The 72,089-nt window shown below is 37.5% G+C and overlaps 3 protein-coding genes across 4 annotated transcripts; 1 reads left to right on the top strand and 2 right to left on the bottom strand.

Moving 5' to 3' along the window:
* Positions 1 to 28,663: 28,663 nt before the first annotated feature.
* Positions 28,664 to 31,282, bottom strand: EXT-LIKE (hydroxyproline-rich glycoprotein family protein). The gene is made up of 6 exons (XM_086556913.1): positions 31,123 to 31,282; positions 30,946 to 31,046; positions 30,761 to 30,870; positions 30,586 to 30,661; positions 30,240 to 30,380; positions 28,664 to 29,518 (listed from the first exon to the last, which is right to left on the bottom strand). Exons 1-6 carry the CDS (start codon positions 31,214 to 31,216, stop codon positions 28,832 to 28,834), a joined length of 1,209 nt encoding a protein of 402 aa, XP_086413039.1. The 5' UTR covers positions 31,217 to 31,282; the 3' UTR covers positions 28,664 to 28,831.
* Positions 31,283 to 31,550: 268 nt separating this feature from the next.
* Positions 31,551 to 38,436, bottom strand: LOC147503663 (65-kDa microtubule-associated protein 1-like). Of its 2 annotated transcripts, none has more exons than XM_086556911.1 (11): positions 38,306 to 38,436; positions 37,224 to 37,279; positions 37,030 to 37,118; positions 36,707 to 36,910; positions 36,256 to 36,513; positions 35,919 to 36,134; positions 35,308 to 35,463; positions 33,859 to 34,170; positions 32,639 to 32,726; positions 32,165 to 32,313; positions 31,551 to 32,097 (listed from the first exon to the last, which is right to left on the bottom strand). In XM_086556911.1, the coding sequence occupies exons 3-11, from the start codon at positions 37,099 to 37,101 to the stop codon at positions 31,786 to 31,788; spliced, it is 1,767 nt and encodes a 588-aa protein (XP_086413037.1). In that variant the 5' UTR covers positions 37,102 to 37,118; positions 37,224 to 37,279; positions 38,306 to 38,436; the 3' UTR covers positions 31,551 to 31,785. The 2 variants fall into 2 exon arrangements, with proteins under 2 accessions (XP_086413037.1, XP_086413038.1); XM_086556912.1 differs by having other exon boundaries at positions 38,285 to 38,372.
* A 2,649-nt stretch (positions 38,437 to 41,085) lies between these two features.
* LOC147503662 (uncharacterized) lies at positions 41,086 to 43,468 on the top strand. The gene is made up of 5 exons (XM_086604924.1): positions 41,086 to 41,266; positions 41,641 to 42,218; positions 42,322 to 42,402; positions 42,667 to 42,720; positions 42,773 to 43,468. Exons 1-5 carry the CDS (start codon positions 41,086 to 41,088, stop codon positions 43,466 to 43,468), a joined length of 1,590 nt encoding a protein of 529 aa, XP_086461050.1.
* Positions 43,469 to 72,089: the final 28,621 nt, after the last annotated feature.

Below are 72,089 nucleotides of genomic sequence, written 5' to 3'. Positions count from 1 at the left end.
TACGCAGGCACTTCTTAAGCCTTTAGGCCCACAGAGTTCTTTCTCAAGGGATACTACTTTGTTCTTGGTGTTGAGGAGTCCGCGAACCATATAAGAAATGTCCAAGCTTACCTAGAATCATAAGGCGCGAGATATTATAAAAAAAAAACCGTACCCTTTCCCAATTGGTATACAATGACGTGCGATTCAGAGTACATGATGTCTTTCAGAAGATGAGCATTGTAAAAAAGAGAGGAGGCGACGGCCGTATTATCCAGGGCAGAGTCGGTGGTGGTTAGCCTGCGGTCGTGTACCTTGAACATGAGACGGAATTCTTCCACAGGGGACAAATTTGAAGCAGGAGCCTCGGGTGGACAAGGTTCTTTGCCAGGACGGCGAGTGTGCGAGGAAAGGACTGCGGATTGGAGGGGTTGGGAAGGAATGGGCTCAAGATCTTCAGAGACAGAGTTCTGCTGGGTAACTTGGTCGGATTTGGCAGAGGTAGAAGTCCGCGGTCTCTTGGTGGGCGGAGCTTGGTATACCCCGTCTCCGAGGGGACAGGGATCTCCATGACATCGTCATCTCCGTCGGAGTCGCTGTTAAATAACTTCTGTTTGCGGATATCCATATCTTCAGTGGGGGAAAGGGGAGAGGTGTATTGATCGTCCCAAGTGGATATGGAGCAGAAGGAGGGAATGTCTTCGGGAGCAGAGTAAGGGCGGGGTTCACAAGATTTGCGTGACCGTGAGGAAGGTCGGGAGTGATGATGGTGTGGGCCTGGGTTTTGAGATCTTTTTCTGGGAGGGGATGAGGCTCGCGGTTTCCTTTCTTTGGGAGGAGGGGGACGATAAAATGGAGCAGAGAAGTCGTGGGAAGTTTGTAGAGCAAGAACTTGCAATAGTGGAGTAGCAGTGGTAGGATTGATACCTAAGAGTTCGGCTTGACCAGCACCAAGATCGCAAAGCTTCTAGAAGATAGGATAGGAGATGGCTGAGTAAATTTGAGATTTGGAATCCTGTCGCCAACCTACAAAATGGGGAAATGCGGTGGTTAGTGGATAACGATATGGATGGACGAAGAGATAAGAATAGTAAAGATACTCACAACGGGCTATGAAGCGAGATGGTTAAGTGTCGGGTTCGAGGCATGTCCATGACAAAAAACTACCCCGATACGTATAAGGGGTAGTGGTGCCACACCTTATCGGAGGTTGTGACGCGGAGCAGGAGGGGGGACTTCTGAGGGCGCACACAGAAGGACTAGTACCCCACACCGATGTCCTCGGTGCTCTTCTTGAGGAAATAATGGGAAATGATATCGCGACTGGTGATCTGAGGTTCACCAGCTTTGTTGTACGAGTTCGCGACAAACATTGTCCCCTAATGCCTTGGCATGGGGGGATATTAAAGTGATTACATACTTCAACGTCCAGGCGGGTGAGGGGAAGCCGTAGACCGGCAACTATTTGATCCACAGTGATCACGAGACACCTTGGTCTGCGGGGAACCAGGTGGGGGTAATGGGTGGTGGATGGCACATGCTCTAGACCAATACCGGTAGGGATGCCATAAGCAACCCTAATTGAGTCCAAATCAGGGCGGCGGCATCGGGACGGTGGAGGTAATGGGGGACCTTGACGTCCCGAAGTGGATGGGACCGCCGCAGACGATGTAGGGGGTGGAGACGATGCCCCAAGGGACGGAGATGAGCCCGATTCATCGGATTCACTGGCCGACATCGGAAAGGTAGAGGAATAGACGCAAGATATGAACCAACCCAAACAACCGGTTCAAACAAAAAAGAAGAAGGCCAGAAAAATGTACGGTGGGAACAAAGACGAGATGTTAGGCACGGAAGAGGATGCGAAAGTGGGGTGGAATCGCGGAAGAACAAATTGGAATTCGTGGCGGCGAGTTTGATCGGGGAAAAAAAAAGAATAATGGCAGAGCAAGAGAGGTAGAAGAAAGAAATGAGAAAGAGGGAGAAGGGAAAGAGTTTAAAAAGGGTGAGGGGTAAAGAGGTAAATATGGAAAGTTAGTGAATTCGAGGAGTCGGGGTGACAATCCAGTCAGGATAAGACACGTGGGGGCGCGAGACACGAGGGCAGCTGGAACATGCGTGATGATGATAGTTCACCTCACACACAAATCGATGAAAAAGAGGTAAGGGCGAGGAACAGAAAGGACAAACGGTGAAGGTTCTCGACCCCGGCTCCTTTAACAGGACTGCGGAGTCGAGAAGGGGCATTTGTAGTAGCATAATGTGGAAAAGATGACTGGGTTAGCGGTGCAGGGGATAAGGTGCAGAATCTGAAGAAAAAAGGAGAGCCGCGGGATCGTGAATCGCGGGAACCCTTAGACCGCAGTGTCCCCGGTACGAGGGAGTCGGACCGCAAAGATACAAGGACAGATAGACAACCCACAAAAGGAGGAGGCGATATAAAAAGGAACAGTGGGAGGAGAGAAGAAGAAGAAGAAAGGAAAAAAAGAAAAAGAGTGGAAGGAGAGAAAAGAGAGAAAAAGAAAGAGGAGTTGTATCGTGCTCATACATATTTGTAATGGCTTCTTGTGTTTATCCTATGAGTTTGAACTTAAGTGCTTTAATTTGATCTTTACGTATGGAACCTACTCACCAAAGAACACATTACCATCCCATGTCCACCACCTATTCCATCTCACTTTCACAGTCGTGATACATTTGAGACCTTTGCGTTTGGTTTCCATCATGGCAGTAATGAGTATATATAAGGTGTTGAGGATTGTTTCTTCTTTTACTACTAATGATAGTTTAGGTTTCCAAACACATGTCAGTGTGTACACTCTTGGCGGCACTGGCTTGTACTGTGGAAAGTTCTAGATGAGGTCTCCCACTTTGGAACACGTATTGCACTTGTTAATGGATCTTTTCATTGCTTTGCAAGACGACCTTTTCCCAACTTTTCGAAATTAATTGTTTCTTTTGATACCAAGGAGGTTTTCCAAGAGATACCACTGCCCAAAGGTGTCACCAATGATTTTAACATACAAGTTGGCGAGTTGGATGGATTGCTTTGTATATAATTTACATAACGGAAGTTGAACCATGAAAGAATATGGTGTACGTTGTAGAGTCTTGAACAAAACTGTTTAAAGTTCAAACACCCAAGATACATGGGGGGTTTTATTTCCTGAAAGTCCTGGAACCACTAGGTGTTGAAAACGGTGGAGAAATCATAATAAGGAAAAATGAATGGGCAGTGGTGCTGTATAACCAAAGAACGAACTCAATCACGACACTTGAGAAGTTTGGATTTCAGATTGTTAATGCATACACTTATATTGGAAGCCTTTTTTTTAACAAAGTTTAGGGTTAGGCAGACCCTTACCTGCATTAAACTCTCAAAAATATATTGGAAGCCTTGTCTCACCAAAAGTCATCAATGGAAGCAACCAATCAGGCACATAGACATAAAAGAATTAATGCAGAAGAGAAGAAAGGTAATTTCAACCTACAAAATTTACAAGTTTCATTATTTGGAAGTCTTGGAGCTAATTTTGATCGTCTTTTACATCATTTATATGTACTAGCAAGATGCACGTGCTATGCACGCGATGTTAAACAAAACTTGCCGAAAAGTGTAAACATGATGTTGTTCCAAAACCAAAATGATTATTGTAAACAAACACTCTAACTCTATTGTACATCTCTAGCTTATATAATAGAAAAACATAATAAAGGAATGTAGAGTTCCAATTTCTAGCAATAAAATCCACCATTTTCTAAGAGAAATTAAGAACAATCTACAAATCAATAATAAAAACTAATTGATGAAGAAGATAGATGATACCTATTGCTAAATGCCGATTCATGCATTTTACTACAAACGAAAAACCCTATGAATTTGGAAAGTGTTCTCAAAACTTTTCGGTGGTGTTACGATCATATCATATCACATGATAACTTCGAAGCCTATGAATATGATGAGTGAGTAGACCACATGCCAACATGGAGGAGACCTCCATAGACTCATCCTTATAACATTAAAGCCCTAAAAGAAAAATGATATAGCATATTATTGAATAAAAAATAGTAACCATGTAACGAAGATAGAATGTGAATGATGCTAGCTTCCGTGATCAACTAAAAATCAAAATAGGGAGTATAAAATTGTATACAAATTAATTTTAACCACATGACTCAATAAAAATAGGCTGCTTGGCACTTGCTTGAACTATAAGATTGAAAAGAGATAATAAAAAGGTGTTTGCCAATTTCTCTTGCATTCATAGTGTTGTTGGATTAGGCACCGTAAGGATGTTCTTAACAAATGAGGAAATTGGCAAGTACATATGAATAGACATATTATTTGCACAAAATCTCATCCCACACGACCATCTCTAACATGCTAATATTCTTTTTTAGATGTTAAATGAAGATCAATGCCGATCATTCATATAAAAAATTCTAATGTGAGTAAAGTTTGATTGTTTTTATTTGGACGCTTTAGATGGTTTCTTTTCCCAATTTCACAAATAATAGAGGTTGTAACTTCTCCGACTATTATTAAGATGATATTCTTGATGAGAGTACATCATCACAACTAAGAGCTTTGAAATCAATATTGTGTAGTCAATGATCAAGTTAAGACCACTTGTGGTAGGCAAACAAATAACTTTAAAATCATTGTTGAGAATAGTATGTATTATAATCATATTATGCAGCCTCGGGTCATACCTGGAAATTAGGTTTTCAAACTTTATATAAATAGATAAGTCTCACATCGAGAGTATTGTACTTTTCACAACGATACTTTTTTCACTACCAAAGCAACCAAGACCTACATGTAAAAACCACCATCATCATTGAAACCACACAAAGACAATCGCTTACACCCTCTAAAACCACAAATCAATTCACCAACAGCCTTAAAACAAAAGCCATAACGACACCACAGATTTTTTGGAAGAAAATAACGGAGTCGAGAGAAATACATTATTCTTCAGAACGTACAAAAAGGCAGATGATAAAGAGACCTAATTTATGTTAGCTTTTTCATAAAGTACATCTAGACTTTCTGAAAGTAAGCTATGAATGGCATAGCCAAACAAAGTTTCTCTATGTATATACATTGGAAGTCTACAAAGGTAAATTTTCGAGTCCATATAAACAGGCATCACAGACTTAATGAAATATTTCATATTCTTACCGACATGTGAAAGTATAAGATAATATCATATCAGCACTAAAGTACCAAAAGACTAAAAGAAAAGACTTTAAAAACAAACATCGCCACCTTTGAACAAAACCTATAATATAATATGTGAAACTAAGAAAAATCAGCCAAGAACTCACAAGATTCTATCAGAATAGATTGGCAATATTTTCATTCAGTAGTATTAAGAATATGATTTCTCAAGTGCCGAATCAAAACAATTCCACAAACCAATCCTTAACCAGATGCACACTCATCGCTATGGGTGATGACGTTCACACGTTGTGACCACATTTTCACGTAATTTGATTTTTGAGTAAAGTCTAACCTAAAACACAAGTACATACCTTGTTTTTTAGAGGAGAAGTGGGTATTTCAATACTTATCGAGCAACTTTTGGGGAAAACTCCCTTCTCTATATCTCCTATAGTTGCTTGTATCAATGGTAAGCAGACATCAACTGCATCCATAAAATCACTTTCATGGCTTTCATTCTTCTTCCTACATAGAATTGAAATGCCATAACAAAAATAAAAATATATATATAAGAAGAGAACCAAACCATGTGAATACGATGAGGGTCTGAGAAGACCACATGCTAGATGGATGAAACTATATTTAAGTATTTTTTTCATATCACTACCATGGATTTGTGGCCTACTTAATTAGTACCCGTAGTGTTATGCGAAACAACTGAAGAAATTGACGATTCAGTATAGCTATACTAATGAATTTGGTTATCTACCTTAAAAGTTTTTAACCTTTGAAACAATCTTCACTGCAAATACGACAACTTACTTCTTGTTGCTAGAGTAATCGTGATAACTCCATTTCTAAGCTTATTGCAGGAAATCCATTCTGTTCAGAACAGCAAACAAAGTAGACTCCCCACAAGCGTTCAACTGATATATGCCATCAAGAAAACACAAGACATTAATATTAGACCGGATTAATTTAAAATTTTGAAAACTTGATAAAGGAACTAAAATCTTTTGGATTCAATTAAAGAATTCGTTTTATTCAAAACTTGAAATTAAAAAATGGAAATCTAACCTTTCTTTTTGATAATCAAAACTCATACAGCAAAGCCAATTAAAGGCTGGTTTGACAGTAGAGAAACCAAGAATAACACAACTAACCTGAATCTGCGGCTCCAAGAGCAACAACTTCATCGATTGACAAGTAACATTGGGTTCTTTTCCAGTTATTTTCTTGACAAGTTCCCGCGACTCACCGAATTCGAATTGATCCACCAACAAGGATAACCTCATCTATGTCCTCAAAAGAGAGCTTTTGTCTTTTCAAGGCATTATCAATGGTGTTTTCAACTGGTTTTAAATACAAATCTACATCAGCTTCAAGTAAAGTAGACGACTTATAAGTATTACAAATACCGTACATAAAATCCGATACACCCGAGTAACCAATGAATAACTATAAGCAAGACGGACATTCTAATTATGCATATGGGTGAAGTTATTCACTGGAAAAAATCACATACCTATCATGGAGGTCAGAACACAACTCCTCAAACTTTGCTCTTATAAGACTGTATCAATGTGCTTGGGACCATCTCCGTTCGCAGTTGATGAAAGGTAAACTGGGAAATTTAAAGAAATCCTCAATCGAAAACAATGGTTTATAGATACAAAAGGGAGGCAAAGACAAATATGAATTACATACCTTATATTTGTTTGTGTCAAGGACGACAGTTCCATCTTGGCTTTTTTAGCAGCTTCGGCGAGGCGCTGAAGGGCTTGTTTGCCCTTCAAAATATCAATACCTTCATCTCTTTGGAAGTTCAAAGCAAGCCAATCAACAATTCTCTGTTAGAATACATATTCTTTATTCAGTGAGTAGTTGCTTGCTACAACATGTAATATTTTTAAAAGAAAAATGTGTGTGTGCGGAGAGAGAGAGAGAGAGAGAGAGTCAATACCTTCATCTCTTTTGAAGTTCAAAGCAAGCCAATCAACAATTCTCTGTTAGAATACAGATTCTTTATTCAGTGAGTAGTTGCTTGCTACAACATGTAACATTTTTAAAAGAAAAAATGTGTGTGTGTGTGAGAGAGAGAGAGAGAGAGAGAGTAAAAACCTTGTCAAAATCATCACCACCCAAATGTGTATCCCCAGATGTAGACAACACCTCGAATACCCCATCACCAACCTTTAGAACTGTTACATAAACAGACAAGTACTAACCAAAAAAGTAAATAAAGTAAGCATTGCACCGCATGTAAGCCAACCCAAGATATCACCTCATAAAATTAAGCACCATAGAAAAACAACACAACATAGTCACAGGAACACATGCGAACTGTTTGCCCACATTCAAAGATGTATATTCATATTCCAAATGGGAAAACAATGTACAATATGATCCTCAACATCTTTAAGGATGAGCTATAACAAAAAAGGCTTGTGTACCACACATACCAAATAGAAACTACAGTGGCACTACATTGTTGAGATGATAACAGTAGCGGTTTCTTTCAAACCATGTAATAGAATAAAGAAAAATAGATAATCCACATAGGTTACATATACAAACTACCTGCGTTCAACTAATGGAAGATTAACACTAAAGATGGAGGAAAACGTGAAGTTAGACACTGTTAAAATACCTGAAACATCGAAAGTACCACCTCCAAGGTCAAATACTAATATGGTTTCGTTGTTTTCTTTTTCAAACCCATATGCCAAAGATGCAGCAGTTGGTTCATTGATAATACGAAGGACTTCTAATCCCACAATATGATCAGCATCCTTTGTTGTAGTCCTTTGGGAGTCATTGAAGTACGCAGAACCGTGGACTACAAAACCTTGTTGACTTTATCAGTTGATACGGCAGCTTACTTCTTGTTACGGAGGAATCGGGATAACTCCATTTCTAAGCTTATTGCAGGAAATCCATTCTGTTCAGAACATCAAACAAAGTAGACCCCACAAGTGTTCAACTAATATATGCCATTAAGAAAACACAAGACAATAATATTAGACTGGCTTAATTTAAAATTTTGAAAACTTGATAAAGGAACTAAAATATGTTAGATTCAATTAAAGAATTCATTTTCTTCAAAACCTGAAATGAAAAAAAATGGAAATCTAACTTTTCTTTTTGATAATCAAAACTCATACAACAAAGCCAATTAAAGGCCATTGGTTTTTACAATCAATCTGCTTGCTAGAGACATCGATTCCATAATTAATGTCATTGGTTTTTACAACCAATTGTAAGCATGCAGAGAGAGATGAACACAAAATAATAGGATAAGAAACTTACTTTTGATAAGATCAAAAGGAAGATAGGAGATAAAGACAGTGGTCTTCCTCCATGACACTTTCTTCTCCGAACTCTTCTTTAATGGTTTTACACTCAACTTTTAAGTTACTTTTTTTTTTTTCCTTTGGTCTTACGGGGAGAAACCCAAAATTAAAAGAATGAGAGTATTAGTTGTATCAATGAATTAATTTCTTTAATGAGAAAAAAAAATGAGAAGTAGAAGAGATGGGAGACGAAGGGATTAGACTTTTCATTTTCTTAACATATAAATTACCCAATTATTGCTAAATAAATTGCGTTTGCGTGGAATTGGTTTTTTAATATACCGCCACATGAAAAGATTGATTGCTCCTATTCAAAGGTGTTAACCAACATTTTAATTTAAGGACCATATCGGTACTGAGAATTTACAAAGGCATAAAAAGACCAAATAGTCCTCATTAATAAATATCTAGGCATTTGATTTAATTATTCATCTAGGGATATTATACCTAAGAAAAACACCGAGATGAATTTAAGAGGCCAGGATCATTATAGAGATATGCTACTAGTAGAGATATAGTCTATATGAATTCTGTGTTATGAATGTCAAAATCTACCTACTTGTGTTGTATTATGTGTTTTCTTGTTGACTAAAAGAGTAAGAGTACATTAAGGTGTTGCTATATATCACTTAGTTTGTAATATACCATTAATTGGAGACCACGCTATGTGTAAAATACATTTTGCAAGACAGACTAAGCTTCGTTATAAGTGGGAATTTCCGCAACTTTATGCACTATGGATCACCTCAGTTTGATATGCATGTTACCATCATTTATAGATTGCTAAGTAGGCATTCCATTTCAAAGCTAATCAAGCTTCATTAAGTTTTCAGAATTTCATAACTGTCTTAATATTGATCCCTATTTGTATAAATTCTAACCTGGACTTTTAATATTGACTTGCTACTCTGTCTTAATATATTGATCCCTATTTGTATATATTCTAACCTAGACTTTTAATATTGACTTGCTACTGTAAACACATTTAAGGTTGTCTTTGGCTTAGAATACTTGGAGAAGTTCTGTCTGTGGCATATGGTTTTGACAGGAAGGAATCTGTCTGTGGCATATGGTTTTGACAGGAAGGAAACAAGCATAGTAGTTAGGGGTGCAAGTGGATATCCAAATATTCGAATTCGATTCGAATTCGTATTCGAAAAATCAGATATTATCTGAAAATTTCGGATATTGGATTCGGATTCCGATAATTTTTATGTCCGAACTAGTTTAGGATCACGGTTCGGATATCGCCATATCCGCATCCGAAAATATCCGATCCGATTTAAAAAATTAATAGTTATTATATATAATTAATTAATTAGAATTAATTAATTATTGTATAAAATATTATATAAAATCATAAACTATAATAATAATAAATGACAAATATATATATATATATATATATATATATATATATATATATATATATATATATATTATAATAGTTTTTATAGTGGTAAAATGAATTATTCAATCAAATAAAATTTTAATAATATTAATTTTCGATTGGATATTATCCAAATCGATTCGGATAATTTTTTTAATATCCGTCGGATTCGGATATCGGTATAAATTTTTGAATTTTGATTCGGATACAGACATATCTGAATCTGAACCTATCCGTGGCACCCCTAATAGTAGTGCAATATAATGGATTAGTTACTTGTAATAGGTTCATTCTCAGATCAACTAAAAGCACAAAATTTGAACCGATGCACTTTATTCTAAAAGAAATGATAAGTTAAATAACAAACAAGTAACAACAACAAAAAACAACAAATAATATACACCTTAGAGATTCCGCCTCCTTTAATTATTACCTGATTTACTCTTTAAATTCATAGACCATACCATGAATATCTTCGTACTTAATTCAGGCACGTAATTATCTAAGAAAAATGAGAATTAGAGTTCTTCTAATAACTTCCTAGAAGTCTCTTTGTTCACTCTCTGTTTAGAAGGGGAATTGTAGGGGTAATATTTAAAATTAGTGTCCTAAAGACACATGGTAGAGTGAGATTACACCAAAGGATCGTTATTAGAAAAGGGAACTAGTTTTGAACTGTCCCTACTGAACGGGTGCCGTTATATTAAATTATTCTAAAAAATATTAACAATTATACATAGCTATGAGATATATATTATAATTATATTAATCACTCATTCAAATTTCTTGCACTACTCTCAATAAAAAGAAAACACCAAACCTTGATAAAACCTATTGACTTCTTTTAGCTGTTAGGTTTAACAATTGAAGTTTGATTGAAGTTTTATGAGAATGCTCAATATGGCGAAGATGATATTGAAACTACTTGAATAGTAAGACACTCTCAATCATAATAAAAGAATTATGATAAACACTATTTAAAATGCAAAATTATACTTGTTGAGACATTATATTCCCCCTACAAATAATACAATTATGTTTCGAGATTAGTTCAATGCATTTGCATCAAGTTTTTGATTTTATGTTAATTATTCATTGAGGTTAGTTCAATGTAGTTATTGCATCTAGTTTCTGATTTTCCATAAATTATTCTTTGAGGTTAGTTCAATGAAGTTGCATCAAATTTTCGATTTCCCGTTAATTATTCTTTGAGGTTAATTCAGTGCAGTTGCATTAAGTTTATGATTTTTCATTAGTTATTCATTAAGGTTAATTTAGTGCAGTTGCATCCAGTTTTCGATGTTTCTTTAATTAGTTTTTGAGATTACTTCATTGCATTTCCATCCAGGTTCCAATTTCTCATTAATTACTCTTTCAGATTAGTTCAATGCATCTGCATCCAGTTTATGATTTCCAGTTAATTATTTTTAGAGGTTAGTTCGATGTTCAATGCATATGCATCTAGTTTCAAATTTTTGGTTATTTATGCTTTGAAGTTAGTTTGACTAGTTACATCCGATTTATGATTTCTAGTTAACTATTCTTTGAGATTATTTCAATGCATTTGTATCAAGTTTCTGATTTTTCGTTAAATATTCCTCAATATATTGCATCCAATTTCTGATTTACCATTAGTTAATCTCGATTTTAGTTTTATGCAATTGCATCCAGGTTTCCGATTTTCTCATTAATTATTCTTTGAGGTTAGCTCAATGTAGTTGCATCCAATTTTCAATTTCTAGTTAATTGTTCTTTGAGGTTAGTTCAATATCAAGTTTCCGATTTCCCGTTAATTATTTTTTGAGGTTAGTTCAATGTAGTTGCATCAAATTTATGCTTTCTTGTTAATTATTCATTGAGATTAGTTCAGTGCAGTTGCATCTATTTTTCGATGTTTCGTTAATTAGTCTTTGAGATTAGTTCATTGCATTTGTATACAGTTTCTGACTTCCCGTTAATAACTCTTTGAGGTTAGTTCAATATATATGCATCAACCATAAATATATATAAATAATCAAAAACTAGATGCATATATATATATATATATATATATATATATATATATATATATATATATATATATATATATATATGCATCTAGTTTTTATTATTTATTCTTTGAGGTTAGTTCGATGCAATTACATTCGGTTTCTGATTTTTTGTTAACTATTCTTTGAGGTTATTTCAATGCACTTGCATCTAGTTTCTGATTTCCGCCAATTATTCTATGAGGTTAGTTCAACGCAGCTTTTATTCGGTTTTGATTTTCTATTAATTATTTTTTAGATTAGTTCAATGCATTTACATCCAGTTTTTGATTTCCGTTAATTATTATTTGAAGTTTGTTTGATGTATTTGCATACCGTTTCCAATTTCGATTAAATATTTTTCAAGGATTTGCATCCAATTTCTAATTTATCGTTAGTTATTTTATGACGTTAGTTTAATGCGCTTACATCCAGTTTCTGATTTTTAGTTAATTACTTTTTAGTATGGTTTATTGTATTTACATAAAGTTTTCGATTTCCTTTTAATTACTCTTTGAGCTCAGTTCAATATATTTGAATCCAGTTTCTGATTTCATTTTAATTATCCAATGTAGTATGTAATATCAACTTCAAACAGACACATAAAAATAAATTATGTTTGATTTACTATGTGGGATCATCAAAAATTATCTAGTTCCCGATTTCCAGTTAATTATTCTTTAAATTATACATGACTCACTATGTGGGATCTTCAAAGATTATCTACGAACGTGTGATGTTATATTAATTATTCTGAAAAATATTTGCAACTATATATGCAGAACTATTATATATGAATATTATATTTATCACTCATCCAAATTTCTTATAACGTGAAAACCCCACTATCCATTAAAAAAAAGAACTCACCCTTGATAAAACCTTTCAACTTCATTTTGTTGTTTAATAATAGAAGTTTGATTAAAGTTTTGTGAGATTGCCTAATAAGGCGAAATTCATATTGAAGCTACTTGAATAGCAAGGCGTTCCCAATAATTCGAAAAAAGATAAGATAAACACTATTTTAAATGCAAAACTATACTTATCGAGACATTCCTACAATATATAACACAACTATGTTTTGAGGTTAGTTTAATGCTTCCTCCAATTGGTGATCAAATTAAGGTCAACATAGATGGGGCTTCTAGAGGGAACCTAGATCCAGCTAGGTTGGGTGGATCCTTTAGAATTGTTTATGGTGATTTTGTCTTACTCTTGAGGAAGGGTATTGGAATTGCAGACAACTATACAGCCGAGTGCATGGTTATATTGGAGAGTGTGGAGCTTGCCCTTCCAAAAGGATGAAGCAATCTCTGGGTGGAATCATATTTGGCAACAGCTGTCACAGCTTTTAACTCATGGGGCATCCCTTGGCAACTCCTATATAGATGGAAAATTTGCACGACGAAGGTGCAAAGCTTGAAAGTGTAGCACAACTGGAGATAGGCTAACCTAGTCGCAGACCAGGCGGCAAAATTTGGATCTTTCTTAGCTGAGAATGAAGCTTTTGTATCAAATAGCAGACCCCCATGGTTATATGAATGGGAGGTTCCATATGGTTGCTATTTTAGAATATCTTGAACCTACATCATATAACATGTAGGTTCTACCACTCCTGTATAATTCTTTTATTTTGTTTCTTTCCTTAATTCAATTTACACTTTCCGAGCAAAAAAAAAGGTTAGTTTAATGCATTTGTATCCAGTTTCTGATTTTCAATTCCATTATTTATTTTTTGATGATAGTTCAATGCAGTTGCATTTAGTTTTCGATTTTCCGTTATTTATTTTTTGAGGTTAGTTCAATGCAGTTAGTTCAATGCATTTGCATCAAATTTCCTATTAATTGTTCTTTGAGGTCAGTTCAATGCATTTGCATCCAATTTCCGATTTCCCGTTAATTATTCTTTGAGATTATTTTAATACATTTGCATCCAATTTTTAATTTCTCGTTTATTATTCGATAAGGTTGCATTTGCATTTAGTTTCTGATTTTCCGTTAATTATTGTTTGAGGTTAGTTCAATGAATTTGCATCCAGTTTTTGATTTTTCGTTAATAATTTCTTGAGGTTAGTTCAATGCATTTGCATCCAGTTTATTTTTTGAGATTAGTTCAATGCAGTTGCATCCGGTTTTCGATTTCCCATTAATTATTATTTAAAATTAGTTCTACGCATTTGCATTTTGTTCCCAATTTATAGTTATTTTTTCTTTGATGTTAGTTCAATGCAGTTACATCAAGTTTCTGATTTCCCATTAATTTAATCATAAAGGGTTAGTTCAATGCATTTCCAACTAGTTTTCGATTTCCCGACTATTATTTTTTTTTATGTTAATTCGATATATTTGCATCAAAGTTTTGATTTTTCGTTAATTATTCTTTGAGGTTAGTTTAATGCAGTTGTATCCATAGTCCAATTTCCCATTAATTACTTTTTAAGATTAGTTTAATGTTTGCATTTGCATCAAGTTTTCGATTTTCCGTTAAATATTATTTGAGGCTAGTTCGATGTATTTGCATCCAGTTTTTAGTTTCCCATTAATTGTTCTTTGAGCTTAGTTTCATGTAGTATTATATATATTTTAAAATATTTGTCATTATTGGTTTGCCGTTATTTTTATATATATATTTTTTTTATACATGTGAGCTTGCATTAGAATGAATGCAAAATTTTCTATTATATGTTTTGTGATGTTATTTTTTATATAATTTAATTTTCCACTGTAATTTGTTTTGGTTTGGTATATATATATATATATATATATATATTATAAAATTAGAAATTACATTATAGTGTTGAAAAAAAATTAATAAATTCAGAAATTTAATTTGAATATGTCATAATTACTGTGGTTTTTGAAATCCTTAACGATAACTAAATGTCTAAATCCCAAAGCGGATGATGCATTAAATCTATCCAACTTTATTTGTTTAGGCCCATATAGACATATAGTGCAAACAATACAATTTTATTTGTTGTCTACTTAGTTTTGAGTGTACACTGTTACTTATTTTATGATTAGTTGACTTTTATTTTTCCTTTTTGTCCCAGTCACATGTGTGGTTAACAAATGTAGAAACTAAATGTTCAGGCAACTCAATTTATTTTTTCCTTCGTGATTTCATTGTCTTTTTCTAAAAAAAAACTTTGTTATGCTAAACTTCACCTAAGATTAGTGTGGAAACTATTCTTCGTAGCGTAAGGGTTTTAGGAAAATCGTTTTCGGTGGAAATTATTGTTTTTAGCAATTTAGTTTTTTGTCTCATATTTTTTCATAATTAGCTATAGTGTTTAGGAAAAGTTGGAGAATCTATGAAAATCTAGATGGGATTGTTTACTTCTTTATATCATATTTTTTTACTAATTAGTAATAGAGTTTAGAAAAAACTGTTTCATATTAGTCTCTTACTTTTTAGTAATTAGTCAAAGAGTTTTACAAATATTGGAGACTCTGTGAATGCTCAAAAAATAGAGCCAAGAGGGTACAACTATAATATATATCTAAAGATATAACATAAAATAATGGCTCTAGAACTGATTTGGTCAGTTCTTGTCAATTCCTACAAGTTCAGGACAGTTCCTTTATTTTGACTAGTCAGTTCCACGGCGTAGTTCGAATCTGGGCGGCGATTCCGAATTGGTCCAACTGGATGACTAACTTGTGCAATTTGTATTTCAAAGATTAGAAGGACTCTTGGACGTGTTTAGAATATGTGTTCCATTTAGAGCAGATTTCTAGGTCTAAAGGCTTATTATGGAAACCTAGTCCAACTATGTCTCCTTCTATGTGATAACTTCTATTCTGATGTTGATCCTATCTTGACAAGAAAAGAGGAAACCCTAGCGAGAGGATGGTTTCTTGGTAGCCAAGGAAACTTTATTAAGGGACTTCCATAAGTCACTATATATAGGAAGCAGCCTCATGGGAATAGAGGAGGGATCTCTAATGGCCAAGATATAGAAGCGCCTCTCTAGAGGTTAATTTCTGGTCATCTCTTCTTCCCCACTCAGTATGCTATTCAACCCCATAAAGAACTACGACAAACTTGATTCCTAAAAGAGGATACGTAGGCAGCCACTTCGTGGTTCAGTCCATATTATCAAACACTAGCCTCCTATTGGTTTCGGTAGATACGCTTTGAACTAGAACACAGTGTGAAGACATCAGCAAAGGATTGTGGGATACTCAGAAAATCCCCTAAAGGAATGATCAAAGGGTGTCAGTTACAAATATGAAATATATAAGGAAAAGCAAGTTAACGATTTCAGCAATGGAAAATGGATCCAAAAAAATGGAAAAATCAGCCTTGTTTCAGTTTTAATTCTATCAAGGAACATGGAACATAAGTAGCATATAATTATAGAACAGCTATATGTCTGAGGATGTAATAGTGTGGACTCCTTCAAAGTCTGGTGGCTTTACTACAAGGTCTGCATATGAAGCCATGAGGTTAAAGAGGAGAAGTGTTAAATGGGCTGGATTGGTTTGGAGGAAGCATGTTGTTCCCAAATATGGATTTAATGCATGGCAGTTATTCTCTGGGGCATTACCAACACAAGATAGGTTGAAATAGAGGAAGGTACTGACGGAATCAAGGTGTAGCTTCTGTAATGAAAGAGAAAATTCGAAACATCTATATTTTGAGTGTGAGTATAGTAAGAGAATATGGAGGGCAGTCAAAGCATTTCTGGGATTAGATATGGGAACACATGGTAGTAACGCAGAGTGGTAGAGAATCTTCAAACTATGTCGATCAAAGTCACCAGAGATTGAGATTATCAGAATCTATCTATGCGCTACAATAAGCTACATCTGGACAGAGAGGAACAATCGAATTTTCTGTAACAAGCAGCAGAGATGGGAGACGGTGAGGAGTAAACTTATAAATGAGACAAAAGACTATATACAAACAAGGTTAACCACTCTCAAGCAATCAATCAGAGCAAGCATTTTACTGGACAGAATTGGTATAGAGATTGAGCTGACACATAAACCTCCAATTGAATGCACATGGATACCACCACTGAATGGAAATGTGAAGGTAAATGGTGATGGGTCATTATAATTGGGGAAAGGAAGCTATGGAGGAGTGATAAGGGACTCGAATGGAGACGTAAAGATGGCCTATATGGGGTAGAAGCAGGGCTACAAGGATGCTTGCTTGTGCAAGCGACTCGAGTGGAAGTTGAATCTGATTCTATGAGAGCTATTATGGCTATCAATGATATAGAGAAACCGCCATGGTATTGTGTTAACTTAGTAACAGGCATTAGGCAAATGGCTTCTAGAATTTGCTTCAATCATGTGTATAGAGAAGCTAATAGGTGTGCTGATTATTTAGCATCTTTATCCTCTTGTAATGAGCCTTGCCAGTTCTTTATACCTCCTCTAGGCAGTAGATTGGATAATTTTGTGGAGGAGGATAAACAGGACATATTGTATTAAGGTTCTAATATAGGTAGGTTAGGGTCTGCCCAACCCATCAACTTGTTATGCATGATGAATTGATCACGGTTACTTTGTTAGTGCTAAACTCACTTTCATGATTATCGTAGTCGCACATATTATTTTTTATTTTAATAACCTACTAATTGCTTGTTTGTCATTGATATATCAGAGCTGGGGATGAGGAGCTTGGGGAAGTTCTGTAGCCAGCTTATTATTGTTCGTGTTGCCTTTGCTAGATATTTACATGGGGAATATATGGCCTTTTGATCATGTAGGATGTTTATCCTTTTAAACTAGTACTTTCATCTTCTTTTTTGCTTAAATGCTTATAAAGTAGTTGCACTTTTTTTTCAACAGGTGTTGTATTTCTTGAAACATCCCTATAAGAGAGCTTGAAAGTTGGATGAGGATGCTTAATAGCTCTTCTGTTTTATGTTTCTCTGTATTTTCTGAGGGTTTGTCATGCTAATCTGCTAGGTAAATTCTAAGTGCTAACAATGTTAGAAGGGATTCTTTAGTGGGATTTTGTAGCAACATGATCGGCGTGCACAAGCATCACAATCCTATGTCCATTCTTGTTAATACCTTTGCCAGCAGTACTGAATCGATTTCCTGAAGGAAAAATGTTGAGGAAGCAGGAAAAGAGGGAAGGATGCTTACTTTAATTTAGAATGTGGATGCAGCCCAAGGGTGACTAGTCTGTGTTTGTAATGTGGTACGTGATTATGCTGGTTCCATGGAGTTGTTTCCACTATAAGTATTACATTTTGGCTTGTGTGTATCGTAAAAGAATGTGTGCCAAACAATCAGATTGGGCGAATTTTTTCACTTACATGTAACATCATTATCTAGCAAACACACTGGTATTGCTAAGGAGTTGTTTCCATTGTTCCATAGAGTTGTCTCCTCTTGCTTTTCTGTATTTTTTTTGGATGAATTAACTTAATCCAGCTTAAAGAGTCAAACAACATAGTACTAGTTACTTGTTACACTAACATATTGTAAACACCAGGTCTTCTACCAAAATCATTTTTCCATAGGAGATGACCCATTTGAGCATTCAGGAAGCTAAAATACTGACGAAACCCAAAAAAAGTATCTGCTACTTTCAGATTTGGCCCACCAGATGTTGGGGAAAACGATACCAATCGATCCTTATTAAGATAGTTTGTACTTGGACAATCTTCTACTCCAATAAAAAAACTAAATTTTAACTACAACCAACAATCTAAACTATAGATATAACTATCACAAACAGACAATAGAAATATAGAGAAAGTAAAACATACAACAACACAAACTAATCCTTTTATAAGTATGGGAATAAAAATTACAATCACTCCTCTCAAGTCTCTCCACCTTACTAGATCTCTCTTCTCTTCTTACAAGTTTTTCTCTTTGCAAGGGGTTTCTCTCAATTTTGATTGCTCTCAAAATTAGGTTTCTGTTCAAGACTTGGTTTTCCAAAACCTAACTTTTGTTTTTATAGTAATATGAAATTTCGGTACGTCGGTGAAATTTCGTGTTACTGTAGAAAAATCAGAACCCGGCATCTTCAGGCATGAGCACAGGCGCGCTCTTGGCAAGGCCAATCTGAGCACGCATGCGCCCTCTTATTTTTCCATCCCAAACTCCAGTAGACATGTTTCGTGAGAGGCTGAAGAAAAACTATCTTCTTTTTCACGACAAGGGTGTGGGTGGGCATGACCAATCTAAGCACGTATGCGCTCTGACTTCTTCACACGAACAGTACATGTTTTTCTCCTTCTTCCTCATCCTTATATGAGGGATAACACCAACAATCTCCCCCTCCCAAACAGTGAGGGTGGATACCTCTATGCATTCCCAAATCAACAGGAGGAGTGTGATACCATTTCGACGGTAACACAACAAACATCAAACTTACCTTTCGATAAAACTTTGGTCATTATATCTGACCCGTTCTTGTCGGAATGGATCTTCTCAATACACAATTGCTTGTTTTCGAGAACTTCTCTTATCTAATAATAACGCACATGTATGTGCTTGGATCTAGAATGAAAACTCGGATTCTTGCTCAAATAGATGGCACTCTAACTGTCACATAGAACTACAAATTGTTTCTGCTTTAGCCCTAGTTCATCGAAGAACCTCTTCATCCATAGCATCTCTTTGCAACACTCAGTGGTTGCAATATACTCGGCTTCTGTAGTGGAGAGGGCAACTCATTTTTGCAACTTAGATTGCCAAGAAACTACTCCCCCTACAAAAATAAACAGATAATCGGAAGTGGACTTCATCGAGTCAACAACACCTGCCATGTCTACATCTGTGTAGCCTTCAAGTAAGGTCTTACTTCCACCAAAACACAAACACGCCTTAGACGTGCCCTTGAGATATCTCAATATCTACTTAACACCTTCCCAATGCTTCTTACCCAAATTTGACAGAAAACGACTTACAACACCAACGGCGAAAGCAATATCTGGTCTTGTACACACCATTGCATACATCAAGCTACCCACTGCGGATGCATAAGGAATCTTTTCCATTTTATTCTGCTCATGCTCACCCTTTGGACACATATCTTTGGTCATGCAGAATTGGCCACCAAACGGACAATTGACTTGCTTCGCTTGATCCATGTTGAATCTCTTCAACACCTTCTTAATGTAGCTTTCTTGAGAAATCCACAACTTCCCACTCTTTCTATCACAAGTGATCCGCATACCAAGTATATGTTTTGCTTGACCCAAATTCTTCATCTCAAAGGACCTACTCAAGTCTTTCTTCAGCTTGGATATTTTGTTGATGTTTTGGCCAACTATCAGCATATCATCCACATACAACAAGAGTACTATGAAATCCCCATCTAGAAATTTTTTGAACAAACACACAATGATCGGAAGCAAACTTCTTGTATCCATGCTTCACCATAAAGGACTCAAATTTTATGTACCACTGTCATGGTGCTTGCTTCAACTCATACAAACTCGTTCTTAGTTTGCATACCAAGTGTTCCTTGCCTTTGACCTCAAACCCCTCTGGCTAGTCCATGTAGACATCTTCTTCAAGGTCTCCATGAAGAAAAGTTGTCTTGACATCTAGTTGCTCAACCTCTAGGTTCATACTTGTAGTTAGACCCAATACCATCCTGATAGAAGTCATCTTAACTACAGGAGAGAAAATTTTATCAAAGTCAATACCTTTCCTTTGACCGAATCCCTTCACAACAAGGCGAGCTTTGTGCCTTAGACACTACCTCAAAACTGTAAATTTAGGACATGAGCTACACTTAGAATAGGACGGCTACTAACCGTAGTATAGTAGTCGACGGTCCAAAAACCATTTTTGATGGTTCAAAGCAGTTTCAATCCTTTTGGATGGCTCAAAGCAGTCGATCCTTTTTTGACTAAAACTTTCTCTCGAATCCCTTTTTCCCTCTCTCCCCAGTCCCACCGCCTTCTTCTACTACTTTAGAGGGAAACGAAAATTTTGATGAAATTGAAATGTTTGCGCTGCTCTCTCCCATTCTTCAGTAAAATGTTTTAGTCTCTCTTTTACAAATTATCTTCGAAGCCTCCTTTCTCTCTTCTCTTTTTTAGTTTCATGCAAAGATCAAGCTTAAACCTTGACTCTTCGATCTTGTTCCTTGTTTCAATCTCTCTCTCTCTCCCTTTGGGTTGGTAAACCTTGATTTTCTTGTGCTCGGTAATGTTTCAAGCTTAAATCTTTGTGTTTTTTTATTTGATTTTGCGTTGATTTGCAGCAATCAATATAGAATTTGGGGTTCTATCTATTCTTAAAAATGGAGATGATCTGGTAAGAACAGATCCACTTTTCTAGCTATTTATGGGGATCTTTTTTACATTTTATTTGTTACATGGGATTCTTATCCATGTGTGATACCCTTGAGGTGAATTGGTTTGAGGTATAGTATCTGAAATATATGTAAATATATATATTTTTGACCGATAGTCATGCCTGAATATTTGTTGGGATTTCTCTTCCAATTAATATTCAAATAATCTACTACATTTTCTTTTTGCACTTAAATTGTTTGATGAAATTCTTCCATGACCATATGAACCGCAATTAGATTAAATGATCTTAGTACGCACACTGGATTCATGTGCCCAAGAATCATAGCTAGGCAATGTTTAGATGTATGTTACCAAAGATTGGGATTGTAGAGAAGCATTATATAGACTGATTTTGAATAGTTTCTCTACTATAAAGTTAGAAAAAATCTAATATCATGTAGTTCTAAGACACCATTTGCAATTTGGTTTGAAAGTTTGAAATTTCGTTGAGAGTCTAAGGTTAGAAACTTAGGTATATGGTTAAATCTGAGTTTTAAGAATGATTGCTATAACTTTTAAGGTGATATAAATGGTTGGTTTTAAAGGGTGTCGCATACTGAGCATATGATACAAACTAGAATGAGAAATATAGTCTAATACTATACATGCAAAATAGTAGCAATAGGATCTTAGAATGTTGGATCTGCATAATGCCATATGTGGTGCTCTCATCGTCAGTAGGTAGAGGCTAGTCAAAATATTACGGGCGCTATGTATCATGGGATACCAAACGGGTCTCGTGCAAGTAGAAAGGTTAACATGCAGGTTAGCAACACATTTCCTTACTAAATGGGATTTTCTTTACCGTTGAATTTGTTTAAATATTAAGCATGTATGAAAGGGACAAAGTAGGGGATGTTCTTGGTACAGGTAATGGACTGCATTCTCATTCATCTTGGGGGCTTGAATATAGTCCTTTAGTAGACTTAGATTTAGTCATCTTTCCGACTGAAATTAAGTTGTCTAGTGGACTGCTTTCTGTGCAGTTTTCTTGCTGCATTTCAGGCTGTCCATTAGCTGCATCGACACCATCTATTTGACTGAATTGTATTGGTTTAATTTGGTCATATGGTGTGCTATTTTATTTTTTAGAAAGTAGATCAGAACGACATTTTTCTTTGACATTCTTATCCTTTATTTTTGTTCTTAGAACTTTTTGATTGGACTCTTACACTTTGGAGATTACTCAATGCTACATAAAATGGTAATCTTGTTGGTAATTTTGGAAATATAGATTTTGAGAATTAATGCAGAAACAAGTATTTTATGGTCTTTTGTTCTTCCTTTAAGTCCCCTTTTTTTTTTTCTGCGTTGGTAAAGGCTTTACACTCATTATAGCAGTAGTAATATTCACACCAAGAGAACATCGATCTATTTAATTGAATGAGGCACGCCATTGGTTTTTAGAGTTTCCTCGAGCAAGGGGTGTCTTGTTGGATGCCGATGATAAATTATTGTAAGATGTTGTGTAGTATGATGTTCATTTTCATTGGTCTTTTGGAACTTGTTGAATATTGACATTCTAAATTACAGTAGTGGGTACTGTGTTGCACTCTTTTGCAACTTGTTGAAATCTGTTTGTTGCATGTCTTGTTGTTTCAAACCCTGTCTTTTTTTTTTCCTACTCATATGGTAGATAGAAACACATACTAGGTTATTTTTCTTCTCCTGTGTCTAATATAACACTTGGTTCCTCATCTTAGGTGAAGCACTTCTTGTTATTGCTAGTATTATTCTCTATCTAGGTGACATGCTATCTTATAAACTTGTTAAGGTCAGTGGTTGCCTTTAAGTGATCTGCTTTGTATTCTTTGTTTAGTTATACATTTGCTCATTTTATGTACTGCATTTGTTTTCCTTTTGATTTATTTTTGCCATGTTTAGGTAGCCTATTAGTTTCATTCACACCTGTGACATCTTTAAACTTTTCAGGGGGATGACTTGGACTTTTGCTTATGATAGCATTTCAATCTTTTCAAGTAGGAAAGACAACCAGGATGCAGTTTTTGGGGCTGGGGAAGGATTGAAAGATATTAATTAGGTGCCCCCTTCCATCTGTTTTTTTAACTCCTGTTCTATGCTTTATTCTTTCACATTGATAAAATTTCTTATTAGATTCGGTTTCTTTTGATAAGCCACTGCATATATATATGGTTTATGACATCAAACTTTATTTGGTTTCTTAGTATCTTTTATTACACTCAATGTGGCACACATTTCAAGAGTCTTATGTGCCATAAAATTAGATTATATTTTCTTGCTATCCGGACTCTTGATTGGTAAATCTGGTGATATCAGTAACTGAGTTTCAACAAAATAAGGAATCCATACGCCTCTTCACCACAAGTTTTTAAATGCTTAATTAAGTCAGGGTGCTTAGGTTCTGTAAGATTTCCAGATGTTGTTATGTTTTCCCTTTTACTTGTATATATCCTTGTAGGTCTTTTTGACCAACTTTTCTTTGATTTAATGAATGTAAAATCTCAACAATGAAATGTTCATTTCACCGAAAAAATAGGGTTTTTTGCTTGTAGTATGCCTGTTGGCTTTTTAGTTTAGCAGATTTTTGCTTGACATATTTTCCTCCTTGTCTATATTTTGTTATTCTCGTATCCCTAGTGGCCGATTCTTTCTAATCTTCAGGGACGTGACTCTTCAATACAAAGTCTTCTAGTATGGGCAGTACATCTCAGGTAATATTTTTGAGATCTATACTACTTAGCTTTCGTCATGCTTGGCTTAATATAACATAGGTTCTGCACTTTTAACATTGCATTAGGATCCTTTTGACACAAGCTTCTTCAATACCCTGAGTTCATTTTAGGACACTGATATGAGGGTTAGGAGGCATAGGTATACCGTTCCTTATGGGGTTTAGTCTGATTGGAATGTGTTTTCATCAAGTGCAACAATGCATTCTGTTCATACCGGTACTAATCCCTATTTCTTACTTTTGGTTACTGCTTTGTGTATGGATTTTAGCATCCTCATATCAATACATCATTCATTTGTAGAATTTGCTGCAAGCTAGAGCATATGCTATTGTATTTGTTTCTCTACAAACATGTGATAGATAAAAATTGTCAAGTATAGCCTTCATTTCCCACATCCTTCTGATCAAGTGCTTGACCTGTCATGGGTACTTCTTTCTTTTCATAAATGCCGCTATATTTAATGAATATGTTTTGCACTATATCTACATGTTTGTTCCAAATTTGCATGAATTTTACCACAATCGGTTTTCACATCCTTTGTTATTTGGTCAATTTGTTTTATGTTTTTCATTGTTTTCCATTTTCTTGGTATATGTTGGTTTATTTTTCATTGTGTTTTTCTTAATGTAGCAAATGTGACCCTACCAGTTCATGAAGAGTCATGTATGGGCCTTCCTCCATCTGCAAGTTGCCTAGTGAAAGAAAAGTTTGTAATGAAAAAGGTGATTGCACCGGACAAGTCCATACTTATATGGCTCCACCTACTTACATATGCCTATAACGGCCGCGATTGATGAGATACTTGATTACGATAAACAACTTTAGGATGGAGATGGAACGATAGGAGATCTTGAGCTTGGTAAAGTCATCCCTTGGTCAAAGAGTTATGTACTTTTTCCTTGATGAAGGCCCTTGAATTGACTCTCCTGCCTTTAAAATGAAAGATTGTGCATTTATTTTCTTATGAGTTTTGAGACATCAAATATAGTCTTGTGTAAACAAGTTTAGATGTAGTATTTTGTCTAAGCATTTAGATGTTTTGTGAGCATCAGAGAGTAACATTTAAAGCTGCATTTATCTTGACTTTTGGATGTCAAGCTTTTGTAAACGTCAAATTATCTTTATATTTTGGTATTTTAATGGAAGTTTGGTGCAAAATGAAAATTAAGTTGTAAATGTGTGTTTTGTGTGCTTCTTACAATAGGTCTTATATCTATGTGATTTGTGTGTTGGAAATTATTGTAGGTGAAAAAAAAATGGCTTGAAGGACGGCCATGGGATGTAGTTTCATAAATTTTGAAGAAAGCGGAATAAAATAAAATGAATAAATAAACCATTTTAAACTAAACTACAGCCATAAGCTGTCGAATTATTTAAACCAAAACAACTATTAGGAGCTGTAAACCGTTAATGAAAAACAAAACATTTTTTAAGGATTTTGCCAGCAAATCTATAGCTGTCGTTTTGGACCATTTACAATAGACATTGGCCGTTGCAAATAGAGAATTCTGACATAGTGAGATGTGGATTATTCTCCTCATGCTTGACTTTGAAGATCCACTTATTCTTAAGAACTTTTCTTCCTTTCGGTTTCTCAACTAAGTCATATGTGTGATTCTTATGCAAAGAATATGTCTCATCTTACATGACCTTCAACCACTTCTCCTTGTATATACCTTCAAGAGCCTCTTGATAGTACATAGGTTCTCCACCATCAGATAGTAAAACATATGTATGTGGTGGATACCTGGTTGAAGTTTGTCTCTCTCTGTTGAACCTCCTTACTCTATCTTCTTGAGGTTCAGGAGGATGCACTTCTGCTTGCTCAGGTGGTGGTTCATGCACTTCATCTGCATCTTTTATATCAATAGGTTCTATCCCATCATGAGCAATAAGATCACCATCATGAGCTTCAAACCCATGGTTCTCTACATTCTCAATGCCTTCTGCACGTTCCACAGTAGGAACTTCTTATTCTAAATCAACAAGATCATCAATGAAAGCTTCTAGCTTCTCACCATTCTCAAAGTCTGCTATTGTTTGGTCTTCCAAGACCACAACATCTTGACTTCGGATTACCTTCTTGTTGATCGGATTATAAAGTTTGTAGCCAAACTTTTCATCCCCATAACCCAGAAAAATGCATTGCTTAGCTTTGTCATCAAGCTTGGTTCTCTCATCCTTGGGAATATGAACAAATGTTTTGCACCCAAATACCCTCAACTATCCATAATCAACATCTCTGCCTGACCATTCTCTCTCTAGATAATCACTATTCAGAGGTTTCGAAGGCGATAGGTTGATCACATGTACGGCTGTGTGCATTGCTTCTACCCAGTAACTTCTTGATAACTTTGAGTTAGACAACATGCATCTCATCCTCTCTATAATGGTATTGTTCATCCTCTCGGCTATACCATTATGTTGCGGTGTCTTGGGAACGGTCTGCTCATGACGAATCCCATGACTCTTGCAATACTCCCCAAACGACCAAATGTACTCTTCCCCATTGTCGGAACGAATATACTTCAAAGGCTTCCCTGTCTCTCTTTCCACCATGCTATGGAAAGTCTTGAACACGCCAAGTACTTCATCCTTAGTCTTCAGACTATATGCCCATATCTTTCTTGTTCATAGGTGTTGTCTAGCAAATTTGTGGATTTGTCTAGCAGCGGCTAAAAATAAGTTTCATAAGACGGATGGCAGAGCGTTAAATTGCAACGGACGACAGAGTTTATGTTGTCTGTACTGTTCACTTTTTAGTGTTCATTGTTGTTGTTTAACCTTCTGTCATTATTCACTTAAAATAAACATTAAATGTGAACAGTGACCGTGAATAGTGACAAATGGCAAAAAGTTTTTCATCCGTCCACAAATTCCACAAAATGCTAAAAAAAACCCCATTGGATCGGTTTTGGCATGTCAAATTTGGGGTTGACAAGCTAAAAAATCTAAAATCCCTATGTGGCACCCTTTTAGTAGCACTCCATTGGACTTGCTCTAAGGATAGCAATTCATTTTTTGTGGTGCAGAGAGTAACTCTCCAGGTCATATCAAGGGAAAAAGTAACGCTCTAAACCAACTTTTTTTTTAATCACTCATAAGGACTGGTCAGATGAAAGGTCAAGTATACTCTTAACGCGAAATTAAAAATGGCTCGGGTAGATGAAAAGTCAAGCATGCCCCTGACGTGAAATAATAAACGGCCCGAAACGACCCAGTGTATATAGTATGAATAATGATTGTTCATACTTATTTGGAGTATGAACAATCAATGTTCATACATCAACATAAGCTATGAACAATCACTGTTCATACCTTAACATAATGTATGATCAGTAAAAACACCTATTGGAGTATGAACAATGATTGTTCATACATATTTTGGGTATGAACAATCAATGTTCATACCTCAACATGAGCTATGAACAATAATCATTGTTCATACCTATTTGGAGTATGAACTATCAATGTTCATATTTCAACATAATGTATGATCAGTAAGAACACCTATTCGAGTATGAACAATCATTGTTTATAACTCAACATGAGCTATGAACAATCATTGTTCATACATTAATATATTGTATGAGGTATGTTCACCTATTTGAGTTGGACAATCATTGTTCATGCCTATTTGGGTTGTTCATACCTTAACATGAGCTATGAACATTCATTGTTCATACCTATTTAGGGTATGAACAATCACTGTTCATACCTCAATATGAGATATGAACAATCATTGTTCATACATTTTTGGGGTATGATGAACAATTAATGTTCATACCTTAACATAATATATGATAAGTAAGAATACCTATTGAAGTATGAACAATCATTGTTTATACCTCAACATGAGTTCTGAACAATCATTGTTCATACATTAATATATTGTATGAGGTACGTTCACCTATTTGGTTATGAACAATCATTATTCATACATCAACATAAGGTATGAACACTCATTGTTTATAACCAAACGACATAAATGGTAAAATCGGAAAATATTTATTTCAAATCCAAGCTATTTGTCCTTACAGGTTATTTTCACTCGAAAAGTGGTTTTCAGGATTATTTTCACCCGAAAATTGTCCTTGAGAGTTATTAAAAATAAAAGCTCCAACAGTGATTTTCACTATAAAATGGGCCTTGGACCAATTTGTTATTGGTGGTGTGTACAGGGTTGTCCACGTTTTATTTTTGAAAGAAAATCTTTTTACAGCAGCGAAGTTAAAAATGGTAACCTTGTTCAGCAACGACTCTAAAATTACCAACAACTCTGAAATTGTCTTGATTGGCTACGCTTTTGTATACGTCCGTTGGTGTTCTTCAAGGCATCTATCATGTACACTAACCATTAGCCTGGAAAGTTTCCTAGAACACAAAATAAGCTAGTAATGGTTGCTCATCTACAGAGTTTCACTTTTAAACAAATTGCATGGAGCCAGAACGTGTTAGGCACTTAGACCACTGTATTAGGTATACAAGTTAAGTCGATTTCACTTGTAGTAGACATGTAGCTAGTGACGAAATGGTAAATAATGCAGAAACAGACCAACGGATTAAGAATCAGAGCATGGATCAAGATCAAGAATCAAAGTTGTTGTATGGCACCGAATCTCCTTCAAGCCCTTGGTACATGGTATAATTTGGAGCGAAACATGGTACAGCTGAAAATTCTATTGCATTTTGAGATATCACCGAAATTCTGATTATAGTCATCCTGATGGCAAGCAGATCTTTGGAGCGCTACGCAGTTTCTAACAATTTAATTAATCTAGGCCAAATTTAAAAGGAAACAACACACATAATGTGGGGAAATTAAGTAGCGAAATTTCCAGTGACCTGTACAAGAAATCAAAAGATGCCCAGAACTCCTAAACTGGAAACAATCAGACAACATAGTATTTAATGATTCGCTGATGGATTTGTTAACAATTCAAGTGACTTGCTTAGGAAGTCCACTGCAACAGCGACATCATCAAACGCCAATGCCCCAACAGCAAACCTTGCCGCCTTATGCGCTTCTACAATCTTCTCTGGAGGTGGCTGGTAATTACTGTCGTATTGAAATGTTTTGGCAGAAGGTGATGCAGTTTCTACATGCGCCCCGTTGCTACCAGTAGAACTGTATTGAGCAGTTGATTGGTAGTTCGTTGCAGGATGAGGTGACTGCTGAGGATAGGATACATCAGAGCCTTGGAAGTAAGGACTGTGTGTAGGAGCTGCTGGGAGGCTGTGGTCGTTAAAGCCAGGGTAAGACTGGAAATTAGGGTAAGAGAAGGAAGAGGATGGGAATTCTTGTGAAGGGTAATTTTGTGGTGGAAGGTGTGGGGATTCAGGCTGGTATGGTTGAGGGTGGTATGGCTGCGAATAAGAATTTTCTTGTCTGTTGGTTGCTGAAGGAAGTGAATGGAAATCATCACGAGGGTAATTAGAAGTTGGATAGGAAGGAGATGATGGAGGTATGCTTGATGGGTATGATGGAGGTGAAGTAGGCGTGTTTTGGTAGTTACCTTTTTCATGTGTCTGAGGTGGCACCTCGGCTCCTGTTTCTGGATGACTGGCAAACTCGTTTTCACTTGGGTTCAGATCCTGCAAGGTGGAAGAATGTTAGAACTTTCAGAAATATCTTTGCTCAAAGAATGAACAACAACTTAAAGATTTGATATGCATTGTTGCTTCCTCTCGAAAGGCAAGTTATAACCAGCCCAACCCAGGATAATATGGAATCACTAGAAACTGGGTAAAAATTATGCTACTTTCAAGTCCAAACAAGAAAAGCTTAATTACCATATATCAGGAAGAAAAACTTCTCCATTAAACAAAAATAAAAATACACTTCAAACACCACTTCCACATAGTGAGCTCAATCTCTACTGAATGGACTAGCTAAACAATGCTTACTCCCTATTTTTTTCTTCAACTTTTCCTCATATGCTACTCTTATTATTACAGTCGTTTAAAGGCTCCCATAGAATTAAGGGCTGGACAAATTGTACAACCGCCTCTTTGTACTCACAGCTCTGTAGGTACCCTTACAGAAAAGCTGCCCCATTCTCATACACTGAACTTGGTGTAATATTTTTTTAGGAATTAAAACACCCAACCTTCAAGTTATACTGTTGCTTAAAACTTATTATGATAATTTGTTTTGCTTTTTAGTAAAAAAAAATAACTGCAATCCATTGCCAAGTTGATTATTTTTAAGCGACAAACATCTAATTTTCTTGGCTTTTTTAGATTTTAGTAAATTTGAATTAATCATTTTATTCAACTAAATGGAGATAAGTCTGTAACTTAATTTGAACCATACATATGCAGTGCTTGGTGAACTCGAGGATGCTGACAGATCTATATCACCACCAGGGGGGCCAGGCACAGGTTTCCGCCCTTCTTTCAAAGCTTTTCTTATTTCTGCTGCTTTCCAAACAGCATACTTCTGCTTCTGCTCTAGCTGTCAAAGAAGAGGGTACCATTAATGTGAAACACTCTATACATCAATGTCATCAAATGCAAATCCCAAAACACTTCAAGAAATCAGTAGACAAACATCAGTGCCATACTTCATTCTTGTATAAAATCGAAGTGTCTATAAACTTAAAAAGGAGAACAAGTGAATGTGAGCATAAATTTAGAAAGAATTATAACTTGGAACTCACATCAGGCTGGAGTTCACCAAACTGGTTAAGTATCTCAAAGAAAATGCTTGCAGCGTAAAAAGCTTTCGCGGTATTTCTGCAACAAGTCCAGAAAGTTATTATAACAATGGCATATCAATGTGTAGTGTTCTGCCAATAAGATAATTTGATATAGAAAGTGAAGGATTTGACATACAGATCTGCACGCCCAGCCCGGTCTTGCTTATCGGCCTTTGCAAAGACATTTGAAGCAAAACCCTCCACATACAAGTTATCTTCAGGCCCCAACTTCAAAGACTTCTTATCCTGTAAAAATTGATGAAAATATTTATAGCAATGATGAGATGTATCTATAAACAATACATGTTCTAAAATGAGTACCTTTTCAAGCTGATTCATGAGGGAAACGAGGATAGAACTAGTAGTCTTGGTCCGGTCTTTTTGAGGAATACGAAGCCCTCTTTCCATCGCATATAATCGGCCTAAATAATTCAGCAATTAAATTTTTTTTTTTGTAAAAAAACAAAAGAAAAGTAAATAAGAGAAATTGATACGTACAGTAATAAGCGACGAGGAGTTCGTGTTTCTGCAACTCATCGGCTCTTTGTAGGTATGGCAATAGTTGCTTCGCTGGCTCGTTCTCGCTTCCCATGGAGATTTTTTTTTTTTTTTTTATTCAAGAAACGAGGAATAGTTGAAGAAGAAGTGGGACATCTTTATATTCTTGTCACGGCACCAAAATACGTTTTCGCCCCTTGATTTTTCATAAACCGTTAACTGTAGGGCGAAAATTTCCTATAAGGGGTAGAAGATGTGGCACGGTCCTATTGGTCTTCATCATTACTTTTTCCGGTTTTTAAGCCAACACGACGCAAAATCTTTCTGTTTCATCGTAATGAATTTCTTTCCTTCCGTCCTTGTTTTGTTTATACCCTACCATTTTTACTAAAATAAACGAAAATGAAGTTACAAGATAGGAGAAGAAATTGAAAAATGAAAACCAATTCTGTTATAATTCGTCAGATCCTGCATGACAACAGCCGCCTTATGAGTTATGATAAGGTTACCTAGAAGGCTACAACAGGAGAACATTGAAATCCTACTCTAACTATACTTCTTAATATGCCTTATGTAAACATAAAATATGCAGCCCCCCACCCCTAATCCTGTAATTAGACTACTAACAGTATAATGCAATGGTCGCTCCTCATTCACGTAGAATCATGGTGAAGCTGGAAAGGATTCGGTGTTGGACACATGGGAGGCAGCATCCTCTTTTTGTATGGCAACATAGTTCACAGGAGCTACTGGGCGAGTATTATCCCTCTTCCATTCTTTTGCTGTCGATCTTCCACCATTAGTGCTGCTCTGATGAGTGTTCATAGACAACCGTCTAGGAGTACCATTTGGCGTGCCTCCATTGGCTCGTGAGCCAGCCACCTTTTTCGGACCAATTGATTTGCTGGGAGTTGGCCTTGAGCCAAATAAAGCTTCTTGTTCCGTTGTCAATTGCTCATTAAACCGCTTCTGGTCCTGCACAAACATGACAATCAGAAAAATAACATATACATGAAAATACCAGCAGGTAGATCGCAATTACCCTCATTCTTTTCTTTTCTTCTTCTCTGTCGTGCCTGAGTAAGGCATACTCATCTAGCATGGCAAGCAGTGGAACACCATCATACGTAAATGCCGTGTCACGACCCTGCTCCCATGCCCGTGTCTTGGCAACCAAAGTGTCAACCAGAGCTACATGGCAGTAAAAACAGTAAACAACTTGATTAGGTAAGTTCCAAAAGCATGTCAGGCACTTAAGGAGAGGGTGGGGAATGGGAGGCGATACATAATAAGGACACTCCATTTTTCAGAAATACTCTCAGGCCAAGTCACACCAAGCCTTTTTGCCTAATCTTAGACACATGAGGACACATAATACGGACACAGTATGATTTGTCTTCTATCAGACACCACCTACACTGGTTGGACAATGGACACAAACACATGTCCGTCTGATTGTCACAGAGGGACGTGAAGACAATGATAAGCGAGCTTTAGTGTATTAGTGCTAAAATACCAGGAATTTTGTTCACCAGAATGCGAGCTTTCTCTGCACGCTTGAGATTTATGTGGGCACCTCTGCTGGCACTATACCTGTTATCATCCTGTGTCAGAAGTTCGTATCAGAAAGATTAGCTTACTTAAGACGAGCAAGTCGTCGTGGAAGTACTAACGTAAGAGGTCTTTAACATAATAACAAGATACACATATTTCAATTTACAAGCAGAAGATATGAAAAAATTCATCCATTTGGAGGCAGAAAATTGCAGGTTCTGGCAACATTAGTAACAATATATGACCATACTTAAATCTGGTGGATAAGGGAGTACTTTGTTAGGTATGATCTCCAGTTATACTAATCCACTACATGTGCCACAAATCTATGTGCAATGAATATAAGGGTATGTGAACCTTCAAAAGGACAAGACGGAGAGAAGAGACAGTAAATCTCATCGTCTAATGCATCCCATTACATTTGTTTGTCAAATCGTCAATAAGAACCGTATGAATAGTTTAAATGGTTAGATAAAGATACAAAAGATGATTGTCCTGAAAGGTCGCCATGGTGTATCTAATCAGTCGAGTAGCAACTTATGTAAGGATCAATGAATGTGAAGTTATATCCCTCTATGACTGGGGGGCTGGCACCATTCAACTAGAATTAGACTTTCAAAGCTGTGAACCTCAATGCTTCATTTGAATTTTAAATCTTGCTTTGGATTCCTCTAAACAGGGACCAACTCATGTCAGACCACAGTCCACACCAAAGACTCAGGAAACCTCTTATTTTATGTACTAATTGCAAAATAAGAGATAGCAATAGTGCATTACATGATTTCATCCCTATATTATACATGACCCTCTTAATGATAAATATTTGATACATATTTAGAAAGTTCCATGACCACTGTCATATTGATTTTACTAATAGATAAGTGCATTTGCATTAATGTATACTTACCAACATTATGGGGAGTCCACACATTGAATTTTTTTGGTTTTTTGCATTTAATTACATGTGTCAGTAAGTTCCCAATCATATTTGTTTTGCCTAATCCAATCCAACGTGACATACCCAACCAACACCTGTAGCACCATTCATAAAATTCAACAGTCTCCCTAAAATTCTGTTTCTCATGCAGGCCTGTTGACCAAGGTATTCCTCATTCTTATTTATATGGCATACACTAAATTAATGAAACATCAGATGAGAAACAGAAAGAGAGAACAAATTACCCGGTTGTAGTCTTCAAGCCAACTTTCTTCTTCACAAGCTGAAATCCACTTCTCAACCTTATCTAATATATCTTTTCTGCTGAGGGCCTCCTCTTTTGCTTTTACTATTCGATCATCCATGTCAGCCAATAAATCAGACGGGTCAACAGTACCAGAATCAATCAAAGCCATAATTTTTTCACGAGCAGCTTCTGCATCTATTTCTATGTGAGCATGTTCATATATCTTCTCAAGCTCAACTTGCCTCTTAAATGCGATCTCCTTCATTCTACTTGCTTTTAGTTTGTCAAGCCTTTGGACTTCCACTTCAGCCTACACGACATGAAATAGTGATAATGAGGGTCCAGAAAACTAAATCCACAAGAGTTCCCATATGGTAGTAATCCCGGAAACATGTAAAAGTTTGACCCAAATCAGGAAAAACTGAAAAACAAACTCTGGACAAAAAAAAAGGAAGAACAATATAACAAGTTAACAACCTTTGCACAGTAATACACTCTAAACAAAAGTTTACCCCATACCTCAGATGTATGTCATCAAGTATCTTTAAAGGCAAAAATACAAAAAAGTAACTGCCTAATTACTCATGGCCTAAAAATTCAAAAACCTATTATACCCCAATTAACAAAGGTGTAATACCCATAGTCCATCGCCACCAAAATCTTAACACTTAACTTAAGTGCATTGACATGCCCAACTAATATACACTTATTTCAATTCAAAATTCTCTATGATTTTTCTTTTTGTTCAGCAAGACTCATATCAATTGCACATGTGCACTCCAATAAAACTTTTAAAATCTTCATAATATATTTAAATTGTTCTTCTTAGTTTTTTTCCACAACTTCGTGAGATGGTATGGAGGTATTTATTTCATGCCGTTTCGAATGCTTTAGTGGGTTATATTCATCGATCATTTTTGAGTCTGGGATTTTTAATTTTCAAATTACAGCGATGTGAATTGGGAATCAATTAAATGAAGTTCCCATTAACTTTTTGATCTTGTGCTCTTCCAATATGACCTCTTGCTAGCTAATTGACAGTGATTTGACTGAATGTTCTCTCTACATTTTGTTTTTTTCATTGTCACTCCTATTTTAAGTGTCTCGTATGGGTGCTACAACCCAACATGGCAACATCCATTATCTGATATGTACGGCAGTCCGAGAACAGAAAGTGGGAGGGAGGAGGAGAAGGTGTAACTTGTAATGTATAGGGGTAGATTAGGTAATATACAATTTTTGGCGGTGAATTTATATATGTCAGCAGTGAATATATTAGCACCCTTACTCATGATAAAGAAAATTCACTTTATTAAGAGGAAATTTAAATTTATTAACAGGAGATTAACTAAAAACTCATGAAAAGAAAGGCTAAGTTTGTGACTATCACTGAATCCACTCAGATTGTAGTAGTCTGAAAATAAGCAGACTAGTATACGACACTAACCTGTTCGATCAAATCGAGAGCCAGAGCACCAGAGACAGTGACCTTGTCAACTGAAGCCGAGATGTTACAAGTAACATGATCAAACAAGTTTCGCTCCTCCATAGGGGTATCCATCAGGTTCCAAAGATCAGATAACTGAGCTGCTAGCTCTTGAAGCTGGAGAGAAATCTATCAGTATAGTTGTAAATAAACGCATGCATCAAACATCCAAATTAAGTCTGTCTGAATTTCTAAATTATCAAATGTCCATAATCTTTGCAGATCTCAGAGCATGGGACCTCAGAGCAACAGAAGTTATATATATAGATATGCTGAAGTAATTACCTTTTTATATCTCATCAAAGGTAAGTCAAGAAATAAAAACCGTAAGGGGTAAGGATTAAATTCTTTTAAGATCGATATCCAGTATTTGCTCAATGTTGATACTGTCAAAATCAATTATCCACACAAGAAGCTACACTAACAATTGTAATGTAAAAAAAATGTTCAAGCTGATAGCCCAAGTTTCCGTGAGCAGTAAGCAGCAGATCTTACGTTTGCAAGAGTTGGACAGATCAGGTCTGAAAGGCAAATTCAAGCAAAAGATACATCTAAGTTAACAAGATGATTACCTTTTGTAGCCGCTGCTTCTTGACATCTTTTAGCAGCGATACAGCTTTCGCTAGCTTTGAAAGAGTATCATCGCTAATGCTCTTGGATTGCACACCATTTGAGTCGTTTAAACTTGGGTGAATTTCAGAAATGTTACTGAAAAAATCCATCCCTAATACAGCACAAAGATCATGCACCGCGCTAACCAAGTTAAGGACCTTCTGCAATCTTTCACTCTGCCAGGTTAAAACGTGACGGGTTACACTTAGAGGTTGTTGAAAATATAAAAAACTTTCATTTCAAAGAACATAGAAGCCAGTTTAGAACTAAGGGATCAATCAACACAAATAATACTACCTTTTCTTTCTGAAGTTCTTGGAGCTGAGAATGAAATCCCTCCAACCTCTTTAGGGACAGGTCAGACTCATCAACCACAGGTTTCCCTGTATCTTCGGTACGCTTTAAGTTCCCAGCAATTTCTGCACATATTTTATAAATCTGTAATTGCACATCAGCGAACTCCATTGTTCTCTCCTCCTTCAGTTTCATTAATTTTTCCAACATTGGTGCTATAGCAGCAAGTTGCTCCTTGATTGTTCCTGTTGACCTGTCAGGCTGTATAAGCAAAAAAAAAAAAATTGTGAATGATGCTGTGACTACAATCTATGAAATTAAAGTATGTACCTACATATATATACATTACAAACACCACGACATGTTAGCACAGAATAAAGAAAGCATATACTGTGGTATGCTTCAGCTTGCATCTAAGAAGAAGGCATCATCGTACAGAGAAGTGTTTACTTACCAATCCAACAAGATTGTTCTCTCCAAGAGCTATAACCATATTAGAGAGTTCAGATCTGCCATCAGCCAAGGCCTGAAGAAGGCGTGCTCTTGACTTCGCAGCGTGGTCCACACTCCTCCTATAAACATCCAAGCAATCTTGCTCCAACTGAAGTAGCATTTTATCCCTTTCCTCATCACACTCACCAACTTCATCCCATATTTTCTGCAATTAGAACTCGTTGTTTTTATTTGTGTTGACCTTTGTCCCCAAACAACAAATAAGAAAGATATATGTATCATGAACACCAATTATGTCAGTTATGAAAGCCTAAAATGAACTACCTGCAATTGCTGCAACAATGATCCACATGTATTTCCTGCAACATGTGGATTCTGAACGTCCGCAATAGCCATCACAATCTCCCTTCAAACTACAATCTCATATGCAGTAGTGATCGAGGATTAAAAAGATAATTGCAGTGTACATAACAGGAAACATGAAACGGTCATAAACTGGAAAGGGCAAATGTACTCACCTTATAGATCAAGAGAATGTAGCACTTCACCATACAAGAGTACATACACCTATGAGCTTCACACCACAAGAAAAATCATAATTGAGTTGGTCACAAATAGAAACTAATAACTAAACCGTAAAAGACAATCTTAATAAGGCAATTCATTTTCTATTTTTACTTTCACAGCATTCCAAAAAAACCTCAACCCAAAAAAAATTTGTAACATTATACGGACTGAGGTATAATAATAAGTATGATATCAGTGACAAGTATAATTCTGGTACTGTCAGTACAATACAGAATATATGTCTCAATTTGTTGGCCAAAATCATATGCTAATTAGTTGAATACTTCATTACACATTCAAATTGATAAATGACTCTAACAAATTAATTGATTCTAACATAAGAAGAAAATTGTGGGACCAAAATGAGCTTTAAAGAGGATAACTCTTGAAAAATAAAATGTTAACTACGAAACAAACAAACATGTAATTAAATTATAAAATCAAATCAAATTCATTAAAAAATGACAAAACAATGATACTTCTAGACATACAACTCAAGCAGAATAACATTATTCCTCTTACAAACAGATTCATCCATGAGTTTCTTAATGCAATAGAGTATATTATATTATTACTGCCAGAGTACTTACAGATATTAAAACAGTTTAGACACATTAAATTCTCATTCACTTGACCAAAAAAATCAAAATTTTGAAACAATTTGCATGCAACAACAACATCAAAAATGGTAAACATCCACTATAAATAAGAACTGTTTTTTTTTTTGCTTGGTAAACATCCAATATAAATAAGAACTAGCAACACCATTAGCCATTATTATTAGATCACAACCAAGAGCAAAATTACTAAATAAGCCCACTCAAGTATATAGAAACATAAAAACACAACATTTATTATATTAAATAAAAATAACAAACAACAACTGATTCTAAACTACTATAACTGCTACTGATACTAGTACTAGTGGTAATGATTATTGATTCTTGAAAAAAGATATTATTAGTTAGTACATGGATTAGAAACAAGATAATGTGGATTAAAAAAAAGTTACTTTGATTAAAAGACTTATTACTTCGCTTTGACGAGAGTGAGTGAGAAAAAAGAATCGCTTCCTCGGACTGAAAAAGAAACAATGAGAATGAGATTGACCCCACCTATTATCTCATCGATCTGGTACTCCTGAGTTGAGACTTTCTTTACTTTGAGACGGACACGTGGTGAGAGAACTTTGTCTCATTTGCTGCTGGGCTATATCAGCACAGTACGGGCCCAATTCAGTTGGGCCACTGGTGAAAGAGAAGAAAATAAAATGGACTTCCCTCCAGATGTGCTTTGAGATTTGAGAACGACCAAATAAGACCTTGCATGAAACAAAAAGCGTTCGATCATTGTCACTGCTCTAATTAGTTCATCACTTTTCAACTTCACATTTTAAACTCCTCTCCCTCGTAAGATAGATTTGGATCTTCATCAACAGGGGTTACCCAATGTGAATCTTGGAAGCATGAACTCGTTGAACAAGAGGAATACCACATCCCTCAGTTTGGTAACAGCTCAGTTTCCTTCAGTTAGATATCGATAATCCCTAATTCTCTGTAAATCCCTAATTCTCAATCCCTAATTTCTAGTTTCTACAACTTCAATCAAATCAAATCCCTAATTATCAATCAAATCCCTAATTCTCTATTTCTCAAATCAAACTTATCAATCAAATCCCTAATTCTCAATCAGTGACACCAATTTATCAATAAAATCCCTAATTCTCAATCCCAAATTCTCAATCAAAACAATACATCTCAATCTCTTTGCTCAAAGCAATATATCAGTCCCACTGCTGGTTGAGGCGATATTCCATTTCTCAAACCACCGCCACTTTAACTTTAACTTTAAGCCTACTTTATTTAATTCTTAACAAGCCCATGATCAATAATAGCCCACCTTTCTATATGTCCATATATTCCTGGTAAAATCCTGCAATGCAAACATTGTCAGTTCAGGAATGACGCACCTCATTGGCTGTTATATCATCTTATTTTGATTGGCTGCTCGTGCTCTATATAAAACACACCAGATTCTGCATGTTGCCTAGCTGTGGCTATGGTTTCACGCTCGTGCTCTCTATCTCCAATATCTAAGTTTTTGTATCACTTTCATTGGGGGTTTACTTCTTTTGAATACGATGATTATGTTCTCTCTCAGAATGATTTTAACTTATAATGCACGACTTCTCCGTGGAGTTTTCCCTGCAGTTTGGGTTTCAAATCCTTTTGTGATTTGCCCGAGTTTACTTGTAATGATGTCCGCCTTAATCTAGACTCTTCTCCTCGGCTTAGTACGGGTTATGAGCTCAATGGGCAATGATGGTCTAAGGATAGAGGTTGCCATTTGGCGCTTTAGTTTCATAAAATGGAGATTATGGCTAGATTTTGGGGGTTTTATGCATCTGAGATGGACTTGTATGTATGGGTAAGTGATGAGGTGGTGTTGATACCTCTTGACCGTGAAGGATTGTGTTTGAATTTGGGTGATATAAGGTTATCGCCGAACTACGGGTTCTTCACACTTCTTCAAACAGAGATTCTTCACTTCCTTAGTTACATGAGCCCTACCACAACCAAGGTTACATCTTTTACCAACCACCCAAATTGTTGAACTTCTATCTATGGAATTTGTTTGCCAAGATGAGGATGCCTTATCTTGAACCACCAATGATAACCAGTTCGACAAAATGAAGAGTCTTTATGTAGGCCATAATAAGTCCACTCTCTTTGGTCGTGTTCTAGATGGCGAGAATGAATATGACAACTATAAAATCAGCTCGGAAAAAGCATGGTCTCCTTTCAAGATTGAAGACATGTAATCCGCGTACAAAGGGAAATATATCAAATTCGGATGGAGTCTCTGGTTTCCTTTGGATTGTTGCATTGTTGATATTTTATTTTTCAGATTATCTCATGGATGGATTTCTATGAAACCAATGACTTAAATTTCTCTAAGTTTTATGTGTGGATGCAGTTGCATAACTATCCTGATGTTTTTCTCGACAAGGAGATTATTGAGGGGAATTTGGTCGAAACTGGTTATTTTGATATGTCTGATCTTAAATTCCTAGAGTTGTATCCTAAGACGGAAACACAGCCTAATTGTGTCCGAGTTAAAGTGGTGCTGGATGTTCATGCACCAATTCCCCCTGGGTTTCTCATACCAGTATCCATAGATGGTGTTGACTGGATATCGTTTCTTTTTGAGTATCTCCCAGTTTTTTGTTTTAAGTGTGGCTTCATTGGACATAATTTTGCAACTTGTAAGGTAACTGAAGATACCCATGGTACTGATGTTCGAGTTTCTCCAGGTGGACAAAGGCTTCAATTTTACTCTTCCAAAACTCGCATGGTTCCAAAGCCATTTGGAGAGAGAAGTGTCTCTGGATTCTCATTGATGTTTAACCCTGATCTAAACAAACCTTTTCTTCCGATGATCAAAAATGTTGCTGACTCATCGGTTAATTCAAAGCGCACACCTGCTGAAAAGTTAAAAGCTCCTATGATCATTGATATATCGTCACCTCAACTGCCTGTGCATGAGGGTCCTCGCAATGAACCTGGATGTCATATTCTACATGATCACCTACCTATTGCAGTGGAAGCGCATAACCCCTGGACAAATGGGTTTTCAACTCAAATGGATTTCAATAATTTTCATACTGCATGAACTGGAATACCGCTGTTTTGCTTTCATATTGCAACCGACACTAAGAAGCTTCATTTCATTGATTTGGGTCGGTTACATAATCGAGATGATTACTCTTATAAAAGACAAGAGATATCACAAGGGGTTGCAGCCAAGGATAAGATGATACATGATCGGGAGAATGTCAATGAACTAGTTGATAGTTTCTTTGAGGCAGATCGCGAATCAAGAAGAAAAACTCCTATTCATGATGAAGGTGAGGTCGTGGTTGAACGCCCAAACACACAGCACAAGAGTTCTGCTGGGAAAGGCAAAAAGCTTCAGTCGGTTAAGGGTCCTGGCCGTAAGCAGGCCCCAAGGTTTCCATGAGTCTACTTGCTTGGAACAGTCGAGGGAGTGGCCGGCCTTCGATGATGGAAGAGCTGAAAAAAAAAATCAGAGTTGTCAGGCCTTTCTTTATGTTTGTTATGGAAACTAAGTGTTCTGTAAATAAAGGTGTCAGACTTATTAAAAGGTTAGGAGATTTCGAGTCTTTTGTAGTTCCAAGTCTGCGGTTTGTCCGGTGGGTTGTGGATCTTTTGGGAAAAATCGTGGTTGTAGATGTGTTGATGTATGATTCTGGTTCATTCATCGTAAAATAGCAAAGATAACCGAATGGGGTAAAGGAATGTTTCTTTTTGTCTCTTGTGTCTATGGTAATTCTAAATCTTGTGTTAGGAGATTACAAATGGCCTGTTCTTGCTATGTTTAAGCCTAACAATAATGAATCATGGTTGCTCATGGGAGATTTTAATGAAATAACTTGTCCAGAGGAAAAATGTGGGGGAAAACCTTTTAATTATCCTAAAGTGAGGTTTTTCTTGGATATGATTGATGAGTGTGAGCTGTTTGATTTAGGTTTTGTTGGTAGTATTTACACTTGGACAAATAAACGTAATGGGAGCCCGCGAATATGGGAACGAATTGATCGCATGATGGCAAATGAAGGTTGGCGTTCAACTTTCTCTGGCTGTAGAGTTCATCATGAGTTGGCCACCACTTCTGATCATAAGTTTCTGATTTTAAAATTGCTACAAGACCGGGTTATGATTAGAAGGCCGTTCAGGTTTGAAATAATGTGGGCGCAACATGATGGGTGTCAGGAACAGATAAGAGATGCCTTTCACAAGCAGTTGCAAGGTTCTCCTTCTTTTGTACTATGTAAGAAGCTGCAAAATTGTAAAGAGAATTTAAGATGGTGGAATAAACATGTTTTTGGAGATGTCGAACATAAGTTGGACCGGTTCTTCTCTGAGGTCGAGTGAGATTCAACGTTTGATAGAGAATCACAACGACACAGATGATTTATTCAGGGTGGAGAATGAATTGATGATGGAACATAATGATATTCTGGTACAGAAAGCAAATCATTGGGGGCAGAAAGCTTGTCTGGATTGGTTCCAATTTGGAGAACAGAACACAAGGTTCTACCATAATATGGTAAGTTGTCGTAGACAAACAAATTACATACACTCAATCAAAGATACTAATGGGGCCATTTTAACTGAACGGCGACAGATAGGGGATAGGCTCTGTGCTTTTTTTGAAGACACAATGACTACTTCGGACCCTGTTCTTACGTCTCCAGTTTTCAATGTTCCACCCGTCACTTGATTTAATCGAAAAAAGCAAATCTGTTAAAAGGAGTTGATACTGATGAAATTGTCAATGCTCTGAAGCATATGAAGCCTTTTAAATCTCCAGGACCGGATGGATATCGCATTCTTTTTCAGCATTTTGGAATTTGGTGGGGATCAAGTAAGTGCAACAAGAAAAAGTCTTTTTTCCTTTCGGGCTCTTTCTCCTGCAGCTAAATCATTCCTTCATTGCTTTAATTCCAAAAATCATGAATCCTTCTCTACCGGAACATTTTCGGCCAATCAGTTTGACAAATGTGGTTTATAAAATTATCTCTAAGATTATTGTCAATCGATTGAGACCTATCCTCCAAAGAATCATTGGTCCATTTCAGACTGCCTTCTTACCCAAGCGTAGTATTCATGACAATGTTTTGCTTGCAAATGAATTTTATCATAAGATAAGAGGCCATGGGAACAGAAAAGCGAAATATTTTGCTCTGAAGATTGATATGCAGAAAGCGTATGATAAAATTGAATGGAGTTTTCTGCGGGTGATGCTAGCTAAGTTCGACTTTCCGGTGGATTGGATTAACAAGATACTATTTTGTGTTCAGAATGTTTCTTATTCGGTGTTACTCAATGGTGCTGCACATGGTTTTTTTAAGCCATCTAGAGGACTAAGACAGGGTGATCCCCTGTCGCCCTATCTTTTTATTTTATGTTCAGAGCTACTATCTTTGAATTTCTTGAAACTGAACAGAGAAGGGCTTATACATGGTTGTAAATTGGGCAGATTCTGTCAACCGGTTTCTCACTTAATGTATGCGGATGATCCGTTAGTATTGGGTAAGTGTGGTTTTGAGGAGCAAAGATCATTTGAACAATCTGCTCAAGGAGATCTTGTAAAGTTTCAGTCGGACTATTAATAGAGCCAAGTCGCAAATAATTCATCACCCCAAATTGCATCGAAGGTTTGTTTACTTCTTGAGAAAAAGTTTCATGATGCCATCGACTTCGGTCATGCCACTGTACTTGGGAGTACCACATTTAACAGGCAAGGGTAGAGTTCAAAGGTTTTCTCCTCTTTTGGAAAGATTTCAAAGGAAACCCGCGTTTGGAAAGCGAGTTGTTTATCTAAGGCTGGCCGACTTACTCTAGTAAATTCAGTTTTATCTTCACTGCCTACTCATATGATGTCCTGTACAATTTTACCTGCACGGATCCTGGATCGAATGGAGATTATCCGAAGATCTTTCTTATGGGGTCATACACCAGAGACAAGGAAACTGCATTTTTTTCCATGGAGGGTAGCATGTATGTCAAAGAATAATGGTGGACTGGGCATCAAGGAACTACAGTTACAAAATTATGTTTTACTGGCAAAGAAAGGATGGGATCTTCTGAATCCCACATCTTTATGGGCACTGCAAATGAAACAGAGGTACTTTCACAACTCCAGTTTTTGATGGCAGAAGTCAAATCTAATTCATCTGTTATGTGGAAAAACATTTGTGCAACACGAAACATTCTCAATGCTGGATCGGTTTGGAAACTGGGTAATGGTACTTCTATTAACGCATGGGAGGAAAAATGGATTCCACATACTGAGGATTTCCCTGAAATTACTGGGAAACCACTTGACTGTCCTTTTCGTTTCGTTTCTGACTTCATTAACATGGACACTAATACTTGGGACTGGGAGAGGTTAAATGAATTTTGGCCTGTAGAATATGTTGAAAGAATTGTTTCGATAATTTTAACGCCAAATGAGAAGGATACTTTGATCTGGAAATGGGAGGACCATGGAGAATACTCGGTGAAGTCCGCGATATAATGGTTGCATCCAAATTGATTACACCAAATGCACACTTGGTCGGGATAATAATTTTTTAGACGGGTTTGGAAGATGAAAGTTTCGTTCAAACAAAGATTTTTCATATGGCAATGCTTGCAAGGTGTCGTCCCCAACAGGGATTTTTGGCATCTCATCATTTTCAAGTTTATCCCGATTGCACTTTGTGTGAGTGCTTTTCCTCAAACTCAAAATCATGTTTTCTTTGAGTGTTCTTTTGCTCGAGCTATTTGGTGTGGCACAAATTTTAGTGGCCCGGTTGATCGAGAAGTATGAATGTTGGTAGTTTTAAGGACCGGTTATTATGTTTATTGAAATATATAAGGACAGGGGGCAAAATGGGGAGGTTCAAGCTACTTTGTGGGGTTTTGTGGTTTATTTGGATCGCGAAATGAAACAAGGTTTCAAGGTAAAACCGTCATCCGGCGTCTCGATACATCCACAGAGCGTTGAAACACATACACCGGGTTATGGAAGTCATGTTCGGCAAAAGCATAAAGAACAAATGCTTGTATATATTAAATGGTTTCCACCAAATGCAGACATGGTTAAACCCGAATACGACGGGGCTTCTATTGGGAATCCGGGATCTGCAGGTGGAGGATGTATTCTCGTGGATGCCTTTGGGTCGTTTCATTATGGGAGCTTCGATTCCAATTTTCTTCGCGAACCCGGTAATGAAGCGGAATTTGTCGCTCTCTTTATATGGACTCCAAATTGTGTTAGAAGCGGGATATCGGAAGTTGGAGGTTGAAACAGATTCTCAATTGCTTTATAAAGTTTTAAAGGATGAAATCATTGATTGTCACCGGTCACTAGCTTTCGAATTACTATTCAGATTAAGTTAGTGCTCGCAAATTCCATGAAGTGCACTTCAGTTGGGTTTATCGGGGAAGCAAATGGTGTCTGCAGATGCACCGGCTTCGCAATCGGCTCATCAAGTAAACAACTTTCGTCCTGGGCGGTCGGACGATGTACATTTTTCATCCGGACCTGCTCGAGATCTTTCTTTCCTTCCGCCCGTTCGCCGGTGGGTGGCATGATCCCCCAATGGTTGTAAATATGCAAGTCCTTTATGATGTATTAGGGTTATGTAAATTACGTTTGGTATAATAAAGGTTTATTCTTAACAAAAAAAAAAAATAATAAGACCTTGCATTTATGAATGATTACTACATTGATTCTTGTTTTAATGTCCGTTTGGGAAATGCCCAGTCCAAAAAGTAAGACAAATCGGTATAGATATGTGGTCACCTGCTATGGTAATCGTAATTGATCGTGGGCAAATATCGTCAACCCGATATTCCAGCCCGAATATCATAAATAACTCAAGATATCAACATGATTGTCGATATTTTGCGTATAAGTTCATGTGTTATAGGAACAAGCGGGAAGAAGTAAGGAGAAGAATGGGAATGGAAACGTGTCAGGATAGGATTGGACTTCACTATAGCTGAAGGACTATATAAAGTGATGATCAGGAAAAAGAAGATTCATTCGATTCATTCCAGAAAAACTTATAAAACCAGAGCAATATAGAGAGAGTTTGAGCGACTTTGTAACCGCCATTACTGATGAATACAAAAGCTTAAGTTTTGTTTCTTTTTTATTCTCAATTCAATCCAAACCATTTCAATCCATAACTAATCTTAGAAGAATAACTTGATCACTACATTAGCGCCGTCCGTGATTCAAAGACAAGAAAAGTTGTTTCTTTTCTTTTTCTTTGAAGATCGAATCCAATGGTAGACGTTTGAGAATAAGAAGAATTGGTTATGTTCAAGGAAATTCTATAAGATCAATGAAGTGTTCAGTGAAATGTTCATTTTCTTGTCAAGATGCTTCCAAAGCGTGCTACAGCGTGCAAGTAAAACGATGATGATTAATGAAGGAAGTACTTCTCAATAAGCATCCAAGAATGAAGAATGCAGAACAGAGCGATCGGTAAGTAAATTGGTGGAAGAAGTAGAAAAGATACATGAAGAAGAGGTATCTTTAAAAGTCCTTGTTGAGAAAATTTGAAGAATTGGAAAAGCAAAACAAAGTTTTAATGGCTGAAAACAAAGTTGTGAGATAAGATAATAAGAAGCGTGCAATAAAAGCTATGTACGAAAAATATAAAGATGGCGAGGAGTCGAGTTCAGGCACTCCAGTAGTGAGAAAGAGCCATATCGAGGAAGGGAGAAAAAGCCACCTCGAAGAGGTGCAATCAGTAGCGAAATCAACACCAAAGGTGGTGCAAGAGGAAGAGGTAAAAGCACCAATCACGAAGGAAATGGTGCAGGAGATGATGCAGAGGCAATTTGGGGACCAACTACTGGAAAATGTATCAACTTCGATTCATAAATTGGCAAACGATGTAAGTAGAAACCCGTTGAAAAAAGAAGTAGAGAGGGTGTCATTACCTCCAAAATTCAAGAAACCAAAGTTCACTCAGTCACTGACCCCACCATCTCTTTAGCTATCGACACCAGTTCTCGATATATCACGGGACGGAGTATTGGGATTCCGTACTATGTCGGTCATTTTCTTCGAGCCTTAAAGGCAAAGGGCTGAAGTGGCTCTGTACAATACCGGAGGGGACCATTTCATGTTTTCGTGAAATTGAAGAAAGATTCCTCACCAACTATAGTCATCAGAGGGTGAAGCCGAAACAGGTGTCAATCCTATTCCAATTGAAACAAGGGAAGAAGGAGTCGTTGAAGGATTTCTTAGCAAGATTCAAGGCCAAAACTCAATCGGTCGAAAGGCTTGACGAGGCTGAAATGACAGCTGTCATGGCTTTCCAAACAGGTGTGATACCTGGATCATATATGCACAAATATCTCTTACGAAAAGAAGTTAAAAGTCTACAAGAGTTTATATGACAAAGCTAACAGAGATATTAGAGTGGAAGAAGGAATATATGCAGTCACTATGCAAACTGTACGTATTGCAAGTGTCAGAGACAGGAAAGAGAGACAAAGATAATGGAGATCGACATGAGAGTCGAGACCCCTCGAGGTCAGATAACAAAAGACCTCAGGAGCATATACAAATCGAGAAAATCAACCACAACAAAGAAGGAAATATGAGAGGACACTAAAAGAAGAGCTAGATAATAGTAATTTTATCGCCATCAATACTGTAAGGGAGATTTCCCGTCATTGATTAGATGACACATGTATGGGAAATGACCCAGGACTATAGATGTCCATAATGAAACGAGAACCATCGGATCAGTTCTGTAAGTAAGTGATCTCATGTTTATCACGAGTGTTTAGTAAGCACATGCTAGACACGTGACTGACCGCCTCTAGGCATAATAGTTCTCCAAGTCGTTAGGAACTGATATGGACAGTTTCTGAACAGAAGGAAACTGAATAGGGCAATCTTTGATGATAAGGAAGGAATCGTAATGACATATCTTAAGAGTTACTTTTTAGATATAATCTTCCCATATACAATGGGATATTATGATCAACAAAGAAACCTATCTCTAATAAGATATGGTCTAGATTCAGACTTCCATAAGGAGAGGATTCCTAATAGAAATGCAGAGTCCAAAGATGGAAGGGAGCTCACAAGCGGTGAGGTTAACCTTAACCCTAGGACTCTCAAAGCTCTTCCTATATAAATCATAAGAATTCACTCTTAGGAACTACGCAAAATAGGGTTTGATTCTCCTAAATAAATAAGGAGATACGTAGGCAGCCGCCAGGTGGTTCACCCCTGAACTCTAAATCATCTCATCCCTTCTCTATCAAGAAAAAAGCTCCTGAATCACAAGGCATAGAGGAGGATCAGGGGATACTCAGAAAATCCCCTACATCTTGTGGAGATGAAAGTAGGTAAACATTCGTTTCGAATGAATGATTTAGTTTAAAAACTCATACCGTTATGATGGCAGGAGCAAAGAAAACAAAGGGTGGCGCTATCACGCGTAGCGTCGTTGTTAGAGAAGAAGAGCATGAGATGCCTGAAGGGGGGAATGTCAGTCACCATGATGTGAATAATACCCTCCAAGGACCTGTGACCAGCACCGACAGACTAGTTGCTCCAGGTGCAAACCCTAGGAACAACACTCAAGAGGAACGTCAAAATGGTGAGAATGTAGTTCTCACCAACCCTAAGTCTGTTTAGGCGAGCCAGGCGGTACAGGCTCTAGAATAACAAAGAAGCAACCTTGAGCGAGAGTTATAGTTGCTGAGGCATTTGTATCCATCTGACATGAGGAAGGAGCCACTCATCGATCTCGATGATGACCGTTTTCCAGAAGGTGGTCGTGCTAGGAACCCAAGGCATGGGGATCCAATTCGACGCGAACCATCAGAGTGAGAATATAGTAACTCGAATGAGGACTCTGATACAGCATCAGAGCCAGAATCAACTGACCAGGATCGTGATGTCGACCGCCGACACCAAAAAAAGACCCAAAACAAGAAACTTTCTACCAAAGAAAGTGCATATATGGGAAACTGAGAAAAACGACCTGATCCTTCAGATGCATCGGATGACAGGCAAGGGGAGAAAAATGCAAGAATCCCTTGTTCAATCCAACATAATGGGGGCAGGCATATCTCTTTTCGCATCACGAGTAATAAGGAATCCCTATCCTCGCGGTTACAGACAACCGAAGTTCATTATCTTCAGTGGCAAGTCAAATCCGGTGGATCACGTATTCAGATATCATGCCACCATGGGACAATATGAAAGGTATAACCACGTCATGTGTCAAGAGTTCAAAGCTTCCTTATCTGGATCTACCCTCCAGTGGTACCACAAGTTACCTGAGCAGCAAATCAGGTCCTCAGAAAAGTTATTCAGGACTTTCATAGACAGGTACTCGTGCAACACGCACCAACCAAAACGGATCGATGCACTGTTCAACATCAAGAAAAAGGACGGAGAGGCTTTGAGGTCCTACATGCAATGACTCATGGAAATTTCAATCCAGATATAATCTTATGATGAACAAACTACTATAATAGCTTTCAAACAAGGGTTAGACGAAAACAACGCCTTATTCGGGTCCCTCTCCAAGAAACCACCCCGTGATTTAGAGGATCTCTTAGACATGGTTGAAACACATGCATGATGGGAGGAGGATGTCCTAAACAGACGTCAGGAAGCAAAAAAGACTAATCGGACAACCACTGTGGTCCCACGCGAGGGGAACGACAACTCTTCACCTCAAAAGCCAAAGAGAGACCGTCATCGTGGTCACCAAAGGGCTGAATCCCCATCCAAGGGATGAATGCTCAATGGGCAGTACCAAAATATGGCCAGTAATGCAGATGGAAAACCACAAAAGAAATTGCGGATGGAAGGAGCTGATGAAGCTCTTCCCTCGATGGACAGAAACTTTGCCCCTTTGAACAAAATGTGAGACCAGATTCTGGACTCAATCAAGAACCAGAGTTACCTCAAGTGGCCAACTCAACTCAAGCCAGGCTCCCTGGGTACCAGAGACCAGAGGACCTAATCCAAGTTCCATAAGAGTAAGGGTCACAGTACCAGAGCCTGCAGGACCCTGAAAAATGAACTACAGGATCTGATTGAAATGAGGTATTTGAAACAGTTCGTAGCACACGAGCAGATGAATGCAGTATAGCCCGAGGAGATCAGCACGTCAGTTCAGGATCCCCCAGGTACTGGACCACTCAATGGCTGGCTCCAGATAAATACGATTTCAGGAAAAGTAATCAAACGAAGTGGGTAGGTCACTGAAAAGGGTGCCCGATACCAAATGCGTGTCGCCAAGCAAATGAGGATCATGAACATCGAATTGACTATGGGTTCTCAAGTCAACGCATTACCCCACAAAGATCCACTCATATTTTTCATTGAGGCCGACTATCTCAGCATCCAGAGCCCACAAGAGGATGCATTGGTTCTCACACTTTCTTTTGGAGATTACGATTTGCACCGCATACTGGTTGATCCGGGAAGCTCAGCATATATGTTATACTATGACGCATTCAAAAAACTGTAGATTCCTGACTCTAAGATGGTCGCCACCAACTCCAACCTGTTTGGATTCAATGGAGACAAAGCTCTAACAGTTGGGGAGATCCAGCTACCCGTAGCTACTGGTTCGGTAACCCTCGTCATAAATTTTGTTGTGGTAAAAGCTAACACACCCTATCATATGATCTTGGGTAGGACCTGGCTGCACAGACTTCGCACTGTTCCCAGCACCTATCACCAGTGTCTAAAATTCCCGCATAATGGGAAAATTGAGACAATCAGAAGAAATCAGGTGGCTGCCAAAATATGCTACGCTCTGGCGACAAAGCAGTCCCCACTCCCTTTTGAAACTAATAGAGGCGGAGCAACCTGCCAAATAGCAATTACAGTTGGATCCCCCTCTCCCGGACCTAGTCCCAAGAGAGAGGGAGGATCCCCCCTCACTGGAGCCGTTAGAGGAAGTGGAAATTGTGGGAGGAAGCTCGCTAAAAACCACTTTCATCGACACCTTATTGAGTTCTGAAGAGCGCAAGACTCTAATACATTTCCTCTGATAACACAAATATGTGTTTGCTTGGTCATTCAAAGAAATACTAGGAATTGACCCATGTGGTATGCCACCGACTCAATGTCCGTAGTGATGCAGTAGTAATCAAGCAGAAACTGAGAAAAAGAGGTGCTGACAGATCCAAAGCAATAAAAGCCGAAGTTGAAACGCTAAAGGCAGCTAATTTTGTCAGGGAAATCAATTTTCCCACCTGGATTTCTAATATTGTCCCAGTACGTAAGAAGAATGGGTCTTGGAGAATCTGCATCGACTTCACAGATCTGAATTTGCGCATGTCTAAAAGACAGTTACCCTCTGCCAAGAATTGACAAATTGGTAGATGCAACGGCTGGACATGAACTGTTATCTTTCACAGATAGGTCGTCTGGCTACAACCAGATCCCATTGCATGAGAAAGACCACAAGCATGCTAGTTTCACAACCGAGGATGGCCTGTACTGTTATCAGGTCATGTCGTTCGGACTGAAAAATGCTGGAGCCACGTACCAACGTTTGGTAAACAAAATGTTTGAAGGATTGATAGGCGACATTGTGGAGGTGTATGTAGACGATCTCTTGATCAAAAGCCTAAAACGTGGAGATCATCTTTCCCACCTGCAACGTGCATTTGACATTCTTCGAAAGTATTGCATGAAACTCAACCCTGCGAAATGTGCTTTCGTTGTCTCATCAGGGAAGTTTTTAAGGTACCTGGTTACCAAGCGAAGAATCAAGGAAAACCCAGATCAAATCCGGATGCTCATAGAAATACCTTCACCTACAAACATGAAAGAGGTTCAAAAAGTTGCAGGTAGGTTAGCAGCTCTGAACAAGTTCATCTCCAGGAGTTCAGATAAGTGCAAACCTCTGTTTCAGTTACTGCAAAAAAAATACCTTATTTGCATGTACAGAAGAATGCCAAAAAGCATTCAATCAACTCAAAACATACCTGGGGGCACCACCGATTCTTTCCAAACCAGTTGAGGGAGAAGTTTTGGGTTTTTATCTCTATTCATCTGACTACAGTATCAATTATGTACTGATACGTGTGGACGAAAAGAAGGTTGAGAAACATGTCTATTTCTTGAGCCGAACGCTCATACCAGTACAGACAAGGTGCCCTAAACTCGAAAGAGTCACTTTAGCCCTTGTTTTTATGGTGGAGAAATTATGACCATACTTCCAGTCCCACACTATCAGAGTAATCACAGAGTACCAGTTACGATCAGTTCTGGAAAGGCCAAACAGGTCAGGAAGGTTAGCTAAATGGTCTATGCAACTGTCAGAGTATGATATTATCTACGTCCCACAAATCTCAGAGAGGGGACAGGCACTAGCAGAATTCTTACGAGATTTCCCAATTACTTACACTGGGTAAGACTCAACAATCCCCAGTTCAGATGATAACATCCTACCTAAAATCCCAAACACCTATCCAGACCCTTGGGAGCTGTGCTCCGGGTGTCGACTGTTTGTGGATAGATCTTCAAACGATAGAAGCGCATGAATTAGAGTTGTGTTAGTTACTCCTGACAACATGCGACTGGAGAAATCCATCCGGTTAGGTTGGAATGCCTCTAATAATGAGGTGGAGTATAAGGCGACACTTGCTGGCCTCACGATGGCTCTCGACCTGGGCCTAACACACCTCACAGTTTTTAGTGACTCACAGCTGGTTGTGTTTCAAGTCGATGGAGGTTATGAGGCCAGGGATGAACGAATGGCTAAATACCTAGAATTGGTAAGGGGAGCAAGTTTGAGAATATTCAATTTTATCAGCTGCCTTGATCAAAAAATCTACACGCAGATGCTTTGGCATATGTTGCCTCAATTTTGGGCACCAGCGAGTCTTGCTCCATCCCTATAGAGTTCCAAGACAAACCTAGCATCCAAGCACTCACTGTTATAATAGTTTATGTTATTCCAGCCACCACACAAAATTGGATGGATCCATACAAGTCTTACCTCAAGGACGGAACACTCCCGGAGGATAAGAACACTACAAGGCATCTACTTCCAAAGGTACCAAGATTCACCCTCATTGAAGATGATCTTTATAAGAAGTCCTTTCTGGGACCTCATCTCCGATGTCTCTCCCCAGACCTCGCTGAACAGGTGATGCGAGAGGTTCACGAAGGAATTTGTAGCAACCACGCTAGGGGCAGAACACTCGCTCTCAAAATCCTAAGGCAAGGCTACTTTTGGCCTTATATGTAAAAGGATGCACAAGTTTTTGCCCGCAAATGTGAAAAGTGTCAACGACATGCTCCGCTTATCCATGCTCCAGCAATAGAGTTACACCCATTGGCCAGTCCATGGTCATTTGCATAGTGGGGAACTGACATTGTAGGACCCTTTCCACCCACTCCTAATAATGTTAGATTCTTACTAGTCGCGACAGATTACTTCACCAAGTGGATAGAAATAGTTCCCCTTGTCTTCATTCGGGAACAGGACGTCAGAAAGTTCATTTGGAACAACATTATCTATAGGTTTGGCATACCCAAAGTTATCATCTCAGATAATGGGCAACAATTCGCGGGCAGATTGGTCGCTGAACTCTGTGAGGAGTTTCACATTACCCATCTTTTCTTAACTCCAAGATATCCACAAGGCAATGGCCAAGCTGAGGCCTCCAATAGGGTTATTTTGGATAACATGAAACACAAATTAGATGACACAAAAGGTTAAGTTTACAGGTTGAGGAACTACCTAAGGTCCTATGGGCATACCAAACTACACCCAGACGATCGACTGGTGGGTCCCCATTTTCACTGACCTATAGAACTGAAGCTGTCATACCTCCCGAACTGGTAGCTCCCACTCAGAAGTCAGACATTGTGCACACCTTGGACAATGATGAGTTACTATGCTGAGAAATGGATCTCTAGACAAAAATGGGAAGGTGCCGCACTGCGCTTGGTTGCCAACCAGTAGATTCTGAAAAGATCATACGACAAGAGAGTTTGAATTCGAGCTTTCAAATCTGGCGATCTGCTTCTGCATGAGATCCCAGAGCATACAGCAAGCTTGGGCCTAACTGGGAAGGACCATACATTATCGACAAGGTTGGCCGAACTGGTTTTTACTACTTACATACTGTTGGAGGGGACATTCTTGTCAAACCATGGAATGCAGAGCACCTTCTCAAATACTATCAGTAAATTGTTATTTCATGCTTTTTTATGCATTGTTTATTCTCTCCAGTCATCAATAAAGTTCCTCACCTTGCAATCGAATTTATTCCTTGCATCAGCTCTTTATTTATTATCCACAATGGACTAAGCCTTTAGGGAATTCTTCTCTCACTATCTGTTCAAGACTATTGTATGCCAATTTGCTTTGGAACCAGAGATACTAAGTTAGGGGGAGACGAACTGAATGTCAGTTCCTTTCTCATCCCCACGCAACCTGAACTGTACGGCGCTAGTTCTTTAAGACTGAGATTATCCTTGATGGGTTAAGCTTTTAGGGAATCTAACCACACTAACTGTTTAGTAAACTGTATGCCAGCTTGACTTCGAACCAGAGATAATGTTTTTGGGAGCCCGAACTGTATGTCAATTCCTTGTGCTCACATAACATCACTAATGGGAGTTGTTGGGAAGATCTGGGTTAGATCCAAATCCTAGTAAGTAATCATTGGCCTGAATTATATCGACATGATCGCGCTGAGGAAGACTCCCCCATTGTTGTTCTGGCGATAACCTATCTATTTTTTAAATAGACAAGACCTATCATTATTAAACACGATGTTGTGCTAAGGCACAAAGTTACCTTTGCATAAACGCATGGCTCCTCTGTGATGTTGTGTCTCTATTACGATCGAACTTTCAGTTACGGTTAAACTTGGATGGCTCCCATGATATCCTGATTAGACTCTGGTTACGCCTCATTTTAACCTGTTTAGCCTGTAAGAGTCACCTATTGTTGTTCCAAATGAACTTTGGGGGCATCAGGGGTAGAATATGCATAGTAGTACATGTCATTATATGCTATATAACATAGAATGTTTTAAATGCATGCATAAACGAGAATAGCTAGCTGCAGAGCTCAGTAAGTAAATAGTATGTGAGCAACATAGCTCAATATTATAGACCCATAGAAAAATTGTTTCAAAATAAATGTTTTCAATGTTTTCTAAATCATGAATTGAATAGCTAAGTCTTTACTTAACTTGTTGAGCAGGTGTAGAATCAAATTTCGGTTCAGCATCAGTACTTGCTGCTACACCAGCATCAAGAGCTCCTGGACCACTCTTAGGAACTGACTGTGTGGTTGGATTGGCTGGAACAGTTGAAGGCTGAATAGAACACTCAATTGAAACTAGCACATGCAAAAAAAGAAGATGAATGGGAGGCATGTCATCATCGGTGTCTTCTTCAAAAGATGAGGAGGCATAAGTTCATTCTGAATCCCTGAGATACTGGTATTCAGATTAGGAAATTAGATGAAAAGGTTGGTCACCCACACCTGATCATCCAACTGAGAAACATACCCAGTAGCCTCAATAGCCTCCTCAAACTTAACTTGTCTAGCTGCATTGAAGGACTCTTCAGAAACATCTAGTACTCTCAAAGAAAAAGGAATGGCATTTTCAGCTGACCTCTTCTTTACCTCATACACCACTTTGGAATAGAACTCAGAGGTCTCTACCAAGAGCTCACCAGCCTTCTTTCAGAATGTAGGTGATAAGCACCCAAAAGTGTATTATGAAACCCCATTGAGACATAAATTTGGTTAATTATGTGTTTAATAATCATGAAATAAATATGTTTTCATACATCATTGCGTGTTTTGCATTAAACATGGAAATATTGGTTAAACCTGCGATAAAAGCACGAGGAACGGCGTATATATGAATTCTTCCAAATCCGCACAGAAGCATCAAACTTCCAAAGCTCCTACCTCTCGAACCAGGACTCCGAATGCGACAAGAGAGCTGCTCAGACAATCAGGGCGATGAATTCTATGCATAGGCGGGAAGTTGTAAAACTGCCCAAAATACCGGACCGCCACTGGACTGCATATGGACCCACTATGCGGGGCCACAAGATTGGATGAGTCATCAATCATGGAGCATGTCAAGACAAAAATAACAAATTATTGGTGCAAAGTTGACACCTTGCATGTAATAAATTAGATTAGGTGTTAATAGTGAAAAAAAAGGCAAGGTGTCACTTTGTTTTAATGTGGTGGATAAAAATGAATTAATGTGGTTTGATGATTCACGTGGGAGGAAATGAGATTTCTCTCAAATGGAGAAGAAATTAGACAAGGGTGGGGGACACTCCATTTACTCCCTTGACTTATTTTCCTCACATGGCATTATTTTAGTTCCTTAGTGAAAAAAAATCAGAAGTTAGTTTTTAGTTTTTGTAAGAAGCTTGTAATAGTTTTAATGGAGGAAACACTTGTTTTCTTCTAGAAAATAAATATATCAGTGAGTTTGATTGTTTATTTTCTTTCTTTCTCTCTCTCTTTTTTGTGTTTTTTTTTAGTTTATAAATCCTTGTCCCAAGGATCATGAGCTAACTTCCCTTTTGGGGAGTTAATCCAACTCATGTGAGGGTAAATCAATTTTTGTTGGTTTGGTAGGTTGTTAGGAAGAACAACTAGCTCTACACCCTATCCCAAAATGATAGTTGGTGTAGTGTCTAGTTAGGAATCAAAGCAATGAGCTTAGAGATAAGTCATTGTTTAGTTCCACTTGCTAGCATGTGTGAGCTCTTAAGTGAGCCATACATGCTAGGGATCAAATCTTTTCTTCCATTAGGGGCTTGTCTATGAGTCTAGGAAGGATCAAATAACCTTTTTCAAATCAACATCTAATGATAGTTTCACATGAGGAGGATTAACTCTCCACCTTTTCTTTCAAATCTCTATTTTGGTATTAAGTGCATGTTTTCAAACTTTAATGTCTTTCTTAATGTTTGTGTAGGAAGGAAATCCTAGCTTTAATATTATAACCTTACTCCTTAGTTCCCTCAATTGTAACATCCAATTTGTAGTTGTTCTAAACTTTAGGTTAGTTCAATCCTTATTCAAACTCTAATAAAACGAAGATCGTGAGTAAGGAACCTTGAGTGCTTTTGCATCAATTTAGAGAGTTCAAACCTCTAAGTAGTGTTAAACAAGCATATATCAAATGGCGGGCTTTGTTCTAAAGCCATAGAACTTGTGCTCTGATCGGAAGTTGCATCAAGGGGGAACCCGCATTCTCTTCCTTCATTTCCTTTTCGTTCGTTTTACGTTTTTTTATTAAAATTAAATTTTTTTCCTCGAAATAGACCTGTAATCTCACAAATTTTTCGTTCCACTTCCGTACCAAAAGTTAGGATTGGGAAACAACAATTCGGTGATTATAAGAGTCTGTACAAAATTGAAATCATTCTGAATTAAATGACACGCGTCGGCATCAGATCGAAGTCGCGGCGCAGTGCCTAAATATCTGGCCCTGCACTGAAAAATTCAATAATCCTTTGGGATTAATCGCGTCGATGAATTGAAACGTTTGTTTCAGTTCAAGGGCGAAAAAGCGGGAAGCTATAGGTTCCAAATTTTCAGTATTATTGTATTTTTTTTTTTTTTTTTTTTTTGTATGCCATGTATATAGTATTAGGAAAAATTTATGGATTATTATTTTTTATTAGCCTAGAATTATGCATGAATCATGTGAATATGCTGTGAATATATATATGCGGTTAACGGTCATGAATTACATATTAATGTATATATACATACAAATGGAACTGTTTTGCATGGTTATCTATATATCTATATCTAAGTCACATGTTTAGCATATATATTACCGAATGAGTGATTATTTGCATGTTAGCATCTATAACTTAGGAGTTATACATAGTAATTAGGATGTGTTTTGGTATTTTGGCCATAACTTTGGCTACGGTTCTCTGAATCACGCATGTGAGCTCAATTCGGAAAAATCTCGACGACGCGCACGCTGTCTCCACCGAGCTGAGGTCATTTTCGAGGTCAAAATCAACTGTTTTCCCCTCCAAAATCATCATTTTAGAAAATGGTGTTGTTTAATAAGTCGATTTTGTCAAGAAAGAGGAGAACATTCCAACGAGGGTTAAAATCTGAGTTGGGTAAGTTATTTCTAAACCCTACGGGGTAAAGCTGCTCTCTATAGGACATTCGCAATCTCAATGAGTATTGTCGAAATCGATTTATTATACAATACAAGAGTCGTATTTTAGTTTAGGTATAATACTTTGCATGTTTAGTTTTGTCGTCTATTCTGTGTATGTATACTATATTCGTATGCTAATGTATTTAGATACGTATGAGTGATTCAAATTAAGCATTCTTGTTGATATCGTTTCACGTAATATCGATTTACAAATTAGCGTACATATACGTATTACTAATGTATATTTGCCTGTACGTATGGAAATATTTATCGATGACACAAACTTGCCTATTCGTATAGCTATACGTATGAGTAGAGTATCTTCACATGCTACTGCACCTAGTATTGTATGAGTAGATCGTATTTGCATGTTTGTATTTTAACCCTTGCATAAATCTCTAAAAAAAAATTTAAAAAAAAATTAAAAAAAAATATTAAAATTAATACCGCCTTTGCATAAATTTTAATTCCATAAATCTTAAATCATATTCCAATGGTGTCTAGGAAACTTGAAAGATTGAGGTTACTTAATTAGAACCGTGCTTGCATGGAAAGCCTCCCTCATATCTCTCTTGTGACCTGGTTGTTGGTTTATGCACACGTATTCCTAGCTTCACTGCTACGTTAGCAGCAGCTTAGGCATATGTTGTTAAACTCTAATGCTTAAGATAATAATAAAATTCGAGTCCTACTAAATTCCTTCTGTAAGTTAGATCTAAATTTATGCTTGCATGAGATTAAGGTCTGGTTCCACTAAAGAAATTGAACATACCTATCGTCGAAAAAAATACGATAAGCAATTGCGTAAGTTTTCACCTAAAAATTGTTCTTCTACTACTAATTACCTTCATCACAATCCTTCGTCGCCATCAACTTCTGTCATTATGGCCGACGATCCTCCACCAGCAGAGAAGCCCCTCTCGAGTTCTATCTTGCATTACAAGAAGGACCTTCTTCCCCGCATCAAACTTGAGGACATTGTCGGTGATTTTAAGTATCCCACCAAACGTTTTCAGTTTGTTACCTATATATCATGGTTTGGAGCACGAAAAACCTTACAATCATCTTAAATGGCTTCAACAAGTGGCAACAACATTTCACCATCCAAAGAGTGATCTCTAAGGAACAACTCTTGCTTCGACTATTTCCATTCACTTTAACGGAAAAAGCGTCAATCTGGCTAGCAGGACAACAACCATAGTCCATAGACACATGGAATAAACTAGTTCAAGCTTTTATGCTTCAATTTTACACTCAGAAGAAAACAACTGAAATGCTTCAGAAAATTCAATTCTTTCGTCAAAATCCTCATGAATCCTTTACAGAAGCATGGAGTCGTTTTACTGATCTTCTGTTAGAATGTCCTCATCACCAACTGGACAAAGCTGTCCTTGTTCGTTCATTCTTTAATGGTCTTTCTGATCATCAAAAAGAAACTCTTGATATAATGAACGGCGGTTGCTTCAGGGACAAAGGAGCTACATAAGCTTATACTTTTCTTGAAAAACAAGCGAAAAAAGGTACACACTGGGGTAACACTGAGTCGTCTCGGTCATCAAAGGACAATGTTACAAAGGCCACATCTATTTTTGAGGTAAAACCCGATCCCGAAATAAAAAATTTGATAGAATCCCTAACTAAAAAAGTAGATGCCCTTGCAGTTCAAGTAAGCGATCAACTACCAAAACCGGTCATGAGCGTTGACACCCCTTGTGTGTCCTTTGTCTTAGTCCCGACCATCCCGATGCATATTGTCCCTTTGTTATATGCTTCCCCTACTCAACAATCGGGAGGAGGCATGTGCATTCAACATTCCCAATGCACCGTGGAGACAACATCCGAATTTAAACTTTGGCAAAATAACCAACAAATGGGGGCTCCTCCGGGTTTAAGCTAATCCACCGTTAAATACTACCAACAATTTTATTCCATACCGCCAAGGAAATAATCAACAATACCAACAAGGTCATTTCCAAATAATTCCAATGCTAATTATCAAACCAATTGCAGACCTTGTTCCATTAATCCAAATCCCAACTATAATCAACAACTTCTAAGCAATAATCGAGAACTACTACGATTTGCACAACTGCGCCAACCATTATGGATAGGACAAATGAGACTTTCTTGGCTTACATGAACCAACAATCTCAAATTTTAACGTCTATCCAACAATCACTTCAAAGATTTGGGCGCAAGAAAAAGAGTCGAAAAGGCGTGTTTCCTACAAGCGGTTCCAAACCCTAAACCGACAAACCTGACCTTTGAACTGACCAATGCCCCCGGTACAACCAACCCACCCAACCAAGGTGAGGTGCATGCAATCACTACTCTACGATCTGGAAAAAACTGTAGACAATCGGATCATTATGCGGATGATCAACCAAAGGAAAAAGAGGGTTCCAAGAAATCTATTTCTAATAATGAACCTATGGAAGATTCCCCATATTCAACAAAGTCAACACCTCGAATGTAGGAAACAAGCAAGTAGACCCTTTGCCAAATTCCACCCTAAGGCACCGTTTCCTACACGGCAAAGAATAAACCTTATGAGAATTTTCTTTGAAATTAGAGACTTTTCAAAATTTAACAATCAACTTACCTTTTCTCGATGCCTTAAAATTATTACCAAAACATGTAAAATTTCTGAAGATATGTGCACCACAAAAAAAAGAGAACTAATGTTCCTCAACAAAGCGTTCCTCATTTGAGCGGTTTCCCTCCATCACCGAACCACAATGGTATAGTAAAATACAAGGACCACCCGGTAGACCAACGGGTTCCATGCACCTTAGGTGACAAATACACGGCTACTACGCTATTAGACCTAGGAGCTAGTGTGAACTTACTTCCATATTATTTATTTAAACAACTAGGTCTTCATGAGCTCAAACCTACCACCATGACTCTACAGTTAGCAGATCGTTCAACAAAGTATCCAAAAGGAATTGTGGAAAACGTCCTAGTAAAAGTCCAAGATTTCTTCTATCCTGTAGACTTTGTTATTTTGGATACAGAAGTGGCATGTGATTCCATTCCTATCATTTTAGGGCGTCCGTTCCTGCCACTTTGCTAATGCTCTTATCAAGCGTAGAGATGGTTCCATGACCATGTCCTTCGAAATCTTTTCGGTCGAGGTGAATGTGTTCAAGTTGATGAAACAACTTCTAAAGCGACATTGATGGTGAAGTCAGCGGGGTTGGCGACATTCCATAAAGAGTATTTCACAAACTCTTTTCACGAAGATGAGGTGTACCAATTTCTTTCCTTTAAGCGAATCTAAGTTTGAGGGCGATGATTATACACAAGAAGTAAATGAGTTATTATAGTCGGACACCATTATTTGACCCTACAACGGTGATGTCAAGTAACTTGGATGATCATCAATCTGTTTCTTGCATGGATGATGACCTCCCTCAAGAATCTTTAATACCCACTCCGCCCACCCCGATTTAAAACCTCTTCCTTCGAATTTAAAATCGTCTGACTTGATGCGATGGTGCGTCACCCGGTTATTATTTCTTCACAATTGGTAGGCGATCGTCGGGAAGCCGCGTTTAATTAATGTCATTCAACAACATCGTTACGCTATTGGATGGTCCCTCGATGACATTAAAGGCATTGAACCTAATGTGTGCACCCATCGCATACACGGAAGAAAATGCTAAGGCGTCGCGTGAACCACAATAAGCCTAAACCCTACAATGAAATATGTGGTCCGAGGAAGTGTTAAAATTACTAGATCGCGGGTATTATTTACCCTATCTCGATAGTGTTTGGGTGAGTCCTGTACCGTGGTTCCAAAGAAATCGGCATTACGGTTGTGCGAACCGATAAAGATGAATGCATTTCCGCTCGTATCCCAGAAGTAAAATGGCGAATATGCATTGACTATCGCAAACTTAATGCCGTCACTCGTAAGGATCACTTTCCACTTCCATTCATCGATCGGATGCTTGAGCGTTTAGCCGTCATGCCTATTACTGCTTTCTTGATGGTTATTCGGGTTATTTTCGGATAGTCATAGACCTGGCGATCAAGAAAAGACAACGTTCACCTGTCCATTTGGTACATTTGCATATAGGCGAATGCCTTTTCGGCCTTTGCAATGCACAGTACTCAACGCTGCATGCTTCATATTTTTCAGTGATATGGTTGAGCGGTTTATGGAAGTATTCATGGACGACTTCTCAATTTATGGAGATTCTTTTCGATAGTTGTCTATCAAATCTTGAAAAGGTCTTTACGTTGTGAAGAGAAAAACCTTGTTCTTAATTGGGAAAAATGTCATTTCATGGTTACTAAAGGAATAGTTTTAGGACACATCGTTTCAAAGGGCCGAATCGAAGTCGACAAAGCTAAGATAGAAAAATTGCTTCACTTCCTATACCAAAAACGATTCGAGACATTCAAGCGCATTCTTAGGACCGCCTTGAGGTTTCTATAGGAGATTTATTCAAGATTTCTCGAAGGTTGCTAGACCTTTAACCAATCTCTGCTTAAAGATGCCGTTTTTATTTCAGTTTCAGTTGCAAACAAGCCTTTGAGATATTAAAACCGCATTAACTACCGCTCCCCATAATTCAACCACGATTGGTCTAAACCTTTTGAATTAATGTGTGACCTTAGTGACTATGCTATAGGAGTGTGTACTAGGGGGCAACGCCGAGAAGATAAGCCGGTTGTCATTTACTATCGCGAGTAAAACCCTTAATGAAGCTCAGCGTAACTATACCACCACCGAGAAAGAGTTTCTCGCCGTTGTATATGCTTTAGATAAGTTTAGTCCTTACCTAGTGGGTTCTCCAACTATTGTTTACACTGACCATCGCGGCGCCGTTATCTATTAGCAAAAAGATGCAAAACAAAGGTTGATCCGATGGATTCTCCTTTTGCAAGAGTTTACTCTCGAAATTATAGATAAAAAGGTAAGCGAAAATGTGGTTGCGGACCATTTATCAAGACTTGTCGATTGATGTTGATCGCGATCTTGAACCTATCTGTGATTCCTTTCGGATGAACACTTGTACTCTATTTTTTCGTCCCCTTGGTGCGCCGACATAGTAAATTACTTAGTTACCGAGGAAGTCCCTTTATCTTGGTCTCAGAATGACCGGAAAAAGTTCTTATCCATTGTGAAATTCTATTTACGGGATGATCCCTACCTCTTCAAGTATTGTTCGGACCAACTAATCCGCCGTTGTATTCCGGTTGGGAACACAACGATGTGTTATCCTTCGCCATGAACAATCTTGTGGTGGTCATTTTAGTGGTAAGAAAACTGCGCCAAGGTTCTACAATGTGGTTTTATTGGCCAACACTTGTTTAGAGATGCACATGAGCATTGCAAAGCATGCAATCCCCTTATGATTAGGTCGCATTACTCAACGCAATATGATGCCCTTAAATCCCATTCTAATTGTGGAAATCTTTGATGTATGGGGCATCGACTTCATGGGTCCATTTCCAAATTCTCATGGCTTCCTATACATACTTGTAGCAGTTGACTATGTGTCAAAATGGATTGAGGCATTGGCATGTCGTGCTAACGATCATAAAATGGTCGTTTTGTTAAGTAAAAGAAAATATTTTCTCGATTTGGTGTTCCAAAAGCTATAATTAGTGATGGGGAAAATATTTATGCAATAAAATTTTTGAATCATTAGTAAAGAAATATGGAGTCCGCGACAAGGTGGCAACTCCGTATCATCCTCAAACCCGATGGTCAAGTAGAAGTCTCTAATCGAAAATCAAATCCATTTTGGAAAAAAGCTGTCAATCCATCTAGGAAAGACTGGTCTCTACGATTATCGATGCCTTGTGGGCATCTGAGCGACTTTTAAGACACCTATAGGGATGTCTCCGTATCGCCTCGTTTTTGGAAAACCTTGTCATCTGCGGTTGAACTTGAGCACCGTGCTCTATGGGCCATCAAAAGCCTCAATTATAACACTAACGTGGCGGTGAAAAGAAAAATTGCAATTAAATGAGCTTGAGGAAATTGAGTGATGCCTATGATCTCTCGAAATCCTATAAAGCCAACATGAAAAAGTGCATGACAAGCACATATTGAGAAAAGAGTTCAAAGTCGGTAAAAAGTTTTGATGTACAACTTCAAGATTACACATTTTTCGGAAAAAATTAAAAACTCGATGGTTTGGTCCTTTCCTTTGTCTCTGTCACCCCTTATGGGGCTATCTCTGTGAAAAATGTAAATGATGGTAGCGAATTTCAAGTAAATGGCCAAATAGCGCTTAAACATTATCATGAGTTAAGCTCTCCGATGTCGAAGAGACTCTACTCGATGATCCGGTCTACCTGCGGACTAATAGATTATTTGGTGTACTTCTTTCCATGTATTTAAACAGGAAAAGTATGCCATTAGGGTAGCCGACCCCTCTTCTATTTTCTTTTCTAAAATCCCTAGAGTGTGTGGTTGCAAGCGGAACCTTAGTCCACAAAACTCTACTTCAGAATGAGTATAAATGTCTTACGATAATCGAAAGCAAACGTGCCTACGGAAAACAATGGGTACCAAAATTTCAAATCCTTCTTTTTCTTCCCTTTTCTATTCTCTTCCTCGCGAACTCCAACTCATCATTTGGTGTAAATCTCACCCATCTCGAATTGGAAATGGTCGTAGTACTTTTTGCTTTCGCGGCGGGATGGGATGGGGTGGTGTATGAACCAAACTCCTTTACGTCCAGTCTTGATCTTCTATCCGAGATGAGCGGTATAAGGTATATTATTATTGTCGACACCAACTCAGCCAGATAAACTTCGTCGTCGTCCGTTATTCCCACGGGTTGGGAATCGTCTTGAGGATCGGCGTTAAAAGACTCACATTCGTCTTGAGGATCGGCGTTAAAAGACTCACATTAGTCTTGAGGATCGACGTTAAAAGACTCGGCGTTAAAAAGACTCGTCTTTGAGGATCGGCGTTAAAAGACTCACATTAAGTCTTGAGGATCGGCGTTAAAACTCACATTACTTGAGGATCGGCGTAAAAAGACATGTATATACTTTCGTTTTTTTTTAGCACCGAATGGTGCCCAATAAGAGTCGTGATATGCACCATCGAATTTCCTAGTTCGTGCGGGCAATGGATTTCACCGAACCAACCCGATCGTTTTCTATGTGATTTGTTTTGGGCGGTTTGAGGCTATACCATATGTACTAAGGGTAATATTATTATTAGACCATTTCACATTGGTCAAGGATGGTACCGATCACGAACCCTAGGCCCCCAAAACATAAAGGATAAGCCACAGTCTGGCTGGATTAGGTTCGCCGAGCCGACATGAAAGTTACTGAGTTAAAGTTAAAGGTGATGTGTTGTTTTTTTATTTGGATTTCGGTGTTGTTGACACATTCTTCTCGACTTGTACATTTGTATATAAAAGTGTAAATAAATAAAAACCAAAAAAAAAAATGTTTGAATGTGATTTTTTCATATTCTAGTGGATGGCATTTTTAATCTTGATCGTTTCGATATCTCATCCGTTCAATTTGGGTTGAAACGAATCAATTTCCACGTTTGAAATTTCAGAACATTTGAACATAAGGGGAATTTCTGTAATTCATTTGTGCTTGGGCCAAAATTTTGACCCGACCCAAAATCAAAAATCCGGTACAAAGCCCAACGGCCTGATCAAAACGGTCGGATGCCAACGATCGGATGCCCAACGGTCGAAAATCTACTTATAAATACAACTCTCCTTTCCACTTTCACTCATTCCTTCTCTCACTCTTCACAAATTCTTCTTCAAAATTTTCAATTCCTTGAACATAATAAATCAAATAGACCGATGGGAAAAGGAGAGCAACGAATGGGCTATCACATTAATCGTGATAACAAGTGTTTATCATTATTCTTTTGTCACTCATGCATAACATGATCCGAACATCTAGATCTATGTAACCGTTTTTCTTTTTTTTTTTTTTTCATTTTGTATATTAGTATGGTGTGTTAAATAATTCTCACACATTTGTGCGGATTTAATATTAAATGGAGAAGTTCCGTATTAAATATTTGTGTATATTAGTTGTCTTTTTCTCTCTAAAAAAATAATAAAATAATATATATATATATAATAATAATAATAATAATAATAAATAATAATAATAATAATAAATAATAATAAAAAAATAATAATAATAATAATAAGTAAATAAATAAACAAACCATAACAAAGATAGGCCATCCAAAACTCACCAAAATAATTCATGGATACACATGGTGTTCAGAGAAAATCGCGCACGCTACAAGGTACATATAACACTTGTCACACATGTAGCTCGATTATTCTATCCATATTCTATTACTGAGTTATGATCATCATTTCTGAAATTACGTGTAAGTCTAACTACCCTGTGAAACTTTCCTCCGTATTTTCTAACATTAAACCATCTCATTAATTGTATTTGGATATCTGACATGACAAAGACTTAATGTGGATCTCGTATGATCTTTGTTAATAATCACATGGGTCATTAACTACACTTGGACTCAGATTGGTCTAGCCTCATAGATTGGCTATAAATCTCTTCTTTTTCAGCCATTCTTATTCATACAATTTTCACTATCCTTCCCTCGATGTAATGGCTCAACCAAGAAAAAATAACGGCAGAGAAAAGACTACCGAAAACTTTCGAAGAGGGCGGTTTTCTCCTTATTTTGACACCGAAATCATACGTCGCGGATGGACGCCCCTTCTATATCATTCAGCAGCTGGTTATTCCCGAGAATTGGTTTTGATGTTCTACCAATTTAGCGGATATGAAGATGGAAAATTCTACTTCAATGCCTATGGACAACGATTGGAATTGAATAAGGAAATAATCTCCGACATACTTCAAATCCCAATAAAAACACAGGAGTCCCTTGTTCAAGAGTCATCATTCGATTCCACAAAAACTTTACTGCGAGCTACCGTATCTCATGGCGACGTCGAAAATACACATCACATGGTTCTTCAACGCTCTTTGAAACAGAATCAACGTGTTGTGCTCCACTGGTTGGGACATAATGTGGTAGGTACATCACACCAATCAGAAGTCACAAAGCCTCAACTTCACCTACTTTGGATTTTGCAAACTCAAAGAGATGACTTTTGTCTGATCCAACACCTCTGGAACGTAATCACCAAGAAAAAACAAGAAGGTCAGCACCTCTACCCACTTTGGTAACGCAGATTATGATGCGTTAGGGTTATCCAATAATTTCTCCAGAGACACCCCTTCAAAGAGCATATATAAAGGTACTTCAAACAGACTATTTCGTTGGTTTTTGGACCCCCGATACTCTGATAGATGAGCAGAACACCCCAAGCTCAAATTCTGACCATTTATTTGATGAAAATGCCATGCTGAATATTATTAATCCCATGGAAGGCATTAAACTTCTTCATCAAGGTTTGAGGGAACTACACGCTTGTCAGAATATCATCATCACAACTCTTCAGGATTTCCAAGATCGTCAAGCAACGCATGATGTTAAACAGGAGGAGATCTTGGAAAATCATTCTCAATCCTTGCAAAATCACGCTCTCCTAATGGAAAATCAAACCGTAATCTCTGCCAGCCAAGGGGACATTCAGATGCAGCTCGGCCAACAAATAGTAGACCTAAACAGTTTGGTGCAAAATATGCATCTCCAAGATCAATATAAGAATCCATGATATTACTAAGTCAATAAGTATATAATCATCTATGTTATTACGTTTTCCATCTTACTATGTATTTTGTCTTATCTTTTTGTCTTCTTTTGTATGCAATGCTTAATAGGATTGTCATCATTTCCATTGTGACTAATATAATTTTAACATGTGCTACAGGAGGGTCTATTTTCTTACATATTCATTTTTCCATCCAGTTGCCGGTATCGTTACCCATTTCTTTACTTCATCCACCATGGCATCTTCATCAAACATTGCATCTTCATCATCCATGGTACCTCCCAAACTCATTCCTGAGCAATCCTTTCAGTCTATGATGGATTCCAATGCCTATGGCCATCTCTTCCATGATTACATCACAAACATTGGGTGGTCTTCCCTAATTCTTCAACCTGACCAAACTTATTCTCCGAGTTTGGCTGCATACTTTTATGCTAATATGGAAGACACACCAGCATTCAACCATGCACATGGTTTCTACTTAGACGGGTTCACAATCCGAGTTGGTGACACACCTCATATCTTTTCTGAATAGCAACTTGCCCTATCTTTGGACCTTCCATACCACGAACCTGCTGCATCTTGGCAGTACATCTATCATAATTCTTACTGTTCCTTTCAGTGGCAAGCGTTTCGCGACTCTTATGGTGATGGTCTTGAGATCAAACGAGAAGGAGATGGCCATGTGCCATGGCGCAACATCACCATTCCATTAACAAGCATGACCATCAACATAGGGACTGCAATGTTATTTGTACTCCTAAACATTATGGGAGATTGGCATTTTTCTCGCCAATGAGGTCGCTTAATGCGTTGTATTGATTGCACTAGCTTCGAGGGTCATGTACTATTTAACATTTTAGGTTGTGTTATCTCGGCTGAAACGAGCTCGCGCACAGGATCGGTATATACTTTTACCGATCACCGCTTGCGAATCATGAAGACACATTTCCCACGGTTTGCAGCCACTTTTCATGATCAATCAAGGTAGATTCCATGTGCCCGACAAAGCGAATCATTAAGCTCATTGAGGTTTTACGTTAATGGAAGCGTCCTTTCGATACGAGGCATGTTCGATGTTACCCAAAGGACGAAAAGATGAAGACCAATTTGAGGGAATCGGGAGACAAAGAATGGGCAGAAATTTGGCGGACTATTATCTATTGGCGATGCTAAGGAAATGCATTTCCTTAAAGAGGGCCTTGACCTTCATCGTCTGTTTGGATGGTAAACTTGAGTTTGCCATTGTACATATATCTAGCTAAACCTTATGTTTGGTGTGCTATTGTTTTCATGTTTAAGTATGCTATGGTTCATTATTTAGGTGTGTTATGTATCGTGTGCTATGTTTAGTGTGCTATTGAACATTTTCTTGTTCTTTCTGAATAATATATTATGATCTCCAACCTCTGTTCCAACAATCTAGCCCTAATTTTGCTCCGCGGTTCTCGGTACTTTCTCTCTTTAATTATTGATCCTTGAGGACTAAGCATCATTCTGTTTGGGGGTGCTTTAAACCAAGAGGCAAAAATTAGGCATCTTGTAGCCTATATATAGTTTTTTTTCATTATTAATAATTATACTTAGTGACAAAGTCTTGTTTCCTTTTCAATGATGAAAATTGTCTAGAAATCTCACATTAGTATCCGAATTAGGATTTGTTTTAAGAAACTTTAAATAATACACATGCAATAGTTTATACATCTTTTCATGGATATTCATATCTTGAGTATCATCGATTGTACATGGCGATAAGTTTCGAACCAACGGTTAGTTACTTAAACTATAAATCCTGTGAGAATCTAACCAAAACCTTGACATGAGTGATTTGTGTGTGATGACCTTGACATGAGTTTTTATTAGAAAATCAAGCGTCTACTTACTTGATCACCACCAACCCTAGCGAGAATTTAGGCCTTCTTTGGATCGACATAGCTAAAAATTCTTACTTGTTACAAATTTTACCGCTAGTCACTCCAATGAACCGTTCATCAAACCTTTCACTTTCACCAAAAATTCCTTACCCATTTATTAAACCAAATAAAAGAACCTACCTAAGTGATGAGTATGAAAATAGGATGAAATGTGGAAAGAATAAAGAGAAAGACTTGTCCCAAATAAAAGTCAGTTACTTGCTTCGGAAAGAAAAATAGAATCATGTTTTTAAGCCATCTAAAAAAAAAAAAAAAAAAAATATAATAATAAAATCCATTTAGAGGCTTAAGAACAAGGTTATAAAGCTCGGTTAGAAGAAGGAAAGAAAACAAGGATTTCTCTAGTGTAAATATATGAAGTCCCTATTCTCTCATACTTACTCGTAAATTTTGATTATCCATTTCCATTTTCTTGTACACTATCCACCTAAGCCCCACAATACCTAATAAAGACCTCTAGCTCAATTAGGAGTAGGGTGGTGTGATAATAAGTAGTAGACGTGATTGATCGACATCGGCTCCTCATTTGTCATTGAGATGTGAGGAAACGCGTGTGCCCACCGCACACGGAGTTAACAAAACCCGAGTGGAAAAATTTTGAGTGAATTTGTGTTTTGACACATACCTGCGAGAACCCATTTAGGTACGCTCTCCAAGGGATCCAGAAACAACCCTGCTAGTATATTTCAATGAAAAGTTCACTGCATGAATAATTATATGTAGATGTTTTAATTATTGAATACATATTAACTTGAGTTTCAACGAAATCAATCCTCGTTCCCTGCTAAGGAGATGTATGGATATCTGAGATTAATTTAGGAAACGAGTTTACATCGAAGTCGTTGTAGTATAAATGAAGTTTGTGAGTATCTTTTCTGGAAAACTCTCACGAGGCTATAACTCGTCCACTAGGGAATTCCTAGTGGTTTAAGGCCTTGTTGCATATGGTCAATGCAACCGCACTCTGAGAAACGAGAATTAGTTTAGGACTACACATTTTGGCCACTTATCTATTTTAGTGTCTCTTCTTTGCTTGAGGACAAGCAAAGTCTGTTTGGGGGTAGTGTGATAAGCACCCAAAAGTGTATTATGAAACCCCATTGAGACATATAAATTTGGTTAATTATGTGTTTAATAATCATGAAATAAATATGTTTTCATTCATTTGCGGTATTTGCGGTAAACATGGAAATATTGGTTAAACCTGCGATAAAGCACGAGGAACGGCAGTATATATGAATTCTTCCAAATCCGCACGAAGCATCAAACTTCCAAAGCTCCTACCTCTCGAACCCGGGACTCGAATGCGACAAAGAAAGCTGTTCGACAATCGTATGATGAATTCTACGCGATAAAGGGAAGTTGAAAAAACCCAAAATACGGACCACCATCGGATGCATATGGACCCACTATGGGGGCCACAAGATTGGATGAGTCATCAATCATGGAGCATGTCAAGACAAAAATAACAAATTATTGGTGCAAAGTTGACACCTTACATGTAATAAATTAGATTAGGTGTTAATAGTGAAAAAAAAAGGCAAGGTGTCACTTTGTTTTAATGTGGTGGATAAAAATGAATTAATGTGGTTTGATGATTCACGGGGGAGAAATGAGATTTCTCTCAAATGGAGAAGAAATTAGACAAGGGTGGGGACACTCCATTTACTCCCTTGACTTATTTTCCTCACATGGCATTATTTTAGTTCCTTAGTGAAAAAAAAAACGAAAGTTAGTTTTTAGTTTTTGTAAGAAGCTTGTAATAGTTTTAATGGAGGAAACACTTGTTTTCTTCTAGAAAATAAATATATCAGTGAGTTTGATTGTTTATCTTCTTCCTTTCTCTCTCTCTTTTTTGTGTTTTTTTTTAGTTTATAAATCCTTGTCCCAAGGATCATGAGCTAACTTCCCTTTTGGGGAGTTAATCCAACTCATGTGAGGGTAAATCAATTTTTGTTTGTTTGGTAGGTTGTTAGGAAGAACAACTAGCTCTACACCCTATCCCAAAATGATAGTTGGTGTAGTGTCTAGTTAGGAATCAAAGCAATGAGCTTAGAGATAAGTCATTGTTTAGTTCCACTTGCTAGCATGTGTGAGCTCTTAAGTGAGCCATACATGCTAGGGATCAAATCTTTTCTTCCATTAGGGGCTTGTCTATGAGTCTAGGAAGGATCAAATAACCTTTTCAAATCAACATCTAATGATAGTTTCACATGAGGAGGATTAACTCTCCACCTTTTCTTTCAAATCTCTATTTTGGTATTAAGTGCATGTTTTCAAACTTTAATGTCTTTCTTAATGTTTGTGTAGGAAGGAAATCCTAGCTTTAATATTATAACCTTACTCCTTAGTTCCCTCAATTGTAACATCCAATTTGTAGTTGTTCTAAACTTTAGGTTAGTTCGAATCCTTATTCAAACTCTACGAAACGA

The sequence above is a fragment of the Coptis chinensis genome, chromosome 4 (genome assembly GCF_015680905.1).
Source record: "Coptis chinensis isolate HL-2020 chromosome 4, ASM1568090v1, whole genome shotgun sequence".
NCBI classification, from domain to species: Eukaryota; Viridiplantae; Streptophyta; class Magnoliopsida; order Ranunculales; family Ranunculaceae; genus Coptis; species Coptis chinensis.
This window is presented reverse-complemented; position numbering and strand designations above follow the sequence as displayed.

What these genes read in the sequence shown, in the direction of transcription:
- EXT-LIKE (XM_086556913.1), bottom strand. Translation starts at nt 31,216, where the DNA reads ATGGGAAGCGAGAACGAGCCAGCGAAGCAACTATTGCCATACCTACAA. An exon ending in TCATGAATCAGCTTGAAAAG is followed by an intron (nt 30,871 to 30,945) that starts GTACTCATTTTA and finishes CAATTTTTACAG; the next exon opens with GATAAGAAGTCTTTGAAGTT. An exon ending in TTGGTGAACTCCAGCCTGAT is followed by an intron (nt 30,381 to 30,585) that starts GTGAGTTCCAAG and finishes CTTCTTTGACAG; the next exon opens with CTAGAGCAGAAGCAGAAGTA.
- LOC147503663 (XM_086556911.1), bottom strand. Translation starts at nt 37,101, where the DNA reads ATGGCTATTGCGGACGTTCAGAATCCACATGTTGCAGGAAATACATGT. An exon ending in CTCTCGATTTGATCGAACAG is followed by an intron (nt 34,171 to 35,307) that starts GTTAGTGTCGTA and finishes CATGTCGTGTAG; the next exon opens with GCTGAAGTGGAAGTCCAAAG. An exon ending in GGCTTGAAGACTACAACCGG is followed by an intron (nt 32,727 to 33,858) that starts GTAATTTGTTCT and finishes CTTCTGACACAG; the next exon opens with GATGATAACAGGTATAGTGC.
- LOC147503662 (XM_086604924.1), top strand. Translation starts at nt 41,086, where the DNA reads ATGATACATGATCGGGAGAATGTCAATGAACTAGTTGATAGTTTCTTT. An exon ending in TGGACCGGTTCTTCTCTGAG is followed by an intron (nt 42,219 to 42,321) that starts GTCGAGTGAGAT and finishes ATTCTGGTACAG; the next exon opens with AAAGCAAATCATTGGGGGCA. An exon ending in CAAGGTTCTACCATAATATG is followed by an intron (nt 42,403 to 42,666) that starts GTAAGTTGTCGT and finishes TTAAATCTCCAG; the next exon opens with GACCGGATGGATATCGCATT.